The 60,702-nt window shown below is 42.3% G+C and overlaps 2 protein-coding genes across 2 annotated transcripts in view; both read left to right on the top strand.

Moving 5' to 3' along the window:
* Positions 1-2,986: 2,986 nt before the first annotated feature.
* Positions 2,987-44,748, top strand: LOC145850438 (NACHT, LRR and PYD domains-containing protein 1 homolog). Its single transcript, XM_082978277.1, is given in 19 exon segments — positions 2,987-3,301; positions 12,381-12,547; positions 12,653-14,486; positions 14,914-15,085; positions 20,768-20,780; positions 23,002-23,167; positions 26,667-26,713; positions 26,811-27,054; positions 27,056-27,355; positions 29,358-29,785; positions 37,924-37,982; positions 39,074-39,138; positions 39,271-39,485; positions 39,674-39,930; positions 40,545-40,679; positions 40,813-40,945; positions 41,047-41,076; positions 42,926-43,208; positions 43,682-44,748. Coding segments are annotated over 19 exon segments (4,806 nt in total). The 5' UTR covers positions 2,987-3,050; the 3' UTR covers positions 43,689-44,748.
* Positions 44,749-59,503: 14,755 nt separating this feature from the next.
* The window catches only part of LOC145881476 (NACHT, LRR and PYD domains-containing protein 3-like), a 3,388-nt gene continuing 2,189 nt past the window's right edge, over positions 59,504-60,702 (top strand). The window contains exon 1 of the mRNA XM_082978242.1: positions 59,504-60,702. This exon is cut by the window's right edge and continues 884 nt beyond it. Within this exon, the coding sequence (XP_082834368.1) occupies positions 59,722-60,702 (981 nt within the window). The 5' untranslated portion in view covers positions 59,504-59,721.

Raw genomic sequence — 60,702 nt, 5'->3', positions numbered from 1 at the left:
TACTTTCTGTGTGTGTCTGTGTCTATTTCTGTGTGTGTGTGTGTGTGTGTGTGTGTGTGTGTGTGTGTGTGTGTGTGTGTGTGTGTGTGTGTGTGTGTGTGTGTGTGTGTGTGTGTGTGTGTGTGTGTGTGTGTGTGTGTGTGTGTGTGTGTGTGTGTGTGTGTGAATTGGTGAGATAATTAATAAATCATGAGTTAATTTGTGTAACATTGTAGGTCAGTTTATTCCAAACCTCTCCTCTGGGACCCCAAAGGGCTGCATGTTTTAGTTTTTACCCGAGAACGAACACCTTAGATTAAACTAATTAACTAATTACCATCAAGCCTTTGATTAGTAGAATCAGTTGTGTTAGTGCAAAAACATGTATTTAGTTTTTATTAAAATGTTTATCTACCTGCCCAGGGACTACAGTTGAAAACTAGCTAGCTGGCTAAATCTGTCACATTTACAGAAATGTTGATTGATGTGCAGTATCCCTGTCAAATACATTTTCAATAAATACAATTAAAAGGCATGAATGTATTTATGTGTCTCTGTGAGTTGGTCTTTAATAAATGTGATTAGTTCAATGTAACATCATATACTATACATTATAATCAGTCTGTTTTGGGTTCTGCAGAATCATTGTCTATCATTGGTTCCCCATCCTATCATGTTACCATAATAACACAGATATGACCCGTCCAGCGTCCTTCTGCCGAACCTGGTTGTTGTCCCACTGCCCTCTGCTGGTAGCACTGCAAAACATCACTCAATCACATCACATTAATACAAATCCACTTTTACCAGATACAATATGAATTTATGGGCTGAACACCTGCATGAAGTGTATGAAGACTTTATATGACATCAATATCAACATATAATATAAAAAAAACCTATACGTGTTGAACGCGTCGACTGTGTTGAAATGGGAAGTAGCCAACATTTTATAAGGAAGTAGAGAAATAACGGTCGAAGAAACATGTTTGAGGTTTGTAGCCTTTTACAATTTAATATAGAAAAGTGTTTGAGAAGTTAGACTATTGTAGAGAGAGGTGATTTAGGGGGTTAAACATCCGCAGAATTGTAAAGTTATTACAATATTGATTTCAACTTTCAAGAATAATAATTGTAGATAAATGTTGATTTACATTGATTAGCCTAATTAATATGATGTGATGTTATAGGCTATGAGGTAGTGAGTTGTTGTTATAGGTGATTGATTGCACATTATCGTGATTTTCTATCCGATGATCCCCAACACAGTCGACACTTTGCGTTGTTTCAATTCCTGAAAGACGACGTGCGTCGGAATTTTGTAAATCTGTCGCTAAAGAAACTAGTCCGTCTCGTCAAGTCGGTCAAGTAAAAGTGACATGCAACAATTGTTACATAAACGATGTAAATGTTGACTAAATCAGGGTTTCCAAAAGTCGGTCTGGCTCTGAATTACCTGAATTTGAAACTCGTTGTCGTTCCAAAACGTTTTGCAACGGTTTGGTACGGTGTGCACTAGGTAGTACACCCCAGCTCATGCACAATCAAACGGACTTGCCAGACAAACCAATTGTGTCAATTTTTGGACATTTTCTTGCATAACAAAGCAATGCGTGTCACCTTGTAGGCTACTACTAAACCAGAACAAGAAATGATGGTGTGTAGGCTGTATTCTCTTAAAGGGTTAGGAATAAATATCTGTCAGCTATTTTAACTTAAGCTCCCGAGTAGCGCAGCGGTCTAAGACACTGCATCAATACATACCCGGGTTCGATCGCGGGCTGTAACCGTCCGTGATCAGGAGACCCATAGGGCAGCGCACAATTTGGCCCAGCGTCGTCCGGGTTTGGGGACTTAATGTTACATAAATATGAACATATAATATAAACCTATACGTGTTGAACCCGACCACTGTGTTGAAATGGGAAGTAGCCAACATTTTATAAGGAAGTAGAGAAATAACGGTCGAAGAAACATGTTTGAGGTTTGTAGCCTTTTACAATTTATTATAGAAAAGTGTTTGAGAACTTAGACTATTGTAGAGAGAGGTGATTTAGGAGGTTAAACATCCGCAGAATTGTAAAGTTATTACAATACTGATTTCAACTTTCAAGAATAATAATTGTAGGCTTAAATGTTGATTTATATTGATTATCCTAATTAATATGATGTGATGTTATAGGCTATGAGGTAGTGAGTTGTTGTTATAGGTGATTGATTGCACATTATCGTGATTTGCTATCCGATGATCCCCAACACAGTCGACACTTTGCGTTGTTTCAATTCCTGAAAGAAAACGTGCGTCGGAATTTTGTAAATCTGTCGCTAAAGAAACTAGTCCGTCTCGTCAAGTCGCTCAAGTAAAAGTGACATGCAACAATTGGCACATAAACGATGTAAATGGTGACTAAATCAGGGTTTCCAAAAGTCGGTCCAGCTCTGATTTATTATTATTATTGCACAATCAAACGGACTTGCCAGACAAACCAATGTGTCCATTTTTGGACATTTTCTTGCATAACAAAACAATGCGTGTCACCTTGTAGGCTACTACTAAACCAGAACTTAGACTATTGTAGAGAGAGGTGATTTAGGGGGTTAAACTTCCGCAGAATTGTAAAGTTATTACAATACTGATTTCAACTTTCAAGAATAATAATTGTAGGCTTTTATGTTGATTTATATTGATTAGCCTAATTAATATTTGATGTTATAGGCTATGAGGTATAGAGTTGTTGTTATAGGCGATTGATTGCACATTATAATGTCTACTACCATCTTTCAATGTAAAGTAGATGTCTATAATGTATTTTAGTTGTGTGTGGAGCCCTTGTAGACAGCTGTTGTTATGGAGTCAGGGGATCCAACAAGGGAGACTAGCTAATGGAGATCCAGGTCAAAGTAATAACAGATTGGACTGTAAATGTTTAAATGCAACATGAAGTCTCTGTTTAAACTCTGACCACAGACCGTAAAAGTGTTGTCATTGTTATTGGTTCTTCAATGTTCAGAAATATTGACTGTTCTGTTATTTCTTATTGTAGCTGAGTGAGCTGTGACTTACATCTAAAATGAGTCTCTCTGGGGAGAGAGAGGAGGAGACCACTGCCTCTAAAATGAGTCTCTCTGGGGAGAGAGAGGAGGGGACCACTGCCTCTAAAATGACTCTCTCTGGGGAGAGAGAGGAGGAGGCCACTGCCTCTAAAACGAGTCTCTCTGGGGAGAGAGAGGAGGAGACCACTGCCTCTAAAATGAGTCTCTCTGGGGAGAGAGAGGAGGGGACCACTGCCTCTAAAATGACTCAAGACACCAGTTCTAAGAGGTAAGCGATTAATTGTAAATATATACAGTTCTCTTAAAGCTAGATTCCTTAACGGTGAAACCATCCGTTTGGGATGTTACAACAACAAAGATGTTACTACAAACAACAAACACAGTTTTCTTTCCCTCTCGGACATCGTTGCACACGCTGCCGGATGCTCTTCTCCCTCCGGTGTCAACAAATCACTGTTCATCAGATATGAGGAGTCAGAGAGTCAAATGTGGTCAACTCTGAATCAGTAGCGGTGCGTGGGTAAAATCACTGGGGGAGGCAGCCATATTAAAACCCATGTGTTGTGATCATTTCATTGTGTGCTCTATAACCTGTTAATTCATATGCCTTGACACAGTGATATATAGGACTAAAGGTCTAGACAATAAGACACTGTGATATATAGGACTAAAGGCTGAGACAATAAGACACTGTCACGTCCTGGCCAGTATATAAGGTTAATTGTTTTGTAGTTTGGTCAGGGCGTGGCAGGGGGTATTTGTTTTCTGTGGTTCGGGGTGGTGTGTTTTGTGTAAAGGGTGTTTGATTTAGTAATTCCGGGTTTTGGTTTATGTTTAGTATTCTATGGTTAGTCTAGGTTGTGTGTTTCTATGTTTGGTTGATTGGGGTTGGGACTCTCAGTTGAAGGCAGGTGTTGTCTATCTGCCTTTGATTGAGAGTTCCATATATTAGGGTGTGTTTGTATGTGTGATTTGTGGGTGAGTATTCTGTGTATAGCCTTGTGCCTTACCAGACTGTTTATTTGTCGAGTGTTCGTTTTTTGTGTTTTGTATGTTCGGTTTTGAAGATAATTAAAAATCAAGATGAGCATTCACGTACCTGCTGCGTATTGGTCCTCATTCACCGACAACAATTGTGACAGACACAGTGATATATAGGACTAAAGGCCTAGACAATAAGACACTGTGATATATAGGACTAAAAGCTGAGACAATAAGACACTGTGATATATAGGACTAAAGGCCTAGACAATAAGACACTGTGATATATAGGACTAAAGGCTGAGACAATAAGACACAGTGATATACAGGACTAAAGGCCTAGACAATAAGACACCGTGATATATAGGACTAAAGGCTGAGACAATAAGACACTGTGATATATAGGACTAAACGCCTACACATTAAGACACAGTGATATATAGGACTAAAGGTCTAGACAATAAGACACAGTGATATATAGGACTAAAGCCTGAGACAATAAGACACAGTGATATATAGGACTAAAGGCTGAGACAATAAGACACTGTGATATATAGGACTAAAGCCTGAGACAATAAGAAACAGTGATATATAGGACTAAAGGCCTAGACAATAAGACACTGTGATATATAGGACTAAAGGCCTAGACAATAAGACACAGTGATATATAGGACTAAAGGCCTAGACAATAAGACACAGTGATATATAGGACTAAAGGCTGAGACAATAAGACACTGTGGCAGAATAAATTCAACCACACCTTTGTTTTATCACAAAACCGGATAGAAACCTCTGTCCAGTGAAGTCCACAAAGCATATTGCATGTAACAAACAGGTACATGACCTACAGCATGGTCAAGGTAATGTTTCTGACATTTTCTGACCACTGAACAACTATTGATTTAGAACCACAGAGAGTTACAGCAAGTCACAAAGAAAACAGGAGCTGCTTCCACTGTTCCAACACCAGTTCAACCAAAAATAATTTAGTCCAATCAACATAAGCTAAATATGATGTGGCTGTGTGTGTGCAAGTAGAAAGATAATGTTGACTCACCCTACTTGTAAAGAAACACAAATGCCATCCTCCTGTCTTTCATGTTGACAAAACAGTCTATCACTCTGTCACACAGTACCCACTTTTATGAATGAATGGTTGGATCAGAATCGCCGTTATAATCATTAGCCATTACGGAGAATTAAGTAAAACCACAAGTCCAAATCCCTATCTCCATCCATGGCTAATTTAGGAAAGGGCAAGATTTACCTAGCTGCCAAGCAAGCCACAACGAGATGCAACAATTCAAGTTCTTCTGTCAATGAAATATGCTCTCAATGGGATTTGATAGGAGTGACGGCAAATCCAAACTGGCTTCCCTTGACACAGTTTTTTTGTGAGCCAGGACCATTCACAGTTAAACTCACTCAGTTTAGCTCAACGCTGATTGGCTAATGGATTAGGACCTGCGCCGCTTCCTGTGTGAGGCAGGGTCGTACTCTGCGAATGTTGTAGAGCATGAACCTACAGGATCGGGTCACCGCCAGAAGGGGGAAAGTAGAAATACAACCCATATTCATGTTTATTTATTTTCCCTTTTGTACATTAACCATTTGTACATCATTATAACACTGTACATAGCCATAATATGACATTTACAATGTCTATTCCTTTGAAACGTGTGAGTGTAATGTTTACTGTTCATTTTTTATTGATTATTTCACTTTTGTTTATTATCTATTTCACTTGCTTTGGCAAAGTAAACATATGTTTTCCATGCCAATAAAGCCCCTTGAATTGAATTGAATTGAATAGATGTCCTACATGTATAGAGACAGAGGGGGTGCTCTTTCACTCACTCAGATGCTTTCTCCTCTGAGATACATTCAGCCTCTTGTGAATTGAAGGAACATTATGAAACGCAGAGAGACGAAAGATGAATGGTTTTATGTTTTGTATTTTTTTTTGGCATCCATGAATACCTGCCACTGCTCTGAGTTCAACTCGGGATACCCAGTACCACGAGTGGCTCGTCTTTTAGCCAGGTACATCTCTATGGCAACGAATCCTTCAGAACTAACCTAAGTGTTATACTATGAAGCAAGCTACAGCTACATCTACTCAGGCATTTATAAAGCTAGCCAGCTTCAGTTAGCCAGCTTCAGTTAGCCAGCTTCCATTAGCCAGCTTCCCTTAGCCCGCTTCAGTTAGACCGCTTCAGTTAGCCAGCTTCAGTTAGCCAGCTTCAGTTAGCGTCACATTCCAGGTCAAGCATCATCCATACTACGATGGTGGAAATTGCTCACCCGCCTGCCGCTATTAAAGCCAATTTCTGCTTGATCTGGCAATGTGGTATATGGTTCGGAGGATCAGCCAGAAGAGGACTGGCCACCCCTCATAGCCTGGTTCCTCTCTAGGTTTCTTCCTAGGTTCTGGCCTTTCTAGGGAGTTTTTCCTAGCCACCGTGCTTCTACACCTGCATTTCTTGCTGTTTGGGGTTTTAGGCTGGGGTTTTGTACAGCACTTTGAGATATCAGCTGATGTAAGAAGGGCTTTATAAATGAATTTGATATGATCAGTTAAGCAATTGTGGAGCCTCCATAGGCTTGGAGGCCAAATTGAGCTTTGTACGGCGATGCCATGCGCCTCCCAAATTTTGCAACAATGCGGAGGGCTCCGTATAGCTCTGCATTGACATGATTGGTTGATGGTAGGTGGGGGCAGGAGGTTTAAACTTCCTGATCATCAGCTCTGCTCTACTCAGCAAAGTGAAGAAGTATGAATACCCTGACTTCTTGTCAATGCAGACGGCGGATTGACCACGCAGAGCCTCTAGCAGGCTTTTAACTGCTCGTGAATGAGGCACATTGCTAGTCAAACACCGAACACTTCATTGAGATAATGCTGAAATATCAAATCCATGAGGCAGTAACACATTTTCATTTGTGCCGAAATCACAATCAAAGAAAAGTTATCTTGCAAATTCAGCAGGCTATGTTGTGAAATAGGTTTTTAGAAGTTCCGCCTTTATTTTATTACTTAGCGTTAATACCGACTTAAGATGCTTTGCTTTCATACTCATACATATACTTTCATAAGCACACCAATCTGTTTAAAACCTCTTGGGGCTAGGTGGGACGCTAGCGTGCCACCCGTGGTGCACTCCATCAACAGCAGGTGCATTTCAAGAGCGGCAAATTTGAATCCAAATAAATGTCAAAATTCAAATTTTTCAAAAATACAACTATGTTACACCATTTGAAAGATAAACATCTCCTTAATCTAACCACGTTTTACGATTTCAAAAAGGTTTTACGGCGAAAGCATAAATTTAGAGTATGTTAGGACAGTACATTTACAAGAGTTGTGTGTAATGTTTTGTCAAGTCAAAGACAGGGTCACCAAAACCATAAAACCAGCTAAAATGATACACTAACCTTTTACAATCTCCATCAGATGACACTCCTAGGACATTATGTTAGACAATGCATGCATTTTTAGTTCTATCAAGTTGATATTTATATCCAAAAACAGCGTTTTACTATGGCATTGATGTTGAGGAAATCGTTTCCCTCCAATAACCGGCAGTCAAGTCAGCGTCACAAATTAAATAATTAAAATTAGAAAACATTGGTAAAATATTATATTGTCATTTAAAGAATTATAGATTTACATCTTTTGAACGCAATCAACTTGCCAGATTTAAAAATAACCTTACTGGGAAATCACACTTTGCAATAATCTGAGCACTGTGCCCAGAAAAATACGCGTTGCGATACAGACTAGACGTCATGTTGGGGAGATCTAAAATCGAAAATACTATGTAAATAATCCATTACCTTTGATTCTCTTCATCAGATGTCACTTCCAGGTATCACAGGTCCATAACGAATGTAGTTTTGTTCAAAAAAGCTCATCATTTATGTCCAAAAATCTCCGTCTCGTTAGCACATGATGTAAGCCAGCCGGACTTCTCGTCATGAACGAGGGGAAAAAATATATTTCCGTTCGTTCAAACATGTCAAACGTTGTATAGCATAAATCATTAGGGCCTTTTTTAACCAGAACATGAATAATATTCAAGGTGGACGAATGCATAGTCTTTTATAACGTATTGGAACGAGGGTACCCAACATGAAGTAGCGCGCCAGGTGTCTAATGGGACATCACCGTTCCATGGCTCTTGTTCGGTCAGATCTCCCTCCAGAAGACTCAAAACACTTTGTAAAGGCTGGTGACATCTAGTGGAAGCAATAGGAAGTGCCAAAATATTCCTAAACCCCTGTGTTTTTCAATGGGATAGGTTTAAAGTCAATACAACACATCAGGTATCCACTTCCTGTCAGAAAATGTCTCAGGGTTTTGCCTGCCAAATGAGTTCTGTTATACTCACAGACACCATTCAAACAGTTTTGGAAACTTTAGAGTGTTTTCTATCCATATATAATAAGTATATGCATATTCTAGTTACTGGGTAGGATTAGTAACCAGATTAAATCGGGTACATTTTTTTTATCCAGACGTGCAAATGCTGCCCCCTAGACCCAACAGGTTAACAGCTTGTTGCGTTGTGGCTGTAGACATATCATCCATAGAAGGTTTTGGTAGGCTGTCATTGTAAATAAGAATTTGTTATTTTTTATTTTATTTATTTATTTCACCTTTATTTAACCAGGTAGGCTAGTTGAGAATAAGTTCTCATTTACAACTGCGACCTGGCCAAGATAAAGCAAAGGAGATCGACACATACAACACAGTTACACATGGAATAAACAAACATACAGTAGAAAAAGGCTATATAGTGTGTGCAAATGAGATAGGATAACGGAGTTAAGGCAATAAATAGGCCATGGTGACGAAGTAATTAAAATATAGCAATTAAACACTGGAATGGTAGATTTGCAGAAGATGAATGTGCAAGTAGAGATACTGGGGTGCAAAGGAGCAAGATAAATAAATAAATACAGTATGGGGATGAGGTAGTTGGATGGGCTGTTTACAGATGGGCTATGTACAGGTGCAGTGATCTGTGAGCTGCTCTGACAGCTGGTGCTTAAAGCTAGTGAGGGAGATATGTGTCTCCAGCTTCAGTGATTTTTGCAGTTCGTTCCAGTCATTGGCAGCAGAGAACTGGAAGGAAAGGCGGCCAAAGGAGGAATTGGCTTTGAGGGTAACCAGTGAGATATACTTGCTGGAGCGCGTGCTACGGGTGGGTGCTGCTATGGTGACCAATGTGCTGAGATAAGGCGGGGCTTTACCTAGCAAAGACTTGTAGATGACCTGGAGCCAGTGGGTTTGGCGACGAGTATGAAGCGAGGGCCAGCAAACGAGAGCGTACAGGTCGCAGTGGTCAAATCAAATCAAATCAAATTTATTTGTCACATACACAAGGTTAGCAGGTGTTAATGCAAGTGTAGCGAAATGCTTGTGCTTCCAGTTCCGACCATGGTGGGTAGTATATGGGGCTTTGGTGACAAAACGAATGGCACTGTGATAGACTGCATCCAATTTGTTGAGTAGAGTGTTGGAGGCTATTTTTATAAATGACATCGCCGAAGTCGAGGATCGGTAGGATGGTCAGTTTTACGAGGGTATGTTTGGCAGCATGAGTGAAGGATGCTTTGTTGCGAAATAGGAAGCCGATTCCAGATTTAATTTTGGATTGGAGATGCTTAACCTGTTACATCTAGACGTTCCGCTAGCGGAACCCCGACAGCCAATGGGAAGACATGGCACGAAATACAAAAAGTACTAAAATACCACAATTCAATTTTCTCAAACAATCAACTATTTTACACAATTTTAAAGATAAGACTCTCGTTAATCTATCCACATTGTCCGATTTCAAAAAGGCTTTACAGCGAAAGCAAAACATTAGATTATGTTAGGAGAGTACATAGACACAAATAATCACACAGCCATTTTCCAAGCAGGGAATTATGTCACAGAAACCCAAAACACAGCTAAATTATGCACTAACCTTTGACGATCTTCATCAGATGACACTCCTAGGACATTATGTTATCCAATACATGTATGTTTTGTTAAATCAAGTTCATATTTATATCCAAAAACAGCTTTTTACATTGGCGCGTGATGTTCAGAAAATGTATTTTCCACCATAAACTTCCGGTGAATTTACAAAAATACTCTTCATAAACATTGACAAAATACATAACAATTATTTTAAGAATTATAGATACACAACTCCTTTATGCAATCGCTATGTCAGATTTTAAAATAGCTTTTCGGCAAAAGCACATTTTGCAATATTCTGAGTACATAGCTCAGCCATCACGGCTAGCCATTTTGACACCCGCCAAATTCGTGGCACACTAAACTCAGATTTAGTATTAGAAAAATGGTATTACCTTTGCTGATCTTCGTCAGAATGCACTCCCAGCACTGCTACTTCCACAACAAATGTTGTTTTTGTTCCAAATAATCCATAGTTATGTCCAAATACCGCCGTTTTGTTCGTGCGTTCAGGTCACTAGCCAAAGGGTAACGCGCGAGCGCATATAGAGTGAACAAAGGGCTATATCTGTTCCTAGTTCCACATTTTTTGAATGGGGCATGCTTATTTAAGATGGTGAGGAAGGCACTTTTGAAGAATAACCAGGCATCCTCTACTGACGGGATGAGGTCAATATCATTCCAGGATACCCGGGCCAGGTCGATTAGAAAGGCCTGCTCGCTGAAGTGTTTTAGGGAGCGTTTGACAGTGATGAGGGGTGGTCGTTTGACCACAGACCCATTACGGATGCAGGCAATGAGGCAGTGATCGCTGAGATCTTGGTTGAAAACAGCAGAGGTGTATTTAGAGGGCAAGTTGGTTAGGATGATATCTATGAGGGTGCCCGTGTTTACGTTTTTGATGTTTTACCTGGTAGGTTCATTGATCATTTGTGTGAGATTGAAGGCATCAAGCTTAGATTGTAGGATGGCCGGGGTGTTAAAAGCATGTCCCAGTTTAGGTCACCTAGCAGCACGAGCTCTGAAGATAGATGGGGGGCAATCAGTTCACATATGGTGTCCAGAGCACAGCTGGGGGCAGAGGGTGGTCTATAGCAAGCGGCAACAGTGAGAGACTTGTTTCTGGAAAGTTGTATTTTTAAAAGTAGGAACTTGAATTGTTTGGGTACAGACCTGAATAGTAAGACAGAACTCTGCAGGTCATCTTTGCATTAGATTGCAACACCGCTGACTTGCCTAGCTAAATAAAGGTTAAATACAAAAATAAAGGCTCTGCATGGTCAATCTGACGTCTGCATTTGCCATGCAGCATTTTACGGTGATACGGCCTTTGCAGAAGTCAGGGCGTTCATACTTCTTGTTCTCCGAGGAGCAGTGCAAAGCTGTTGTCAAGGAAGTGAGTTTGTGTTTATACAGGACCTCCCGCCCCCACCTACCATCAACCAATCATGTCAATGCAGAGCTATATGATTTATCCAATCTTTAAATCGGTCATCTTCCTCAAATGAAGGGGCGGATGACACAGTCTGTGTGAGAGGAAGGGTATCTGATTTCATTGGTCCTCAACTAGTGGCTCAGACACTTCATTCAGGATAAGTGGAGTTAGCTCTGAGTTTACCTGCCTAAATGAAGAGTTTGGGGTTCGACTAGCCATGTGCGACACACAGTTATAAGCTAACTAGACTTAGCAGCGGACGTATACACCATCATAGTATGGATGAAGCCGGACCTGGAATGTGAAGCTAACTGAAGCTGGCTAGCTAACTGAAGATGGCTAGCTACCTGAAGATGGCTAGCTACCTGAAGATGGCTAGCTAACTGAAGATGGCTAGCTAACTGAAGATGGCTAGCTAACTGAAGAGGGATAGCTAACTGAAGCTGGCTAGCTAACTGAAGATGGCTAGCTAACTGAAGATGGCTAGCTAACTGAAGCTGGCTAGCTAACTGAAGCTGGCTAGCTAACTGAAGATGGCTAGCTAACTGAAGATGGCTAGCTAACTGAAGAGGGATAGCTAACTGAAGCTGGCTAGCTAACTGAAGATGGCTAGCTAACTGAAGATGGCTAGCTAACTGAAGATGGCTAGCTAACTGAAGCTGGCTAGCTAACTGAAGATGGCTAGCTAACTGAAGATGGCTAGCTAACTGAAGAGGGATAGCTAACTGAAGCTGGCTAGCTAACTGAAGATGGCTAGCTAACTGAAGCTGGCTAGCTAACTGAAGATGGCTAGCTTTATAAAAGACAGAGTAGAAACCACTCAGTGCTGCTGTTTTCCCAAATGTGGATTCATTTAAAAAGAAACATCAGGACTTATACAGTAGAAGGTCCATTATACAGTTGTTAAAATGAAGTTCATGAGATATTGATGAGGTGATCTCTCCCTGTTTTGTTCAGTGTCCAGAAGCCCAGAGCAGAGTCCCCTACAACCAGCCCGCTATCAATGAAGAGTGATCAGCCACCTGCTTTCAGCCAGGAACCATTACCAGATGACAATAAGGAAGTGGAGAGGTTGGACAGTGAGGATGCATTAAAGATCACACACAACCTTCTAGACAGAAGAAGTAAGACTGTGTTTCATACAATATTACAAAGAACGGTACAAAAGCCCTTATAAAACACACACACACACATAATTATGAGTCCCAACTCTCATTGTTTTCCTACAGGTCAAACTCTGCTGACAGTCCAACAAGACATTAAGGCTAAACTGAAACACAAGTATCAACACATATCTGAAGGAATTGGACACCATGGAAACCAAACTCTGTTAAAGGACATCTACACAGAGCTCTACATCACAGAGGGTGGATGTGGAGGACTCAATAATGAACATGAGGTTAGACAGATAGAGATGGCATCCAAGAAACGAACCACACAAGAGACACCAATCAAATGCAACGACATCTTCAAGCCTTTACCTGGACAAGACAAACCTATCAGAACTGTGCTGACAAAAGGAATCGCTGGCATTGGAAAAACAGTCTCTGTGCAGAAGGTCATCCTTGACTGGGCAGAGGGAAAAGCAAATCAGGACGTTCATTTCATGTTTCCTCTTCCTTTCCGTGATCTGAACCTGAAAAAGGACCAATACACTCTGATGCAACTTCTTTCCCACTACTTCTCAGAGCTGAAAGAGATTGACAGCATTGAAGATGGTGAAAATAAAACTGTTTTCATTTTTGATGGTCTGGATGAGTGTCGACTTCCTCTAGACTTCAAAAACAAAGGGAAGTGCTGTGATGTCACGAAGCCAACCTCAGTGGACGTGCTGCTGACAAACCTCATCGAGGGGAATCTGCTTCCCTCTGCTCTCCTCTGGATAACCACACGGCCTGCAGCAGCCAATCAGATCCCTCCTGATTATATTGACCAGGTGACAGAGGTACGAGGGTTCAATGATCCACAAAAGGAGGAGTATTTCAGGAAGAAAATCCCAAATCAGAATCTGGCCAATGAAATCATCAAACACATGAAGACATCAAGGTGCCTCCACATCATGTGCCACATGCCAGTCTTCTGTTGGATATCAGCCACTGTCCTTGAGATGATACTGAAAGAGGCAGAGAAGGATGAAGTCCCCAAAACCCTAACCCAGATGTACTCACACTTCGTGCTCATCCAGATTATTGTGAAGAACAAGAAGTACAACAAAGCCACAGAGACAAACCCAAAGGAACTGTCTCAGTCAGACAAAGAGATGATCCTGAAACTGGCAAAGCTGTCTTTCCAACAACTGCAGAACGGCAACCTGATCTTCTATGAGGAGGACCTGAGAGAGTGTGGCCTTGATGTCACAGAGGCATCAGAGTACTCAGCATTGTGTACAGAGATCTTTAAAGAAGAATCTGGGCTGGACCAAGAGAAGGTCTACAGCTTTGTGCATCTGAGCATTCAGGAGTTTCTAGCAGCAGTGCATGCTTTAGAATCATGTCTTGGCAAATGGGAATATGTTTTCCCCCACCCAACAGTCACTAAGGGTCAAGATTATCATGAAAAGACCCGATTCAAAGTCAAGTCAGACAAGTTTAGGTCAGACAGGATGTTTAACTTACACAGGAGAGCAGTGGACCAGGCCTTGAAGAGTGAGAATGGACACCTGGACCTGTTCCTCCGCTTCCTTCTGGGTCTCTCACTGGAGTCCAATCAGAATCTGTTACAAGGCCTTCTGACACAGAGAGGAAGTACAACACAGAGCAATGAGGAAACAGTTAAGTACCTCTCATTCAATATCAAGTACAAATCCTCACCAGAAAGGATCATCAACTTGTTCCACTGTCTGAATGAACTTGGTGCCAACTCTCTAGTTGAAGACATGCAGACCTCCCTGCGATCAGGAACTCTTTCTAAAACAGAGCTAAAACCTGACCAATGTTCAGCCCTGGCCTACCTGTTACTGATGTCAGAGGAGGTACTGGAGGAGTTTGACCTGAAGACATACAATACAACAGAGGAAGGTTATCAGAGGTTGCTGCCGGTAGTGAAAACCTGCAAGAGAGCACTGTAAGTTCTGTTATTGTGTTGATGTATACAGTATCATTATAATGAAGGATTTGTATATCTAACAGATTATCTCCTCTCTCCAGACTGGATCACTGTAAACTCACATATAAATCCTGTGAGACTCTGGCCTCAGCTCTGCAGACACCAAACTCCCCCCTGAGAGAACTGGACCTCAGCTACAGTGATCTGGGAGACAGAGGAGGGGAGCTGCTCTGTGTTGGATTAACCAGTCCACTCCACAACATACAGACACTTGTGTGAGTTAACTTCCTTCAGTATCCACTGTGGGTGTTTATATATTTTGTATTTAGTTAGTGTGTGTGTGTTTTTAACATTGTCTAATCATGTGCCCTTCTGTTTTTGTCTTAATGCATATCATTAAAGCTTTGCGTATTTAACAGTGTATCGACATATCTCCTCTCTCCAGACTAGCTGGCTGTAAAATCACATATGAATCCTGTGAGACTCTGGCCTCAGCTCTGCAGACACCAAACTCCCCCCTGAGAGAACTGGACTTAAGCGACAATGACCTGGGAGACAGAGGAGTGAAGCTGCTCTGTGTTGGACTAACCAGTCCACTCTGCAACATACAGACACTTGTGTAAGTGCATTTTCTTCAGTATCCACTGTGAGTATTTATACAGAACATTTTGTATGTAGTTAGTATGTTTGTGTTTTTAACATTGTTAAATCATGTGCCCTTCTGTTATTGTCTTAATGCATCTCATTATTCTTAAAGCTTTGCATATTTAACAGTGTATCGACATATCTCATCTCTCCAGACTGGATCGCTGTGACCTCACATATAGATCCTGTGAGACTCTGACCTCAGCTCTGCAGACACCAAACTCCCCCCTGAGAAAACTGGACCTCAGCCACAACAATGACCTGGAAGACAGAGGAGTGGAGCTGCTCTGTGTTGGACTAACCAGTCCACTCTGCAACATACTGACACTAGTGTGAGTTAAACATCTTCAGTATGAGTTATTATGTGGATGTTTTAAACATGTGTTAATCATGTGCTCTTCTGCCCTCTAGTCTAGGTCACTGTGGTCTGACAGAGGGTTGCTGTTCACATCTGGCCTCAGTCCTGAGTTCACCCAACTCACAACTGAAACAACTGGAGCTGAGAGACAATGACCTGCAGGACTCAGGAGTTACACTGCTGTCTGCTGGACTGGAGGATCCAGACTGTAAACTACACACACTGGGGTAAGTGTGTGTGTGTGTGTGTGTGTGTGTGTGTGTGTGTGTGTGTGTGTGTGTGTGTGTGTGTGTGTGTGTGTGTGTGTGTGTGTGTGTGTGTGTGTGTGTGTGTGTGTGTGTGTGTGTGTGTGTGTGTGTGTTGTTTGTTTGTTTGTTTGTTTGTTATCAGAATCCAGATGTGTCATCTCATAATCCAGAATCACTGTTGTGGCTGAGGTCTAGTTAATTTTACTCTGTTTTTTAAATCTGAACTCAAGTAGCAGATACCACCCCTCTCAAAGCCCGTTAAATTCACCTTTTTGAAGGGTTTTAAATTCACCCTTTTGATGGGTTTTACTACCTCATCTGCCTTCCCTATATCAAGGTGTTTGGTACTTTCTGAAATCACCTATGGGGAAAAATGAAAGGTGGAAAAACGATTGGAACCATTTTCCTCTTTGACTGCTAGGTTTTATGGGTATTATGACTCATACTGTGGTACTCTATGGTGTGTAGATGGGTGACAAAAATAAACAATTTTGAAATCAGGCTGTAACACAACAAAATATGGAATAAGTCAAGGAGGATGAATACTTTCTGAAGGCACTGTATAGTCAACCAGTCTAACTGTCTATCCTGTCCTCTATCCACCATAAATAATAGTCCCTGTATAGTCTACCAGTCTAACTGTCTATCCTGTCCTCTCTCCACCATAAATAATAGTCCCTGTATAGTCTACCTATCACACCCTGATCAGTTTCACCTGTCCTTGTTATTGTCTCCACCCCCTCCTTGTTTTCCCCAGTGAATTTATCCCTGTGGTTCCTGTCTCTCTGTGCCAGTTCGTCTAGTATGTTCCAAATCAACCAGCGTTTTTCCCGTTCTCCTGCCTTTGCTATTCTTTTTTTTCTAGTCCTCCCGGGTTTTGACCCTTGCCTGTTCTGGACTCTGTCACCGCCTGCCTGACCATTCTGCCTGCCTGACCATGAGCCTTTCTGCCACTCTGTACCTCCTGAACTCTGATCTGGTTTTGACCTTTTGCCTGTTCACGACCATTCTCTTGCCTACTCCTTTTGGATTATTAAACATTATTAGACTCCAACCATGCGCATCTGGGTCTCGCCTTCTGTCATGATACTACCAGTCTACCTGTTTATCCGGTCCTCTATCCACCATAAATGGTGTCAATAGTGGATTGGTTGTCCAGATCTGCAATAGGATAACTAGCTAATATCATACCACACATACAATCATTCAAATATTTAATATACGAACATGGTGCGTCACTGAAAGAACAGTGAAGACATGAGACACGCAGCAAAAAAAACTCCCATATTGATCTTGTTTAATGACAATACAATTATCATTATTATTATCTAGCCTACAACACCACATTGCAATGAATAATTGTCTTACAAAATTCCACTCTTGGATGTAAACTGCAGTGAAAATTTCATCCAAATAATGGCGCAAAAGCCCTTTGATTTAGAATATTTAACTCCATTGATTACATTTGGATCAGTTGTGGGTCACAACTTTCAACAGCTTATAGGAAAGGCCAGTCTGGCCTTGATTAGGTCTCGCTTTACCGCAGCCGCCGGGTCACTCAAGCAGACAGCACACAGACACTCCACGCTGTTTGAACTCAGATTCTTCCAAAAAAACAACGATGGTGCTTTTCACATTGCTTGTTAATGTTAATCCTTGTTTTCTCTATTGTACTATTAGTTTGTGTATCTTTCTCTCTCTGCAAAACGTGACTTCAATAAAAGTGTCAGCAGGCTTCGGTTCGGCTGGCAGCTGAACGAGTGTGGTCACGAGTGTGCTCGCATACTCCCCTAAAAGACCTTTGCTTGAAAAACAAAGAAAAATAGCTGTTTGTTCATTCTGAGACGCCGTAGCCAGTATACACTTCCTCAAAATAGTCAGAATTAATCTGACTAATCATTTTTATGTTTTTGCGGAGGAGATCTTAATTGTGCAATTTTACTAACTAAGATGTTTGGTACTGTATTTACATCTAACTAAGATGTTTGCTGTAATATATCTTAAGTGGAAAAAATGTGCAGATAAACAAGTCATCTCTCATTGAATGACAACTTAATTGAAGAATCTCTATTGTTGACCAATCACAGACGAAGGGGCGTAGACTTTGGCTATCGACTTCAGCTTGCCTCGAGAAAAAATGTTATGTGCACGAACAGCCAAAAAAACCTGAAGACCAAAATGAACAAAAACGTCACAAAATGTCTTCATAATAAATGCAAGAACTGTCCCAAACTGTTTATTGGATGGGAAGCATGCAGATGCCTTAAGCTGGCACGTGGCTAAAATAATGGTAATTGCTAACTAGCTAGCTGGCTAGCTAAATGCAGTTAGCTAAATGCACACGTTAGCTCTAATACAGATTGTTACCAGTGGTGGTGTAGATCAGCATGTTTGTGCAACAGCATGTTTTGAATTAGATAGATGTGACATTTAGACAAAGATTTTAGCTATCTATTCAAATGTGATTAGTGTCCCCTGGGAAACACTCACCAACACTTTGGTTCCTACCCTGTCATAACTCCAACCTGGCTTTTTAATTTGTTGTCATGCTAAACAACACCAACCATAGAATTAGAATAATCATTCTATTTATGTTTCCAACAGTTCAAGTGTTTTGATCTATATAAAATAAAAAATCTATCGAAAAAACTGCAAGATTTGGTTGAAAAGTTAGATTTTCTGCCCATATTGTGCAGCCTTGTATCAACCTGGAAATTTTACCAGTATATGCAAACATTTTGTGGCACAGAAAGAAAGGTGAAAAGTAATATCTTTTTCAGATGTTTTAAAAGTTAGTAGGATTAATTTACACTATAGGCCCAACGTAGGCTATATCTCAATCAATTTAAAAATAGATTATTCTGGTGCTCCTAAATTTGATGTGGTGCTCCTAACTTTTTAAAGTTAGGAGCACCAGTGCTACCAATGAAAGACAATGTTTCCCCATCTCAGACTCAACACAGAGGCAGACAGAAGTTACCATTCTGTCACCAGAGATGTGTGTGCTAAGTTTCCCTCTACTCCCCTCAGTCTAGGTCAGTGTGGTCTGACAGAGGCTTGCTGTTCACATCTGGCCTCAGTCCTGAGTTCACCCAACTCACAACTGAAACAACTGGAGCTGAGAGACAATGACCTGCAGGACTCAGGAGTTACACTGCTGTCTGCTGGACTGGAGGATCCAGACTGTAAACTACACACACTGGGGTAAGAGAGAGAGAGAGTGTTTGTGTGTGTGAGAGTGATCCAGGCTTACCCAAAACATTTACCAAGAATTTAGTTTTTTACAAAATAAAATAATGAATCTTTCATCTCTCTGTGTTTCCTAATTTTCCTTAAATTCGCAAGTATGTCACGAATGTATCTTGCAGGAGAAAGCATCCGAGTGGCGATTCTAATCCAACCATTAACTCATACATTGTTCTGCTCCTGGCCTGAGAGGATAGACCTTCAATATGTAGCTAGATGTAGAATGCTAATGTTATCTAGCTAACGTTGCCCATGAATGGAAGTTAGGCTAGCGAGCATTTTAGCCATGTAGCCTAGGACAACAAACAAGAGAAGTGTGTACTGTATGACAGAGTGATAGACTGTGTACTGTATAACAGAGTGATAGACTGTGTACTGTATAACAGAGTGATAGACAGTGTACTGTATAACAGTGATAGACAGTGTACTGTATAACAGTGATAGACTGTGTACTGTATAACAGAGTGATAGACCGTGTACTGTATAACAGTGATAGACCGTGGACTGTATAACAGAGTGATAGACTGTGTACTGTATAACAGAGTGATAGACAGTGTACTGTATAACAGAGATAGACCGTGTACTGTATAACAGAGTAATAGACTGTGTACTGTATAACAGAGTGATAGACAGTGTACTGTATAACAGAGATAGACTGTGTACTGTATAACAGAGTGATAGACAGTGTACTGTATAACAGAGTAATAGACTGTGTACTGTATAACAGAGTGATAGACTGTGTACTGTATGACAGAGTGATAGACTGTGTACTGTATAACAGAGTGATAGACTGTGTACTGTATAACAGAGTGATAGACTGTGTACTGTATGACAGAGTGATAGACAGTGTACTGTATGACAGAGTGATAGACTGTGTACTGTATAACAGAGTGATAGACTGTGTACTGTATAACAGTGATAGACTGTGTACTGTATAACAGAGTGATAGACTGTGTACTGTATAACAGAGTGATAGACTGTGTACTGTATAACAGAGTGATAGACTGTGTACTGTATGACAGAGTGATAGACTGTGTACTGTATGACAGAGTGATAGACTGTGTACTGTATAACAGAGTGATAGACTGTGTACTGTATGACAGAGTGATAGACAGTGTACTGTATAACAGAGTGATAGACTGTGTACTGTATAACAGAGCGATAAACTGTGTACTGTATAACAGAGTGATAGACTGTGTACTGTATGACAGAGTGATAGACTGTGTACTGTATGACAGAGTGATAGACTGTGTACTGTATAACAGAGTGATAGACTGTGTACTGTATGACAGAGTGATAGACTGTGTACTGTATAACAGAGCGATAAACTGTGTACTGTATAACAGAGTGATAGACTGTGTACTGTATGACAGAGTGATAGACTGTGTACTGTATGACAGAGTGATAGACTGTGTACTGTATAACAGAGTGATAGACTGTGTACTGTATAACAGAGTGATAGACTGTGTACTGTATAACAGAGTGATAGACAGTGTACTGTATAACAGTGATAGACAGTGTACTGTATAACAGAGTGATAGACTGTGTACTGTATAACAGAGTGATAGACTGTGTACTGTATAACATGACAGAGGAACATGTTTTTTCTACTTGTACTAACACGCACACACAGACATCAGTACCATGAACCATTCTTTACAACGTGCAGTAACTCTCTGTGGTTCTAAATTAATAGTTGTTTAGTGGTCCAGAAATGTCGGAAACATTAACTTGCTTGACCATGCTGTAGGTCATGTAACTGTTTGTTAAATACAATATGCTTTGTGGACTTCACTGGACAGAGGTTTCTATCCGGTTTTGTAATGAAACAAAGTTGTGGTTGAATTTATTCTGCCACTGTGTCTTATTGTCTAGGTCTTTAGTCCTATATATCACTGTGTCTTATTGTCTAGGCCTTTAGTCCTATATATCACTGTGTCTTATTGTCTCAGCCTTTAGTCCTATATATCACTGTGTCTTATTGTCTCAGCCTTTAGTCCTATATATCACTGTGTCTTATTGTCTAGGCCTTTAGTCCTATATATCACTGTGTCTTATTGTCTCAGCCTTTAGTCCTATATATCACTGTGTCTTATTGTCTAGGCCTTTAGTCCTATATATCACTGTGTCTTATTGTCTCAGCCTTTAGTCCTATATATCACGGTGTCTTATTGTCTAGGCCTTTAGTCCTATATATCACTGTGTCTTATTGTCTAGGCCTTTAGTCCTATATATCACGGTGTCTTATTGTCTAGGCCTTTAGTCCTATATATCAGTGTGTCTTATTGTCTCAGCCTTTAGTCCTATATATCACAGTGTCTTATTGTCTCAGCTTTTAGTCTTATATATCACTGTGTCTTATTGTCTCAGCTTTTAGTCCTATATATCACTGTGTCTTATTGTCTCAGCCTTTAGTCCTATATATCACAGTGTCTTATTGTCTCAGCTTTTAGTCCTATATATCACTGTGTCTTATTGTCTCAGCCTTTAGTCCTATATATCACTGTGTCTTATTGTCTAGGCCTTTAGTCCTATATATCACTGTGTCTTATTGTCTCAGCCTTTAGTCCTATATATCACTGTGTCTTATTGTCTCAGCCTTTAGTCCTATATATCACTGTGTCTTATTGTCTCAGCCTTTAGTCCTATATATCACTGTGTCTTTTTGTCTAGGCCTTTAGTCCTATATATCACTGTGTCTTATTGTCTAGGCCTTTAGTCCTATATATCACTGTGTCTTATTGTCTAGGCCTTTAGTCCTATATATCACTGTGTCTTATTGTCTAGGCCTTTAGTCCTATATATCACTGTCTTATTGTCTAGGCCTTTAGTCCTATATATCACTGTGTCAAGGCATCTGAACCAACAGGTTATAGAGCAAACAACGCAATTATCACAACACATATGTTGTAATATGGCTTTCAAAGCCTGATCCCCTTTCCGTCTCCTTCCAAAAAAGTCCACCTGTTTACAATGAAGACTGTAGGCACTGAATGACAACGTGGAGGTGATGTTTTAGATCATAATTAGATTATTTCTCAGCAGTGTAACGATACTGTTATACCAGATTATGTTTCCCCATCAGAGAAGCTGTAGAGCGCAGAGGCCTGTAGAGAGGCCGACAAACATTACTATTTGTATTTTCCACATGTTTTTACCATATCTATCTGATAAGGTGTGTGTGACTGATGATGAAGTTTGTCCTCTACTCCCCACAGTCTAGGTCAGTGTGGTCTGACAGAGGGTTGCTGTTCAGATCTGGCCTCAGTCCTGAGTTCACCCAACTCACAACTGAAACAACTGGAGCTGAGAGACAATGACCTGCAGGACTCAGGAGTTACACTGCTGTCTGCTGGACTGGAGGATCCAGACTGTAAACTACACACACTGGGGTAAGTACAGCTGTTTCAGTCAGGTCTGTACTGAGCTGAGTTACACTGCTGTCTGCTGGACTGGAGGATCCAGACTGTAGACTACACACACTGGGGTAAGTACAGCTGTTTCAGTCAGGTCTGTACTGAGCTGAGTTACACTACTGTCTGCTGGACTGGAGGATCCAGACTGTAAACTACACACACTGGGGTAAGTACAGCTGTTTCAGTCAGGTCTGTACTGAGCTGAGTTACACTGCTGTCTGCTGGACTGGAGGATCCAGACTGTAAACTACACAATCTTGGTGTAAGTACAGCTGTTTCAATCAGGTCTGTACTGAGCTGAGTTACACTGCTGTCTGCTGGACTGGAGGATCCAGACTGTAAACTACACACACTGGGGTAAGTACAGCTGTTTCAGTCAGGTCTGTACTGAGCTGAGTTACACTGCTGTCTGCTGGACTGGAGGATCCAGACTGTAAACTACACACACTGGGGTAAGTACAGCTGTTTCAATCAGGTCGGTACTGAGCTTCGTAAAACAAATCCTCTGAAAATCTGATGTTTCATCACAATGTTTGTTTCATGGACAAATGTCTGGGTGTCCTAAAAGATGATTGACACCAGTACACCAACCTAGACAGCTGTTGTGTGTCTCTCTGTAGGCTGTCTGGTCACAGAGGAGGGCTGTGCTGCTCTGTCTTCAGCTCTGAGGTTAAACCCCTCCCACCTGAAAGAGCTGGACCTGAGCTACAATCACCCAGGAGACTCTGCAGGAGGACTGCTTTCAGCTGCTCTGGTGGATCCCACATATAAACTGATGAAGCTGAAGTAAGTCAGAATAGATGTCCTAATAGTGTGAGCAGCGGTTGTGTCATATGTAGTGTAGTAGGTTCAGTAACTTTATTTTATTTATTTCCCCTTTATTTAACCAGGCAGGCAAGTTGAGAACAAGTTCTCATTTACAATTGCGACCTGGCCAAGATAAAGCAAAGCAGTTCGACAACATACAACAACACAGAGTTACACATGGAGTAAAACAAACATATAGTCAATAATACAGTAGAAAAATATGTCTATATACAATGTGAGCAAATGAGGTGAGATAAGGGAGGTAAAGGCAAAATGGCCATGGTGGCAAAGTAAATACATTATAGCAAGTAACACACTGGAATGGTAGATTTGTAGTGGAAGAAAGTGCAAAGTAGAAATATAAATAATGGGGTGCAAAGGAGCAAAAATAATATATAAATACAGTAGGGTAAGAGGTAGTTGTTTGGGCTAAATTATAAATGGGCTATGTACAGGTGCAGTGATCTGTGAGCTGCTCTGGCAGCTGGTGCTTAAAGCTAGTGAGGGAGATATGTGTCTCCAGCTTCAGTGATCTTTGCAGTTCGTTCCAGTCATTGGCAGCAGAGAACTGGAAGGAAAGGCGGCCAAAGGAGGAATTGGCTTTGAGGGTGACCAGTGAGATATACTTGCTGGAGCGCGTGCTACGGGTGGGTGCTGCTATGGTGACCAGTGAGCTGAGATAAGGCGGGGCTTTACCTAGCAAAGACTTGTAGATGACCTGGAGCCAGTGGGTTTGGCGACGAGTATGAAGCGAGGGCCAGCCAACGAGAGCGTACAGGTCGCAGTGGTGGGTAGTATATGGGGCTTTGGTGACAAAACGGATGGCACTGTGATAGACTGCATCCAGTTTATTGAGTAGGGTGTTGGAGGCTATTTTGTAAATGACATCGCCGAAGTCGAGGATCGGTAGGATGGTCAGTTTTACGAGGGTATGTTTGGCAGCATGAGTGAAAGATGATTTGTTGCAAAATAGGAAGCCAATTCTAGATTTAACTTTGGATTGGAGATGTTTGATGTGAGTCTGGAAGGAGAGTTTACAGTCTAACCAGACACCTAGGTATTTGTAGTTGTCCACATATTCTAAGTCAGAACCATCCAGAGTAGTGATGCTGGACGGGCCGGCAAGTGCAAGCAGCGATCGGTTGAAGAGCATGCTTTTAGTTTTGCTTGTTTTTAAGAGCAGTTGGAGGCCACGGAAGGGGAGTTGTATGGCATTGAAGCTCGTCTGGATGGTTATTAACACAGTGTTCAAAGAAGGGCCAGAAGTATACAGAATGGTGTCATCTGCATAGAGGTGGATCAGAGACTCTCCAGCAGCAAGAGCGACATCATTGATGTATACAGAGAAAAGAGTTGGCCCAAGATTTGAACACTGTGGCACCCCCATAGAGACTACCAGAGGCCCGGACAACAGGCCATCCGATTTGACACATTGAACTCTATCAGAGAAGTAGTTGGTGAACCAGGCGAGGCAATCATTTGAGAAACCAAGGCTGTCGAGTCTGCCAATAAGAATGTGGTGATTGACAGAGTCGAAAGCTTTGGCCAGGTCAATGAATACGGCAGCACAGTATTTTTTCTTATCGATGGCGGTTACGATATCGTTTAGGACATTGAGCGTGGCTGAGGTGCACCCATGACCAGCTCTGAAACCAGATTGCATAGCGGAGAAGGTGCGGTGGGATTCGAAATGGTCTGTAATCTGTTTGTTGACTTGGCTTTCGAAGGCCTTAGAAAGGCAGGGTAGGATAGATATAGGTCTGTAGCAGTTTGGCTCAAGAGTGTCCCCTCCTTTGAAGAGGGGGATGACAGCAGCTGCTTTCCAATCTTTGGGAATCTCAGACGATACGAAGGAGAGGTTGAACAGGCTAGCAATAGGGGTTGCAACAATTTCGGCAGATCATTTTAGAAAGAAAGGGTCCAGATTGTCTAGCCCGGCTGATTTGTAGGGGTCCAGATTTTGCAGCTCTTTCAGAACATCAGCTGAATGGATTTGGGAGAAGGAGAAATGGGGAAGGCTTGGGCGAGTAGCTGTGGGGGGTGCAGTGCTGTTGCATGCAGTAGGGGTAGTTAGGTGGAAAGCATGGCCAGCCGTAGAAAAATGCTTATTGAAATTCTCAATTATAGTGGGCTTATCGGTGGTGACAGAGTTTCCTATCCTCAGTGCAGTGGACAGTTGGGAGGAGGTGTTCTTATTCTCCATGGACTTTACAATGTCCCAGAACTTTTTAGAGTTGGAGTTGCACGAAGCAAATTTCTGTTTGAAAAAGCTAGCCTTGGCGTTTCTAACTGCCTGTGTGTATTGGTTTCTAACTTCCCTAAAAAGTTGCATATCGCGGGGGCAGTTCGATGCTAATGCAGAACGCCACAGGATATTTTTGTGTTGGTTAAGGGCAGTCAGGTCTGGGGAGAACCAAGGGCTATATCTGTTCCTGGTTCTAAATTTCTTGAAAGGGGCATGCTTATTTAAGATGGAGAGGAAGGCATTTAAAAAAAATAACCAGGCATCCTCTACTGACGGGATGAGGTCAATATCCTTCCAGGATACCAGGGCCAGGTCGATTAGAAAGGCTTGCTCGTTGAAATGTTTCAGGGAGTGTTTGACAGTGATGAGTGGAGGTCGTTTGACCGCTGACCCATTACGGGTGCAGGCAATGAGGCAGTGATCGCTGAGATCTTGGTTGAAAACAGCAGAGGTGTATTTAGAGGGCACGTTGGTTAGGATGATATCTATGAGGGTGCCAGTGTTTGCGGCTTTGGGGTTGTACCTGGTGGGTTCATTAATAATTTGTGTGAGATTGAGGGCATCAAGCTTGGATTGTAGGATGGCTGGGGTGTTAAGCATGTCCCAGTTTAGGTCACCTAGTAGCACGAGCTCTGAAGATAGATGGGGGGCAATCAGTTCACATATGGTGTCCAGAGCACAGCTAGGGGCCGAGGGGGGTCTATAGCAGGCGGCAACGGTGAGAGACTTGTTTTTGGAGAGGTGGATTTTTAAAAGTAGAAGTTCAAATTGTTTGGGTACAGACCTGGATAGCAGGACAGAACTCTGCAGGCTATCTCTGCAGTAGATTGCAACACCGCCCCCTTTGGCTGTTCTATCTTGTCTGAAAATGTTGTAATTAGGGATGAAGATTTCAGAGTTTTTGGTTGAGGACATGATGGTAGAATTAAGGGGAAGTTTACCCAACAGGCTGAGCACTCCAACACAGCATACATCATCACCACATGAATACTCTTCTTCTGCATCTCTGATATCCTGTTGGATTTGTACTCCGTTCTGTATGCAGTAGGTAGGATAGAATACCTGTATGTCTCTAGTAATGAATTGTACTCTGTTCTGTATGCAGTAGGTAGGATAGAATACCTGTATGTCTCTAGTAATGAACTTGGATAGTGCACCAGAACACAACAACATGGTTTAAATGTTGACTGCTTTATTAGGGCTTTGTCAGCCAATAACCTGTTTCTCCTCCAGTGTGGATCATGGTGGAGAGTGCAGGCTGAAATCAAGGCTGAGGAAATGTAAGTCTCTTCAATCCTAATTAACTGCATATTCAGAACTATAGTAACATAGCTAAGTGTTATGACAATGGGGTTTGATTAATTACTATGTCTACAGATGCCTGTCATCTCACCCTGGACCCAAATACAGCAAACCCAGACCTGTTACTGTCTGAGGGGAACAGGAAGGTGACACCGGTGGTGGAGAAGCAGCGTTATGAAGACCATCCAGACAGATTTGACCGTTATCGCCAAGTTCTCTGCAGCGAAGGCTTATCTGGATCTCGTTATTATTGGGAGATTGACTGGGATGGTGGTTGGCCTGCCATTGGTGTGGTGTACAAAGGAATGATGGGAAGGGCATCGTATTGGACTCACCAGCAATTCCTGGTGTATGTATGGCTCTGACAGCGTTTATGACTTTTACAATGCTGGAGTCCGTAGTAGATCCATCCTTGGCCCTGTTTCTAACAGAGTTGGAGTGTATCTGGACTGGCCAGCTGGTACTTTGTCCTTCTATAGTGTGTCCTCCTCTGGTACACTGACACACCTTTACACATTCTACACCACATTCACTGAACCCCTCCATCCTGGATTTGGGTTTCTTTTGTTGAAAACCTCCTCAGTGACCCTGTATCAGATCAATGACCAATACATTCAAAGGTGAGTCATAGTTGACTAAGGGTAAATCCTTGAAGTCGGAAGTTAACCTTAGCCAAATACATTTCAACTCAGTTTTTCACAATTCCTGACATTTAATCCTAGTAAAAATTCCCTGTCATATGTCAGCTAGGATCACCACTTTTTTTCAGAATGTGAAATGCCAGAATAATAGTAGAGAGAATGATTTATTTCAGCTTTTATTTCTTTCATCACATTCCCAGTGGGTCTGAAGTTTACATACACTCAATTAGTATTTGGTAGCATTGCCTTTAAATTGTTTAACTTGGGTCAAATGTTTCGGGTAGCCTTCCACAAGCTTCCCACAATAAGTTGGGTGAATTTTGGTCCATTCCTTCTGACAGAACTGGTGTAACTGAGTCAGGTTTCTAGGCCTCTTTGCTCGCACACGCTTTTTCAGTTCTGCACACAAATTTTCTATGGGATTGAGGTCAGGGCTTTGTGATGGCAACTCCAATACCATGACTTTATTGTCCTTAAGCCATTTTGCCACAACTTTGGAAGTATGCTTGGGGTCATTGTCCATTTAGAAGACTCATTTGCGACCAAGCTTTAACTTCCTGACTGATGTCTTGAGATGTTGTTTCAATATATCCACATAGTTTTCTTCCTCATGATGCCATCTAGTTTGTGAATTGCACCAGTCCCTCCTGTAGCAAAGATCCCCCACAACATGATGCTGCCACCCCTGTGCTTCACGGTTGGAATGGTGTTCTTCGGCTTGCAAGCTTCCCCTTTTTCCTCCAAACATAACGATGGTCATTATGGCCAAACAGTTCTATTTTTATTTCATCAGACCAGAGGACATTTCTCCAAAAAGTACGATCTTTGTCCCCATGTGCAGTTGCAAACCATAGTCTGGCTTTTTATGGCAGTTTTGGAGCAGTGGCTTCTTCCTTGCTGAGCGGCCTTTCAGGTTATGTCGATATAGGACTGTGGATATAGATGCTTTTGTACCTGTTTCCTCCAACATCTTCACAAGGTCCTTTGCTGTTGTTCTGGGATTGATTTGCATTTTTCGCACCAAAGTACGTTCATCTCTAGGAGACAGAATGTGTCTCCTTCCTGAGCGGTATGACGGCTGCGTGGACCCATGGTGTTTATACTTGCGTACTATTGTTTGTACAGCTGAACGTGGTACCTTCAGGCGTTTGGAAATTGCTCCCAAGGATGAACTAGACTTGTGGAGGTCTACAATTTTTCTGAAGTCTTGGCTGATTTCTTTTGATTTTCCCATGATGTCAAGCAAAGAGGCACTGAGTTTGAAGGTAGGCCTTGAAATACATCCACAGGTACACCTCCAATTGACTCAAATGATGTCAATTAGCCTATCAGAAGCTTCTAAAGCCATGACATCATTTCCTGGAATTTTCCAAGCTGTTTAAAGGCAGTCAACTTAGTGTATATAAACTTCTGACCCACTGGAACTGTGATACAGTGAATTATAAGTGAAATAATCTGTCTGTTAACAGTTGTTGGAAAAATTACTTGTGTCATGCACAAAGTAGATGTCCTAACTGACTTGCCAAAACTATAGTTTGTTAACAAGAAACTTGTGGAGTGGTTGAAAAATGAGTTTTAATGACTCCAACCTAACTGTATGTAAACTTCCGACTTCAACTGTGTGTGTGTGTGTGTGTGTGTGTGTGTGTGTGTGTGTGTGTGTGTGTGTGTGTGTGTGTGTGTGTGTGTGTGTGTGTGTGTGTGTGTGTGTGTGTGTGTGTGTGTGTGTGTGTGTGTATATATATACCAAAAATATATGGGGCATTGGAAATGATGCAGATAATTGCATTGATGGAAGCAACAATCTATCTTCAATATTAAAGCTGAACCCCCCCTGATTATTATCAACAGCTGTAACAAGTTGTCCACTGCAGGAAACCCTCACTGGTACCCTAATTTATAGAAAGATCCATGTATGCTATACAGTATAAAGTTGTAGTTTGTTTAATCACGGTCAGTCTGTCTGCTATCCCAATACCAGAGACCTTGATGGAGACTGTTGTCTCAAACCTGGACCTGAGAACACCAGAGACCATGGTGGAGAGTGTTGGATCAAGCCTGGACCTGAGAACACCAGAGACCATGGTGGAGAGTGTTGGATCAAGCCTGGACCTGAGAACACCAGAGACCATGGTGGAGAGTGTTGTATCAAGCCTGGACCTGAGGACACCAGAGACCATGGTGGAGAGTGTTGGATCAAGCCTGGACCTGAGAACACCAGAGACCATGGTGGAGAGAGTTGTATCAAGCCTGGACCTGAGAACACCAGAGACCATGGTGGAGAGTGTTGTATCAAGCCTGGACCTGAGAACACCAGAGACCATGGTGGAGAGTGTTGTATCAAGCCTGGACCTGAGGACACCAGAGACCATGGTGGAGAGAGTTGTATCAAGCCTGGACCTGAGAAAAGTGAGTGTTAACTGATTTCCTTGTTTTACTTGTTTTCCAATCAAAATATGATTATAACATTCATTGTACTAGAGTCCCAGGCAAGGAACACAATAATTCTGTATTTGTGACCCGTTTCAGGAAACTAGGCGTATGTCGCAAGTCACTACTTCACAGGAGAGCTTTTTATCAAAATGCGTTTTTGGGGCAGAAATGCCTTTGCGAACATGTGAACTTTCATGTGCCTTAATAACAAACTTGTATGCCATCTATAAATATGAATTAGACTTTTAAATTACGAGCCTTGTTGGTTAAGCTACAGAAAAAGTTAGCAACCTTCCCACTATCCATGATTGGCTGAGATAATGAGTGGGCTAGACATGCAAAGAGAGGAGTTCGGATTGGTTTGCCATAGAAGGCTTCTGTCTATTTGAGATGGTCAGTCTGTTGGTAATCCTGTTGAATGCTGCTTTAAAAAAAATGTATTGTGTAGTAGAGTTGCTCTCCACTTTCTGGAGGATCGAGTTTTGAAATCCGTGGAATTAGAGTATGATAGCTAAAGAGATGGAGGAAACACCTGTCTCCGGATTAAATCTTCAAACTAAGGGCAACCGTGGTATGGCATCCATGACAGGGAGACACGTGCAGCAAGAGTGACATCATTGATGTATACAGAGAAGAGAGTTGGCCCGAGAATTGAACCCTGTGGCACCCCCATAGAGACTGCCAGAGGTCTGGACAACAGGCTCTCCGATTTGACACATTGAACTCTATCAGAAAAGTAGTTGGTGATAAGAATGTGGTGATTGACAGAGTCGAAAGCCTTGGCCAGGTTGATGAATACGGCTGCACAGTAATGTCTCTTATCGATGGCGGTTATGATATCGTTTAGGACCTTGAGCATGGCTGAGGTGCACCCATGACCAGCTCTGAAACCAGATTGCATAGCGGAGAAGGTATAGTGGGATTCGAAATGGTCGGTAATCTGTTTGTTAACTTGGCTTTCAAAGACCTTAGAAAGGCAGGGTAGGATAGATATAGGTCTGTAGCAGTTTGTGTCTAAAGTGTCACCCCCTTTGAAGAGGGGGATGACCGCGGCAGCTTTCCAATCTTTAGGGATCTCGGACGATACGAAAGAGAGGTTGAACAGACTGGTAACAGGGGTTGCAACAATGGCGGCGGATAATTTTAGAAAGAGATGGTCCAGATTGTGTAGCCCAGCTGATTTGTAGGGGTCCAGATTTTGCAGCTCTTTCATAACATCTGCTATCTGGATTTGGGTTAAGGAGAAACTGGGGAGGCTTGGGCATGTAGCTGTGGGGGGTGCGGAGCTGTTGGCCGGGGTTGGGGTAGCCAGGAGGAAAGCATGGCCAGCCGTAGAGAAATGCTTATTGAAATTCTCGATTATCGTGGATTTATCATTGGTGACAGTGTTACCTAGCCTCAGTGCAGTGGGCAGCTGGGAGGAGGTGCTCTTATTCTCCATGGACATTACAGTGTCCCAGAACTTTTTGGAGTTAGAGCTACAGGATGCAAATTTCTGTTTGAAAAAGCTAGTCTTTGCTTTCCTGACTGACTGCGTGTATTGGTTCCTGACTTCCCTGAAAAGTTGCATATCGCAGGGACTATTCGATGCTAGTGCAGTCCGCCACAGGATGTTTTTGTGCTGGTCGAGGGCAGTCAGGTCTGGAGTGAACCAAGGGCTATATCTGTTCTTAGTTCTACATTTTTTGAAAGGGGCATGCTTATTTAAGATGGTGAGGAAATTACTTTTAAAGAACGACTAGGCATCCTCGACTGACGGGATGAGGTCAATATCCTTCCAGGATACCCGGGCCAGGTCAATTAGAAAGGCCTGCTCGCAGAAGTGTTTTAGGGAGCGTTTAACAGTGATGAGGGGTGGTCGTTTGACCGCGGACCCATGGCAGATGCAGGCAATGAGGCAGTGATCGCTGAAATCTTGATAGAAAACAGCAGAGGTGTATTTGGAGGGCAAGTTGGTCAGGATAATATCTATGAGGGTGCCCATGTTTACGGATTTGGGGTTGTACCTGGTGGGTAACTAGCTAACATTAACTGGCTGGCTCGTTAACTAACGTTATGTGACGTGTGTGATCTTACACGTTGTTTACCTAGCTAGGTTCATTGTTTACCGAGCTAGCTAGCTACATGTCTTAAGCTAAAGTGTACAACACCTGTTGAATATGGCCAGTGTCAGTAAATGTCAACAAAAAAAGCCAGCAAAGCTGGTAAGGCTGTTTTCATGAGATAAACAACAGAGGTAAACAAATCGGCCAGAGCATCAGGTGTGCTCTGAACACTCCAAGAGCGAAAGAGATGGGTGGGGCTAAAGCTTAAGTGGGTGTGAACGATGCTATTCACTAAATACCAAAACATTTAAAGGCAATTTTCTCAAAAGTGAGTTTACAAGTTGATCAACTTTCAAAGCAGAATTTTGTTCCCATTGTTCCTCAAAATGCAGTGTATGATATACCATTTTGTAGCTCTGAGTCTCTACTTTTATCCAGTGTAAAAAACACAATTTCAAATGTTGCTACTTAATAACACCAAATCCAGGTGGTGAGTCACATTTGGTAAAAACAAGCTTAAGCATTCATTTTAGAAACTAGGGAACCAGAAATCAGGCCCCTAACGTCTACAAAACATGGACCAGAGCAATGTTGTTTCCTGCTTCCACAAACATGAATTAATATAACAATGTAATTGTATCCTTAATACTTTTCACGTCAGATTATGGTAATGAGTGTATAAATCATGTATGACTTCATTATCCACACAACATTCTAAGCCTGTTGCTCACTTATATTCCTTTTTATTACAAGTCTAAGTCAAACGATTAAAACAATTAATCGAGTTAATGGCATTAGTTCAATTTTAGAATTTGTTAAAATTTGTCCCTAAATTAAAAATGGACCATTTTTTAAAAGCAGTGCATTGAATTATAAGCATACAATGCTTTGATTGTAAGGGAAAAAACACAAAATAATCTGTATCAGAATGTTTTTTCACCATTAACAACACCAAGTCTCTGTAACATACAGTTCTTTAAGTAGCCCTGCTTATCAATGTTCTTGAAGTTTGACACTTGCGTGTGACACACACACACACAAACACAAGTACGTCAGGAGTTTTATATGAGTGTTCTCCCAATTTCTGATTGGAGGGTTGAAAATGGAACGGAGTCAAACATGGTTTCCATATGCTTGATGTGTTTAATATCGTTCCATTTATTTCATTCCAGCCATTACAATGAGCCCGTCCTCCTATATCTCCTCCCACCAGCCTCCACTGGTATAAAAAAACATGACATTATATTTCACAACACATTAAGTGTGTGCCATCAGGCTACTACTCCACTACCACATATCTACAACACAAAATCCATGTGTATGTGAGTGTATGGTGTGTATGTTATCATGTTTGTGTGTACAGTGCATTCGGAAAGTATTCAGACCTCTTTACTTCTTCCACATTTTGTTACGTTACAGCCTTATTCTAAAATGGATTACATTTATTTATTTTCAATCTACACACAATACTCTATAACGACAAACCGAAAACAGGTTTTTAGAAATGTTAGCAAAATTAGAAAAATGAATACCTTATTTACGTAAGTATTCAGACCTTTTGCTATAAGACTCGTAATTGAGCTCAGGTACATCCTGTTTTCATTGATCATCTTTGAGATGTTTCTACAACTTAATTGGAGTCAACCTGTGATAAACTCAATTGATTGGACATGATTTTGAAAAGGCACACACCTGTCTATATAAGGTCCCACAGTTGACAGTACATGTCAGAGCAAAAACCAAGCTATGAGGTTCGAAGGAATTGTCCATAGAGCTCCGAAACAGGATTGTGACTCTTCCTAGAGCTGGCCGCCCGGCCAAACTGAGCAATCGGGGGAGAAGTGCCTCGGTCAGGAAGTTGACCAAGAACCCAATGGTCACTATGACAGAGCTTGAGAGGTCCTCTGTGGACATGGAATAACATTCCAGAAGGACAACCTTCTCTGCAGCACTCCACTAATCAGCCACTCCTCAGTAAAAGGCACCTGACAGCCCGCTTGGAGTTTGCCAAAAGGCACCTAAAGGACTCTCAGAACATGAGAAACAAGATTCTCTGGTCTGATGAAACCAAGCTTGAACTCTTTGGTCTGGAGGAAACCAGGCACAGCTCATTACCTGGTCAATACCATCCCTACGGTGAAGCATGGTGGTGGCATGCTGCGGGGATGTTTTTCAGCAGCAGAGACTGGAAGACTAGTCAGGATCGAGGGGAAGGATGAACGGAGCAAAGTACAGAGATCCTTGATGAAAACCTGCTCCAGAGCGCTCAGGACCTCAGACTGGGGTGAAGGATCACCTTCCAATAAGACAACGACCCTAAACTATGAATCAACACATATGGAATGACAGCTTTGCACACTCTTGGCATTGGTTGGGCTGGTTGAGAGAATGCCAAGAGTGTGCAAAGCTGTAATCATGGCAAAGGGTTGCTATTTGAAGAATCTCAAACATAAAATACATTTTGAGTAACACTTTTTTGGTTACTACATGATTCCATGTGTTATTTCATGGTTTTGATGTCTTCACTATTATTCTACAATGTAGAAAATAGTAAAAAATAAAGAGAAAAGCCTTGAATGAGTAGGTGTTCAAACACTTTTGACCGGTAGTGTGTGTGTGTATATACACTGCTCAAAAAAATAAAGGGAACACTTAAACAACACAATGTAACTCCAAGTCAATCACACTTCTGTGAAATCAAACTGTCCATTTAGAAAGCAACACTGATTGACAATACATTTCACATGCTGTTGTGCAAATGGAATAGACAACAGCTGGAAATTATAGGCAATTAGCAAGACACCCCCAATAAAGGAGTGGTTCTGCAGGTGGGGACCACAGACCACTTCTCAGTTCCTATGCTTCCTGGCTGATGTTTTGGTCACTTTTGAATGCTGGTGGTGCTTTCACTCTAGTGGTAGCATGAGACGGAGTCTACAACCCACACAAGTGGCTCAGGTAGTGCAGCTCATCCAGGATGGCACATCAATGCGAGCTGTGGCAAGAAGGTTTGCTGTGTCTGTCAGCGTAGTGTCCAGAGCATGGAGGCGCTACCAGGAGACAGGCCAGTACATCAGGAGATGTGGAGGAGGCCGTAGGAGGGCAACAACCCAGCAGCAGGACCACTACCTCCGCCTTTGTGCAAGGAGGAGCAGGAGAATCACTGCCAGAGCCCTGCAAAATGACCTCCAGCAGGCCACAAATGTGCATGTGTCTGCTCAAACGGTCATAAACAGACTCCATGAGAGTGGTATGAGGGCCCGACGTCCACAGGTGGGGGTTGTGCTTACAGCCCAACACCGTGCAGGACGTTTGGCATTTGCCAGACAACACCAAGATTGGCAAATTCGCCACTGGCGCCCTGTGCTCTTCACAGATGAAAGCAGGTTCACACTGAGCACATGTGACAGACGTGACAGAGTCTGGAGACGCCGTGGAGAACGTTCTGCTGCCTGCAACATCCTCCAGCATGACCGGTTTGGCGGTGGGTCAGTCATGGTGTGGGGTGGCATTTCTTTGGGGGGCGGCACAGCCCTCCATGTGCTCGCCAGAGGTAGCCTGACTGCCATTAGGTACCGAGATGAGATCCTCAGACCCCTTGTGAGACCATATGCTGGTGCGGTTGGCCCTGGGTTCCTCCTAATGCAAGACAATGCTAGACCTCATGTGGCTGGAGTGTGTCAGCAGTTCCTGCAAGAGGGAGGCATTGATGCTATGGACTGGCCCGCCGTTCCCCAGACCTGAATCCAATTGAGCACATCTGGGACATCATGTCTCGCTCCATCCACCAACGCCACGTTGCACCACAGACTGTCCAGGAGTTGGCGGATGCTTTAGTCCAGGTCTGGGAGGAGATCCCTCAGGAGACCATCCGCCACCTCATCAGGAGCATGCCCAGGCGTTGTAGGGAGGTCATACAGGCACGTGGAGGCCACACACACTACTGAGCCTCATTTTGACTTGTTTTAAAGACATTACATCAAAGTTGGATCAGCCTGTAGTGTGGTTTTCCACTTTAATTTTGAGTGTGACTCCAAATCCAGACCTCCATGGGTTGATAAATTGGATTTGCATTGATTACTTTTGTGTGATTTTGTTGTCAGCACATTCAACTATGTAAAGAAAAAAGTATTTAATAAGATTATTTCATTCCTTCAGATCTAGGATGTGTTATTTTAGTGTTCCTTTATTTTTTTGAGCCGTGTATATACAGTGGGGGAAAAAAGTATTTGATCCCCTGCTGATTTTGTAAGTTTGCCCACTGACAAAGAAATGATCAGTCTATAATTTTAATGGTAGATTTATTTGAACAGTGAGACAGAATAACAACAAAAATATCCAGAAAAGCGCACGTCAAAAATGTTATAAATTGATTTGCATTTTAATGAGGGAAATAAGTATTTGACCCCCTCTCAATCAGAAAGATTTCTGTCTCCCAGGTGTCTTTTATACAGGTAACGAGCTGAGATTAGGAGCACACTCTTAAAGGGAGTGCTCCTAACCGGAGCTTGTTACCTGTAAAAAAGACACCTGTCCACAGAAGCAATCAATCAATCAGATTCCAAACTCTCCACCATGGCCAAGACCAAAGAGCTCTCCAAGGATGTCAGGGACAAGATTGTAGACCTACACAAGGCTGGAATGGGCTACAAGACCATCGCCAAGCAGCTTGGTGAGAAGGTGACAACATTTGGTGCGATTATTCGCAAATGGAAGAAACACAAAAGAACTGTCAATATCTCTCAGCCTGGGGCTCCATGCAAGATCTCACTTCGTGGGGTTGCAATGATCATGAGAACGGTGAGGAATCAGCACAGAACTACACGGGAGAATCTTGTCAATGATCTCAAGGCAGCTGGGACCATAGTCGCCAAGAAAACAATTGGTAACACACTACGCCATGAAGGACTGAAATCCTGCAGCGCCCGCAAGGTCCCCCTGCTAAAGAATACATATACATGCCCGTCTGAAGTTTGCCAATGAACATCTGAATGATTCAGAATACAACTGGTGAAAGTGTTGTGGTCAGATGAGACCAAAATGGAGCTTTTTGGCATCAACTCAACTCGCCGTGTTTGGAGGAGGAGGAATGCTGCCTATGACCCCAAGAACACCATCTCCACTGTCAAACATGGAGGTGGAAACATTATGCTTTGGGTTTGTTTTTCTGGTAAGGGGACAGGACAACTTCACCGCATCAAGGGACGATGGACAGGGCCATGTACCGTCAAATCTTGGGTGAGAACCTCCTTCCCTCAGCCAGGGCATTGAAAATGGGTCATGGATGGGTATTCCAGCATGATAATGACCCAAAACACACAGCCAAGGCAACAAAGGAGTGGCTCAACAAGAAGCACATTAAGGTCCTGGAGTGGCCTAGCCAGTCTCCAGACCTTAATCCCATAGAAAATCTGTGGAGGGAGCTGAAGGTTCGAGTTGCCAAACGTCAGCCTCGAAACCTTAATGACTTGGAGAAGATCTGCAAATGGGAGTGGGACAAAATCCCTCCTGAGATGTGTGCAAACCTGGTGAGCAACTACAAGAAATGTCTGACCTCTGATTGCCAACAAGGGTTTTGCCACCAAGTACTAAGTCATGTTTTGCAGAGGGATCAAATACTTATTTCCTTCATTAAAATGCAAATCATTTTATAACATTTTTGACATGCGTTTTTCTGGATTTTTTGGGGGATTTTTGTTGTTATTCTGTCTCTCACTGTTCAAATGAACCTACCATTAAAATTATAGACTGATCATTTCTTTGTCAGTGGGCAAACGTACAAAATCAGCAGGGGATCAAATACTTTTTTCCCCCACTGTATGTATATATATATTTATTTCATTCTGATTTTTCAGGGGGTAGCGCAGCCCCTACTGCCCTCAGTAGTCTGTCATTCCTTTTCCCTCTCAACCATATCATTTTTAATTCCTCATCAATCCATGGTAATTTAACAGCGTTTACAGTCAGTTATTAATGGGTGCATGGTTATTAGTAACTGAAATAAGCAATTTCATAAATGCGTCTGGTTGCTTGACAGTCTAATTACTTGTATTTAAATATGTTTTATAGAACAGCTACTTTTGACTTCAGGGATTCCTCAGAGCTGTAAGACTTGTGACCATGTTCAGGTAAGTCATAATGTCAATTCTTACTTTTACATACCTGCAGGAGTCAGGCACAGTCTCAAAGCCAGGTGTGTACTGACCAACCATTCATACTGGGATATAGACATTCCTGTGTTCTGCTTTAGTAATATAAACACAGTCTCAAAGCCAGGTGTGTACTGACCAACCATTCATACTGGGATATAGACAGTCCTGTGTTCTGCTTTAGTAATATAAACACAGTCTCAAAGCCAGGTGTGTACTGACCAACCATTCATACTGGGATATAGACAGTCCTGTGTTCTGCTTTAGTAATATAAACACAGTCTCAAAGCCAGGTGTGTACTGACCAACCATTCATACTGGGATATAGACAGTCCTGTGTTCTGCTTTAGTAATATAAACACAGTCTCAAAGCCAGGTGTGTACTGACCAACCATTCATACTGGGATATAGACAGTCCTGTGTTCTGCTTGTAGTCATGCAGGATTTTAGCTATTGTCATATTTTTTAATTTGACAGTTGAATTGATAAATCACCAGCATTCCATGTAACTGTCACGCCTCACCTGAGAGAGAGGGTTTGTTTCTCTATGTGGTTAGGTCAGGGTGTGGGGTGGGCTTTCTATGATGTCTATTTCTTTGTTTTGAGCCGAGTATGGTTCCTAATCAGAGGCAGCTGTCTATCGTTGTCTCTGATTAGGAATCATACTTAGGCAGCCTTTTCCCAACCTGTTTGTGGATTATTATTCTTTCTATGAGTGTTTTGTGTGTACTGCAGTTGTGTCACGTTCATTTCTGTTTATCCTGTTAATTGTTTTTGTTCGGTTTCACTTCTATTAAAGTATGTGGAATTACCGGCACGCTGCGCCTTGGCTCCTATATGACAGGAAATTTGAAGACAGTACTCGTGACAGTAACATTGAATAAATACATTAGATTAGTTACTTTGGTTAATGGGCCAGTTTCCCAGACACAGATTAAGTCTAGTCCTGGACCGATAAGATCTTTCTATTGAAACTTCCATTGAGTATGCTTTTTAGTCCAGCACTAGACTCAATCTGTGTCCAGGAAACAGGCCCCATATGTATTACTGGCATGCTTGTCCTTGTTCAGGACTCCACACACTGGCTTCAGATTGAACCCTTGACTTCCACTGTCCAGGGAGTGACAATGTTCAGGTAAAATAACTACTTTTAACATTTCATTCCACTTGCTAGTGTATTTCCCCATTACCTTTGGCAGTAGTCTTCTAATCCAACCTCTCCATTTGACGATTGACCCTCTCTACCATATCTTGTTGTTGCCCTCAGGCACAGGACACCCAAAGGGAGTTATGAGTGCACAGTGTCTGGGCTCCGCTGGCTGTGTGAGAGAGATGTCATTCTGAAGTATCACTTCAGGAACTGGGAACCCTACAGTCAACTTCTGAAAGACATGCTGTACACACAAGGTGGTCCATTGCTGGATATCACTATGGAGTTAGGTGAACTGGAGGAAGTTCATCTGCCACACTGTGTCTGTTTAGGTAAAACCATATAGAAATAGTATTCAGAAAGACATTTTCATGTAACTGAGTTTCACTTCCTGAATGAATGAATGAACTATTCTGGGAGTTTGAGCTTACTGTGATCTGATACTGCATATTCTTTGTGTTTTAGTTGGATTAATAATACAATATTTGTCTTTCTGTCTCCTTTTTATTGTGTTGTTCAGGGACCAACCCGTCCCTGAGGAATGAGATGAAGATTCTTCATGTAGAGGAACATGGAGTGTCTTTAGAGGAAGTGCATGAGGTTACCAGATTCCATGCTAAAATTCTCCATCCCAAGTTCTCACTTATCTCTGTTATACTGAGATTACTGTCTTTGAACATAGATGTCCACTGTGACGTGGTCCTCTATATGGCAGTAAAAAGGTCAACAGTCATTTCAAGGCTGTACCTGCTCCTCAGAAACTCCAGTCAGAAAGAGGTGAGGCACTTTCACTGAAGTGACAACAGTATGTTGAAACTTACTGAAGGAAAGCTGATAGTTTGTTGAAAATCTCTAGATTACAAAGACAACATGCAGCTCTGTGAGAAATCTATTTTTGTCTCATTCATTTGAAGAGCCAGTAGACAGCACTCCTCCCTCTGGTCGAAGGAGAACCCAATGCCCCTGGGCAGTGATGGGGACATTGCCCTGTGTAGGGTGCTGTCTTTCAGATGGGATGTTAAATGGGTGTCCTCTCCATGGTCACTAAAGATCCCATGGCACTTATCATAAGAGTAGGGGTGTTAACCCGGTGTCCTGGCTCAACTCCCAATTTGGCCCTCATCCTATCATGGCTACCTAATCATCCCCAGCTTCCAATTGGCTCATTTATCCCCTCTCCTCTTCCCTGTAACTTTTCCCCAGGTTGTTGCTGTAAAAGAGAATCTCTTCTCAGTCAACTTACCTGGTACACCTTTAAAATATTATCCTGGTAAAATTGGGATAGTAGAACAATAGTCTACACATTTTTTTGTTGACAAAAATGGATTGCATGTTGTGTGAATTACGAGACTACATTGTTCTGACTGACTACTACATTGCTCATTTTGTAGGCTGTTCAGGAACGGGAGAAAGATCAGGTGTCCAAAGGATTTTCAGAATTCGTCCTATCAAGTCCAAACGGGCCCTTAAAGCTGAACAGTTTGTTTGCATTCAAGAATCCCCACTCCACTTCCATCAATCCAGAGGTGCAGTTTTAGCAGGCTGAGGACATGAATCTGTCATATTGTATATGAATAACTGGAATGTCATTCTATTTCACTATTTCTTTCTATCTCTTGTCTGTTGTCTCAATCGTTGCACCATATGGGCCTTCTACAGAAGATTCAGCTGTTACCTGCAGACACCACACCAAGCTGTTGTCAGATGATTATGAGAAACACAGGGGTTGACATTGAGATGGAATTAATCGGGGAAGATGAGAGGACAGTATGGAAATCAGTGGTATCAAAAGGTAAGAAATACTAGACATAAACAGTATGTCAATCATCAATGTCCTTTTCTAACAGATGCTTTTAAAATGTTTTATGATATTTTCTATTGTTTGTCTTTCAGATGTATACAGCAAAGACTCTCATCCAACATGTAAGCTTGTTTTTGTGGATGTGGTTTATAAAATGGGTTACAGAGCTAACATCTCTTCAAGTTGTGATGAAGGACACTGAAGGTCTTCATGAGTCATGTTCAGTGGGGTGATGAAGGTCTTCATGAGTCATGTTCAGTGGGGTGATGAAGGTCTTCATGAGTCATGTTCAGTGGGGTGATGAAGGTCTTCATGAGTCATGTTCAGTGGGGTGTAATGATATAAAACATTCAGACAGAAATACAGAGCCTTATCTGCGTCACATTTTGTTTAACAGTGGGATTAAAAGGGATTTCATTGTCATTTCTTGACGACAATCTACACAAAATACTCTAATGTCAAAGAATATATATATTTAGATTGATAGAAATGAAATGCCTAAAATAGTCGTTCCATAAGTATTCAGCCCCCCGAGTCAATACTTAGAAACACCTTTGGCAGCGATTACAGCTGGGAGTCTTCTTGGGTACGTCTCTAAGAGCTTTCCACACCTGGATTGTACAATATTAGCCCATTATTATTTTCATAATTTTTCAAGCTCTGTCAAGATGTTGGAGATCATGGCTAGACAGCCATTTAAGTCTTTCCATAGATTTACAAGCAGATTTAAGTCAGAACTGTAACTTGGCCACTCAGGAACATTCAATGTCTTCTTGGTAAGCAGCTCAAGTGTAGATTTGGCCTTGTTATGTAGGTTATTGTTCTGTTGAAAGGTGAATTCCTCTCCCAGTGTCTTGGTTTTCCTCTAGGATTTTGCCTATTCTTAGCTCCATTCCATTTATTTTTTATCCTGAAAAACTCCCCAGTATTTGCTGATGACAAACATACCCATACTATGATGCAGCCACCACCATGCTTGAAAATAAGGAGGCAGTTACTCAGTGATGTGTTGGATTTGCCCCAAACATGAGGCTTTGCATTTAGGCCAAAAAGTGTCTTCCTTTGTAGATGTTTTTAACAGTATTACTTTAGTACCTTGTTGCATATAAGATGCATGTTTTGGAATATTTTTATTCTGTATATTTGTATTCTTCTTTTCACTCTGTCATTTAAGTCGTTATTATGGAGTCACTACAATGTTGTTGATCCATCCTCAGTTTTCTCCCATCACAGACGTTGAACTCTGGAACTGTTTTAAATTCACCAGTGTCCTGATGGTGACGTCCCTGAGCAGTTTCCTTCCTGTCCTGCAACTCAGTTCAGAAGGACAACTATCTTTGATGTGTCTGGGTGGTTTAATATGTAATCCACAGCATAATTATTAAATGTCTGATTTTGTTATTGTTACCCATCTACCAATCACTGCCCTTCTTCACGAGGCTTTCAAAAACATCCCTGGTCTTTGTATATAGTTGAATCTGTGCTTGAAATGTAATACTTCCAGATATTGTATGTATGGGGAACATGTCCACTTTGACATTACAGACTATTTTCAGTAGATTGATGACAAAACATTACAACTAAATCCATTTTAATCCCACTATGTAACACAATAGAGAAATCCAAGGGGTATGAACACTTTTGCAAGGCTCTGTATGTTATGTAGAATAGGCAATCGTGTCAGCCAGGGTAGGCGTCAATACCAAATAAGTCAGTCAATTCAGGAAGTGAACTGAAATTCCAATTCAATAACTGGAAAAGGGCATCTACTTTCAATGACTTCTCAATAAACAGAATAGTAATTTTATTTATTTTTTATTGACTGACTTCAATTGGAATTGATCACAACACTGGAGTCAGCTCTATTCAATAAATGACTATCAGGGGAATGATAACTGGAGAGACTGCATGATGTAGAAACAGCTGCTGTTCACCCTAAAGACATATTCATTTAATTGATCCCCCCTTCAGCATTAATACTCATTGGGATTCCTGCTGAGGAGTTTCTTCAGAATCACAGGGCTATACTCATTCAGGGAGTCAAAAACCCAATGCCAATAGCAGATGTTCTGCGGTCAAAGGGCATGATTGGTGATGAAGAGTACTCCAGAATAAAAGCTGAAACAACTGAACAGGACCGAATGAGAGAACTACTGAGATCAGTCCTCCCTAAAGGACCAGAAGTGACGGGAGCTTGTCTCAAAGCTCTCATTGAACATGAACACCATCTTGTTAAGCACTTGAGTGAATCTAGGTAAGACCGTTTTCTTTTCTCCCTCCCTTGAATATGTGGAATGATTAAATATAGGTCAAATAAAAACATAGCTACCCAGATCAAAGAGAAAGTATTTTTCAGAATGGAAGCATGTTTTTGTGTTGCTGCCTGTAATAAATGTATCTTATTATAGTTCTATCATAGGACCATCATCACATCATTATCTCAGGTGTATCATAGGAACATCATCACATCATTATCTCAGGTGTATCATAGGACCATCATCACATCATTATCTCAGGTGTATCATAGGATCATCATCACATCATTATCTCAGGTGTATCATAGGACCATCATCACATCATTATCTCAGGTGTATCATAGGACCATCATTATCTCAGGTGTATCATAGGACCATCATCACATCATTATCTCAGGTGTATCTCACTCCTCATTCTTCTCCATACTTTTTGATCTCTCTCTTCCCTTCTCCTCCATCCTCTGTCTTGTAGCACCTAATCTGAAGATGCTGAGGCCTGTCTCCTAGTCTGTGGACAAAGACACTTCTTCACCTAATCTGAAGATGCTGAGGCCTGTCTCCTAGTCTGTGGACAAAGACACTACTTCACCTAGTCTGAAGATGCTGAGCCCTGTCTCCTAGTCTGTGGACAAAGACACTTAAAGATTGTAAGGGAAATTGTAATGTTTGCTATTCTTTTAACAAATGTCTGTGTTTTATTCATGTGCTGTTCTATAAACTAATTTGTGTGTTCATCAAGTGGCTGACTGTACAATCCTCACTATCAGTAGCTGTAATTTGGCAGTAAGCCCAGACGTTGTTTTGAGAAGGAGATATCTCAGTTTCAAGGTCTCAGCTTAGAGAGAAGAAGACTGGTGAGATGTTGGTCTGTTAAATGTTATGAACCAGTGTTGGTCTGTTAAATGTTATGAACCAGTACTGGTCGGTTAAATGTTATGAACCAGTACTGGTCGGTTAAATGTTATGAACCAGTATTGGTCTGTTAAATGTTATGAACCAGTATTGGTCTGTTAAATGTTATGAACCAGTATTGGTCTGTTAAATGTTATGAACCAGTATTGGTCTGTTAAATGCTATGAACCAGTATTGGTCTGTTAAATGTTATGAACCAGTATTGGTCGGTCACATTGTCACGTCCTGGCCAGTATAAGGGTTAATTGTTATTGTAGTTTGGTCAGGACGTGGCAGAGGGTATTTGTTTTATGTGGTCCGGGGTGGTGTTTTGGTAAAAGGGTGTTTGATTTAGTATTTCCGGGTTTTTGGTTTATGGTCTATGTTTATGCATTTCTATGTGTAGTCTAGTAAGTGTGTTTCTATGTAGAGTTAATTGGGGTGGACTTCCAATTGAAGGCAGCTGTGTGGTGTTGCCTTTGATTGGAAGTCCTATATTAGTTGGGTGTGTTTGTCTGTGTGTTTGTGGGAAATTGTTCTGTGTTTAGCCTTGTGCCTTGCCAGACTGTCTGTATTTCGTTCGTTCTCTTGTTTGTTGTTTTTTTGTGTTCATTTTGATTTAATAAATGTTCAAAATGAACAAACACAGTCCTGCTGCATTTTGGTCCTCCTTCACCGACGATAACCGTGACAGAATCTCCCACCAAACCAGGACCAAGCAGCAGAGGAAGGAGCAGTGGGATTTTGAGTTGGACTATGGTGAGAGATGGACTTGGGAGGAGATCTTGAAGGGAGAAGGCTCCTACACTTGGGAGGAGATCCAAAGATCGCCTTCCATGGGGACAGGTGGTAAGAGAGAGAGAGAGGAAAGGCAAAAGGCTGGTATGGACCGGGAACGTTTCCGAGGAACACGACTGGTGTTGAAGCACGAGAGGCACCCCCAAGAATTGTTTGGGGGGGGGGGGCACACGGGTAGTTTGGCTAGGCATAGGAAGAGCCGGAAGCCAGCTACCCGTGGTTATATGGAGGAGCGTATGAGGTGGAGAGCGCCATAGTGCGCTCCTCAGCGAAACATCTCACCCATACACACGCACAGTCCGGTGCGCGTTATTCCAGCCCCTCGCAGGTGCCGTGCTAGAGCGGGCATCCAGCCTGGTAGGAGGATGCCTGCGCAGCGCATCTGGTCGCTGGTACGCCTCCGAGGACCAGGCTACCCAACTCCCGCTCTACGCACGGCTACCATCAGGCCCCTGCACAGCCCAGTCTGCCCTGTACAAGCACCCCGCTCGTACAGGGCTACTAGTTCCATCCAGCCAAGACGGGTTGTGCAGGAGGTAAGATCAAGACCGACTGTGCGCCTCCATAGCCCTGGGTTTCCAGCTCCTGTCTCTCGTGCGGACCCGGAAGTGCGTCAACCCAGTCCGACTCGTCCTGTTCCCGCTCCCCGCACGAGCCTGGAAGTGCGTGTTCACAACCACGCACCAGGCTTCAAGTGCGTAAACCCAGCCTCGCCAGTCAACACTCGCCGGAGCTGCCCGCCAGTCAACACTCGCCGGAGCTGCCCGCCAGTCAACAGTCGCCGGAGCTGCCCGCCAGTCAACAGTCGCCGGAGCTGCCCGCCAGTCAACAGTCGCCGGAGCTGCCCGCCAGTCAACAGTCGCCGGAGCTGCCCGCCAGTCAACAGTCGCCGGAGCTGCCCGCCAGTCAACAGTCGCCGGAGCTGCCCGCCAGTCAACAGTCGCCGGAGCTGCCCGCCAGTTAACAGTCGCCGGAGCTGCCCGCCAGTCAACAGTCGCCGGAGCTGCCCGCCAGTCAACAGTCGCCGGAGCTGCCCGCCAGTCAACAGTCGCCGGAGCTGCCCGCCAGTCAACAGTCGCCGCAGCGGCCCGACTTCCCCGAGCTGCCGGACTGGCCGGACTGCCCCGAGCTGCCGGACTGGCCGGACTGCCCCGAGCTGCCGGACTGGCCCGACTGCCCCGAGCTGCCGGACTGGCCCGACTGCCCCGAGCTGCCAGAGTGGCCCGACTGCCTGGAACGGCCAGAACCGGAGCCACCTCCAGATATAGGTGGGATGGGGAGGGGGGGTGTAGCACAGTGCCGTCGTTGACGGCAGCCACCCTCCCTTCCCTCCCTTTAGTAGAGGGGAATTGTAGTTTTGTTGTTTGGGGTTGTTGTTTTTTTGTTTTTTTAAGGTGCTTCCGGGGTTAGCACCTTTAAGGGGGGTACTGTCACGTCCTGGCCAGTATAAGGGTTAATTGTTATTGTAGTTTGGTCAGGACGTGGCAGAGGGTATTTGTTTTATGTGGTGTTTTGGTAAAAGGGTGTTTGATTTAGTATTTCCGGGTTTTTGGTTTATGGTCTATGTTTATGTATTTCTATGTGTAGTCTAGGAAGTGTGTTTCTATGTAGAGTTAATTGGGGTGGACTTCCAATTGAAGGCAGCTGTGTGGTGTTGCCTTTGATTGGAAGTCCTATATTAGTTGGGTGTGTTTGTTTGTGGGAGATTGTTCTGTGTTTAGCCTTGTGCCTTGCCAGACTGTCTGTATTTCGTTTGTTGTTTTTTGTGTTCATTTTGATTTAATAAATGAACAAACACAGTCCTGCTGCATTTTGGTCCTCCTTCACCGACGATAACCGTGACACACATTAATGGAACATAACAGTAATGATTCATTAATTATGCTAAATCATGCAAATATAACTTGTCTGTGTCTAGCCGTTTATAAGACAACTGCTGGGTCTGACCAGGGAGAGATCCTGATTGACATGTGTACTATGGTACATTGAGTTGGGTCTGACCAGGGAGAGATCCTGATTGGTTGGAACCTCTCCAGCTCGCTGACAATAAACAATGATTCATTTCAGATTGACTTTGAGTGTCTCTGTGTGAAAGAATTTCCACAACATGATTTTGAAAACACAATTAAGGGAATGAACTGGAATGATCTCTTGTCCTATACAGATGGGGAGGCTGATAGTCAGGCTAGTCAAAGATGCACATCACCACGTTGACATCTTGACCAAAGACCTTCCTTAGATACTTTATGGGATTACAACTCACTCTGTCTGAAGGAAGTGAGGAAATGGACTCACTAAAGGGGATAGCTGAGGGGGCAGAGAAGGCACTTGACATCATCGACATGGTGTTGAGAAAAGGAACTGAGTCAAGTTCCAGGATGATCAACCTTCTTGGGGAGCTGGACCCCTGTCTTTGTTCACTGCTTCAGATCAACAGTTGTCAACCCCTGGGTGTGGGGAGACCAGGCAGAATAGACAGGCAGGATGGTTCAACATGTTGTTGCTGTCTGTTGCTTTAATTCAGGGTCACAAAAATGTACAGAAAATGTCAATCAAACGACCACTATAATAGCAATAAACTTACTGAAGGACCAACCACACAGCATCTCTCCTTCTGCAGCCTCCTGGAAGTGTGGATCTTCTAGCAAGAGGGTCAGTTAGTCCTCCACTAGGTACCTAGCTGGACCCCTATCTAGCAGGAGGGTCAGTCAGTCCTCCACTAGGTACCTAGCTGGACCCCTATCTAGCAGGAGGGTCAGTCAGTCCTCCACTAGGTACCTAGCTGGACTACTATCTAGCAGGAGGGTCAGTCAGTCCTCCACTAGGTACCTAGCTGGACTACTATCTAGCAGGAGGGTCAGTCAGTCCTCCACTAGGTACCTAGCTGGACTACTATCTAGCAGGAGGGTCAGTCAGTCCTACACACATTCAACATAAATGTATTTGATGAATATATTGTACAGTGTTGGCCTGTTAGAGGTTCATGAGAGAGACTGAATATCAACACAACCACCTCAGTCTATCAGCAGCTTTCCTGTTAGAGGTTCATGAGAGAGACTGAATATCAACACAACCACCTCCGTCTATCAGCAGTTTTCCTGTTAGAGTTTCATGAGAGAGACTGAATATCAACACAACCACCTCAGTCTATCAGCAGCTTTCCTGTTAGAGGTTCATGAGAGAGACTGAATATCAACACAACCACCTCAGTCTATCAGCAGCTTTCCTGTTAGAGGTTCATGAGAGAGACTGAATATCAACACAACCACCTCAGTCTATCAGCAGTTTTCTCAGTGAGAGCCTCACGTCTGGAACACATTGACCATTGAAGGACATATAAGGAGCTGTGTAACCTGTCACTCCTTTACCAATGACTTGAGAGTGGCTGAAGGACATATAAGGAGCTGTGTAACCTGTCACTCCTTTACCAATGACTTGAGAGTGTCTGAAGGACACATAAGGGGCTGTGTAACCTGTCACTCCTTTACCAATGACTTGAGAGTGTCTGAAGGACATATAAGGAGCTGTGTAACCTGTCACTCCTTTACCAATGACTTGAGAGTGGCTGAAGGACATATAAGGAGCTGTGTAACCTGTCACTCCTTTACCAATGACTTGAGAGTGGCTGAAGGACACATAAGGGGCTGTGTAACCTGTCACTCCTTTACCAATGACTTGAGAGTGACTGAAGGACATATAAGGAGCTGTGTAACCTGTCACTCCTTTACCAATGACTTGAGAGTGGCTGAAGGACATATAAGGAGCTGTGTAACCTGTCACTCCTTTACCAATGACTTGAGAGTGGCTGAAGGACATATAAGGAGCTGTGTAACCTGTCACTCCTTTACCAATGACTTGAGAGTGGCTGAAGGACATATAAGGAGCTGTGTAACCTGTCACTCCTTTACCAATGACTTGAGAGTGTCTGAAGGACATATAAGGAGCTGTGTAACCTGTCACTCCTTTACCAATGACTTGAGAGTGGCTGAAGGACATATAAGGAGCTGTGTAACCTGTCACTCCTTTACCAATGACTTGAGAGTGTCTGAAGGACATATAAGGAGCTGTGTAACCTGTCACTCCTTTACCAATGACTTGAGAGTGTCTGAAGGACATATAAGGAGCTGTGTAACCTGTCACTCCTTTACCAATGACTTGAGAGTGGCTGAAGGACAATCAGACCCCATCTATACACAATGTTTTACTAAATGTTTTTTAATGTTGTATTTTTTTATGTTTATCTACCTGCTCAGGGACTACAGTTGAAAACTAGCTAGCTGGTTAAATCTGGCACATTTACAGAAATGTTGATTGATGTGCAGTATCTCTGTCAAATACATTTTCAATAAATGACAGGAAAAGGAATGGAATGTATTCATGTGTGCGTTGGTCTAATTGTGTTAATTCAAAGCATTTTAGACGTCACTGCAGTATGCCCACATACTTGAGTATAGTTGCAGGGCCTACACAAGTCCGAGTTTCTTAGAGCCTAATTTTCTAGACATCAATGTACAGCAACATGTTTAGACGACACTGCAGAACACCCGACATATGCATATGCACAAATATTAAACTAAGGGGCTTACAAGACCCCAATTTAATATAATTTTCCAGATATCAATGTAGCAGTAGAACAAAACATCACAACAAATATCACAAATAAAACTTTAAATAAAATAAATCAATGTAGGCTGTACAGCAGAACACAGGCCTCCTGCCTATGTGATAATTTGAAGCACATATTCAGATTACCTTCACAGTACAGTACAAATTCGTAAAGGAAAAAAAAACTTCCCACAATGCCTCTCCCCATGTCAAGTCCATTTAAACCCTGAGAGTAAATTTCTTGCTCAAAGCCATGAGTGGGACTGTGGCTGTGACGTTTATCCGTTTCGATTCACCTTGTTTCTCTGGATTTTTGGATTAAAAAATGTCATCAAACTGGATTATCTTTTCTTATCCGTTTTTTATTTGGCTTTCCCACGATTCAAATTCAGTGGGGAGACGACTAGCCTAGGCTACGTAACGTGATTAAGTAGATACCGCTTCACTAGCTGACCACCACTACCAAGAGCTGTGTCAAGATCAGTTATTTACCCCACCGGCCCTCCCCATAACCTCTATGTACAAATGAGAGAACAGGTCTGGAATCATTGTGGCAGGATAGGATGATTACACAGTAGGATCACTGCGCTTTTACACGATGGTCTTTCTGTGGGGCGGGAGAGATAACGAGGAGGCAACTTGATTTAACGCTGATCGCTTTTATTAGAATGTATTCAGTGCGAACAGTGAAACAATAAATACATCATGCCGCGAGAGGTACCGGATCCGGGCAAATAGGTGCCGGTGTTGTGCCGAAAATCTCCCCCCCTTTGCGTTCTTCATTGCTGCGACTTGCCTGCTAGTTGAGATTTCTGCTCTTCACTCCGTTGTCAGTTTAGCCTACATTTCACTGATCTTAGTAGCAGAAAGCATTTTTGTCTGCAGTTTTCCGTTTGGCTATTTGTTTCAAGTGTATGTGGCTGTTGTAGCTTGTATGGCGCCCTGAGCGAACCCCCCCTTCGGCTTCGGCACCTGCACCCGGTGCCCATGTCGCCCGTACTTAAATCCGCTACTGATTTTGTATTATTCTATAAATACATCTCTTTGCCAAAATTCGTCATCTCTCCCATATCTTATTCGACTAGTATTTTTGAAAGTGTAAGGATAATAATTCAGCCATAGTTGTTCTGAAATGTTTATTGCTTGCCCACATTTTACTCCCTCCTCTATGTTTAATATAACACACATACATTTATTATTAATTTCGGTTGCCTCTCCTGACGTGAAGTTTGGTCTATAGAAAGTATTTAACTCATGTGTGCCACAGAAAGTATTTGACTCTAGCCACAAATTTAAGGAAATTAGAAGAGGGGGAATTCTGGCAGGGGGGGAGATTTTCGGAACAACACATGAACAAACAAAGTCAAATGTGCTATAAACCTATACCTGTTGAACCCCCCCCCACTGTGTTGAAATGGGAAGTAGCCAACATTTTATAAGGAAGTAGAGAAATAACGGTCGAAGAAACATGTTTGAGGTTTGTAGCCTTTTACAATTTAATATAGAAAAGTGTTTGAGAAGTTAGACTATTGTAGAGAGAGGTGATTTAGGGGGTTAAACATCCGCAGAATTGTAAAGTTATTACAATACTGATTTCAACTTTCAAGAATAATAATTGTAGGCTTAAATGTTGATTTACATTGATTAGCCTAATTAATATGATGTGATGTTATAGGCTATGAGGTAGTGAGTTGTTGTTATAGGAGATTGATTGCACATTATCGTGATTTTCTATCCGATGATCCCCAACACAGTCGACACTTTGCGTTGTTTCAATTCCTGAAAGACGACGTGCGTCGGAATTTTGTAAATCTGTCGCTAAAGAAACTAGTCCGTCTCGTCAAGTCGGTCAAGTAAAAGTGACATGCAACAATTGTTACATAAACGATGTAAATGTTGACTAAATCAGGGTTTCCAAAAGTCGGTCTGGCTCTGAATTACCTGAATTTGAAACTCGTTGTCGTTCCAAAACGTTTTGCAACGGTTTGGTACGGTGTGCACTAGGTAGTACACCCCAGCTCATGCACAATCAAACGGACTTGCCAGACAAACCAATTGTTCAATTTTTGGACATGTTCTTGCATAACAAAGCAATGCGTGTCACCTTGTAGGCTACTACTAAACCAGAACAAGAAACGATGGTGTGTAGGCTGTATTCTCTTAAAGGGTTAGGAAGAAATATCTGTCAGCTGTTTTAACTTAAGCTCCCGAGTAGCGCAGCGGTCTAAGACACTGCATTACTACATACCCAGGTTCGATCGTGGGCTGTAACTGTCCGTGTTCCGGAGACCCATAGGGCGGCGCACTATTTGGCCCAGCGTCGTCCGGGTTTGGGGACTTAATGTTACATAAATATGAACATATAATATAAACCTATACGTGTTGAACGCGTCGACTGTGTTGAAATGGGAAGTAGCCAACATTTTATAAGGAAGTAGAGAAATAACTGTCGAAGAAAAAGTTTGAGGTTTGTAGCCTTTTACAATTTAATATAGAAAAGTGTTTGAGAAGTTAGACTATTTTAGAGAGAGGTGATTTAGGGGGTTAAACATCCGCAGAATTGTAAAGTTATTACAATACTGATTTCAACTTTCAAGAATAATAATTGTAGGCTTTTATGTTGATTTATATTGATTAGCCTAATTAATATTTGATGTTATAGGCTATGAGGTATAGAGTTGTTATAGGCGATTGATTGCACATTATAATGTCTACTACCGTCTTTCAATGTAAAGTAGATGTCTATAATGTATTTCAGTTGTGTGTGGAGCCCATGTAGACAGCTGTTGTTATGGAGTGAGGGGATCCAACCAGGTAGACTAGCTAATGGAGATCCAGGTCAAAGTAATAACATATTGGACTGTAAATGTTTAAATGCAACATGAAGTCTCTGTTTAAACTCTGACCACAGACTGTAAAAGTGTTGTCATTGTTATTGGTTCTTCAATGTTCAGAAATATTGACTGTTCTGTTATTTCTTATTGTAGCTGAGTGAGCTGTGACTTACATCTAAAATGTGTCTCTCTGGGGAGAGAGAGGAGGGGACCACTGCCTCTAAAATGAGTCTCTCTGGGGAGAGAGAGGAGGAGACCCCTGCCTCTAAAATGAGTCTGTCTGGGGAGAGAGAGGAGGGGACCACCACTGCCTCTAAAACTAGTCTCTCTGGGGAGAGAGAGGAGGGGACCACTGCCTCTAAAATGACTCAAGATACCAGTTCTAAGAGGTAAGCGATTAATTGTAAATATATACAGTTCTCTTAAAGCCAGATTCCTTAACGGTGAAACCATCCGTTTGGGATGTTACAACAACAAAGATGTTACTACAAACAACGAACACAGTTTTCTTTCCCTCTCGGACATCGTTGCACACGCTGCCGGATGCTCTTCTCCCTCCGGTGTAAACAAATCACTGTTCATCAGATATGAGGAGTTAGAGAGTCAAATGTGGTCAACTCTGAATCAGTAGCGGTGCGTGGGTAAAATCACTGGGGGAGGCAGCCATATTAAAACCCATGTGTTGTGATCATTTCATTGTGTGCTCTATAACCTGTTAATTCATATGCCTTGACACCGTGATATATAGGACTAAAGGTCTAGACAATAAGACACAGTGATATATAGGACTAAAGGCCTAGACAATAAGACACAGTGATATATAGGACTAAAGGCTGAGACAATAAGACACAGTGATATATATGACTAAAGGCCTAGACAATAAGACACCGTGATATACAGGACTAAAGGCCTAGACAATAAGACACCGTGATATATAGGACTAAAGGTCTAGACAATAAGACACTGTGATATATAGGACTAAAGGCTGAGACAATAAGACACAGTGATATATATGACTAAAGGCCTAGACAATAAGACAGAGTGATATATAGGACTAAAGGCCTAGACAATAAGACACAGTGACAGAATAAATTAAACCACACCTTTGTTTTATCACAAAACCGGATAGAAACCTCTGTCCAGTGAAGTCCACAAAACATATTGCATGTAACAAACAGTTACATGACCTACAGCATGGTCAAGGTAATGTTTCTGACATTTTCTGACCACTGAACAACTATTGATTTAGAACCACAGAAAGTTACCGCAAGTCACAAAGAAAACAGGAGCTGCCTCCACTGTTCCAACACCAGTTCAACCAAAAATAATTTAGTCCAATCAACATAAGCTAAATATGATGTGGCTGTGTGTGTGGAAGTAGAAAGATAATGTTGACTCACCCTACTTGTAAAGAAACACAAATGCCATCCTCCTGTCTTTCATGTTGACAAAACAGTCTATCACTCTGTCACACAGTACCCACTTTTATGAATGAATGGTTGGATCAGAATCGCCGTTATAATCATTAGCCATTACGGAGAATTAAGTAAAACCACAAGTCCAAATCCCTATCTCCATCCATGGCTAATTTAGGAAAGGGCAAGATTTACCTAGCTGGAAAGCAAGCCACAACGAGATGCAACAATTCAAGTTCTTCTGTCAATGAAATATGCTCTCAATGGGATTTGATAGGAGTGAAGCCAAATCCAAACTGGCTTCCCTTGACACAGTTTTTTTGTGAGCCAGGACCATTCACAGTTAAACTCACTCAGTTTAGCTCAACGCTGATTGGCTAATGGATTAGGACCTGCGCCGCTTCCTGTGTGAGGCAGGGTCGTACTCTGCGAATGTTGTAGAGCATGAACCTACAGGATCGGGTCACCGCCAGAAGGGGGAAAGTAGAAATACAACCCATATTCATGTTTATTTATTTTCCCTTTTGTACATTAACCATTTGTACATCATTATAACACTGTACATAGCCATAATATGACATTTACAATTTCTATTCCTTTGAAACGTGTGAGTGTAATGTTTACTGTTCATTTTTTATTGATTATTTCACTTTTGTTTATTATCTATTTCACTTGCTTTGGCAATGTAAACATATGTTTCCCATGCCAATAAAGCCCCTTGAATTGAATTGAATTGAATAGATGTCCTACATGTATAGAGACAGAGGGGGCGCTGTTTCGCTCACTCAGATGCTTTCTCCTCTGAGATACATTCAGCCTCTTGTGAATTGAAGGAACATTATGAAACGCAGAGAGACGAAAGATGAATGGTTTTATGTTTTGTATTTTTTTTTGGCATCCATGAATACCTGCCACTGCTCTGAGTTCAACTCGGGATACCCAGTACCACGAGTGGCTCGTCTTTTAGCCAGGTACATCTCTATGGCAACGAATCCTTCAGAACTAACCTAAGTGTTATACTATGAAGCAAGCTACAGCTACATCTACTCAGGCATTTATAAATCTAGCCAGCTTCAGTTAGCCAGCTTCAGTTAGCCAGCTTCCGTTAGCCAGCTTCCCTTAGCCCGCTTCAGTTAGACCGCTTCAGTTAGCCAGCTTCAGTTAGTCAGCTTCAGTTAGCGTCACATTCCAGGTCAAGCATCATCCATACTACGATGGTGGAAATTGCTCACCCGCCTGCCGCTATTAAAGCCAATTTCTGCTTGATCTGGCAATGTGGTATATGGTTCGGAGGATCAGCCAGAAGAGGACTGGCCACCCCTCATAGCCTGGTTCCTCTCTAGGTTTCTTCCTAGGTTCTGGCCTTTCTAGGGAGTTTTTCCTTGCCACCGTGCTTCTACACCTGCATTGCTTGCTGTTTGGGGTTTTAGGCTGGGGTTTTGTACAGCACTTTGAGATATCAGCTGATGTAAGAAGGGCTTTATAAATGAATTTGATATGATCAGTTAAGCAATTGTGGAGCCTCCATAGGCTTGGAGGCCAAATTGAGCTTTGTACGGCGATGCCATGCGCCTCCCAAATTTTGCAACAATGCGGAGGGCTCCGTATAGCTCTGCATTGACATGATTGGTTGATGGTAGGTGGGGGCGGGAGGTTTAAACTTCCTGATCATCAGCTCTGCTCTACTCAGCAAAGTGAAGAAGTATGAATACCCTGACTTCTTGTCAATGCAGACGGCGGATTGACCACGCAGAGCCTCTAGCAGGCTTTTAACTGCTCGTGAATGAGGCACATTGCTAGTCAAACACCGAACACTTCATTGAGATAATGCTGAAATATCAAATCCATGAGGCAGTAACACATTTTCATTTGTGCCGAAATCACAATCAAAGAAAAGTTATCTTGCAAATTCAGCAGGCTATGTTGTGAAATAGGTTTTTAGAAGTTCCGCCTTTATTTTATTACTTAGCGTTAATACCGACTTAAGATGCTTTGCTTTCATACTCATACATATACTTTCATAAGCACACCAATCTGTTTAACAGCTTGTTGCGTTGTGGCTGTAGACATATCATCCATAGAAGGTTTTGGTAGGCTGTCATTGTAAATAAGAATTTGTTATTTTTTATTTTATTTATTTATTTCACCTTTATTTAACCAGGTAGGCTAGTTGAGAATAAGTTCTCATTTACAACTGCGACCTGGCCAAGATAAAGCAAAGGAGATCGACACATACAACACAGTTACACATGGAATAAACAAACATACAGTAGAAAAAGGCTATATAGTGTGTGCAAATGAGATAGGATAACGGAGTTAAGGCAATAAATAGGCCATGGTGACGAAGTAATTAAAATATAGCAATTAAACACTGGAATGGTAGATTTGCAGAAGATGAATGTGCAAGTAGAGATACTGGGGTGCAAAGGAGCAAGATAAATAAATAAATACAGTATGGGGATGAGGTAGTTGGATGGGCTGTTTACAGATGGGCTATGTACAGGTGCAGTGATCTGTGAGCTGCTCTGACAGCTGGTGCTTAAAGCTAGTGAGGGAGATATGTGTCTCCAGCTTCAGTGATTTTTGCAGTTCGTTCCAGTCATTGGCAGCAGAGAACTGGAAGGAAAGGCGGCCAAAGGAGGAATTGGCTTTGAGGGTAACCAGTGAGATATACTTGCTGGAGCGCGTGCTACGGGTGGGTGCTGCTATGGTGACCAATGTGCTGAGATAAGGCGGGGCTTTACCTAGCAAAGACTTGTAGATGACCTGGAGCCAGTGGGTTTGGCGACGAGTATGAAGCGAGGGCCAGCAAACGAGAGCGTACAGGTCGCAGTGGTCAAATCAAATCAAATCAAATTTATTTGTCACATACACAAGGTTAGCAGGTGTTAATGCAAGTGTAGCGAAATGCTTGTGCTTCCAGTTCCGACCATGGTGGGTAGTATATGGGGCTTTGGTGACAAAACGAATGGCACTGTGATAGACTGCATCCAATTTGTTGAGTAGAGTGTTGGAGGCTATTTTTATAAATGACATCGCCGAAGTCGAGGATCGGTAGGATGGTCAGTTTTACGAGGGTATGTTTGGCAGCATGAGTGAAGGATGCTTTGTTGCGAAATAGGAAGCCGATTCCAGATTTAATTTTGGATTGGAGATGCTTAACCTGTTACATCTAGACGTTCCGCTAGCGGAACCCCGACAGCCAATGGGAAGACATGGCACGAAATACAAAAAGTACTAAAATACCACAATTCAATTTTCTCAAACAATCAACTATTTTACACAATTTTAAAGATAAGACTCTCGTTAATCTATCCACATTGTCCGATTTCAAAAAGGCTTTACAGCGAAAGCAAAACATTAGATTATGTTAGGAGAGTACATAGACACAAATAATCACACAGCCATTTTCCAAGCAGGGAATTATGTCACAGAAACCCAAAACACAGCTAAATTGTGCACTAACCTTTGACGATCTTCATCAGATGACACTCCTAGGACATTATGTTATCCAATACATGTATGTTTTGTTAAATCAAGTTCATATTTATATCCAAAAACAGCTTTTTACATTGGCGCGTGATGTTCAGAAAATGTATTTTCCACCATAAACTTCCGGTGAATTTACAAAAATACTCTTCATAAACATTGACAAAATACATAACAATTATTTTAAGAATTATAGATACACAACTCCTTTATGCAATCGCTATGTCAGATTTTAAAATAGCTTTTCGGCAAAAGCACATTTTGCAATATTCTGAGTACATAGCTCAGCCATCACGGCTAGCCATTTTGACACCCGCCAAATTCGTGGCACACTAAACTCAGATTTAGTATTAGAAAAATTGTATTACCTTTGCTGATCTTCGTCAGAATGCACTCCCAGCACTGCTACTTCCACAACAAATGTTGTTTTTGTTCCAAATAATCCATAGTTATGTCCAAATACCGCCGTTTTGTTCGTGCGTTCAGGTCACTAGCCAAAGGGTAACGCGCGAGCGCATATAGAGTGAACAAAGGGCTATATCTGTTCCTAGTTCCACATTTTTTGAATGGGGCATGCTTATTTAAGATGGTGAGGAAGGCACTTTTGAAGAATAACCAGGCATCCTCTACTGACGGGATGAGGTCAATATCATTCCAGGATACCCGGGCCAGGTCGATTAGAAAGGCCTGCTCGCTGAAGTGTTTTAGGGAGCGTTTGACAGTGATGAGGGGTGGTCGTTTGACCACAGACCCATTACGGATGCAGGCAATGAGGCAGTGATCGCTGAGATCTTGGTTGAAAACAGCAGAGGTGTATTTAGAGGGCAAGTTGGTTAGGATGATATCTATGAGGGTGCCCGTGTTTACGTTTTTGATGTTTTACCTGGTAGGTTCATTGATCATTTGTGTGAGATTGAAGGCATCAAGCTTAGATTGTAGGATGGCCGGGGTGTTAAAAGCATGTCCCAGTTTAGGTCACCTAGCAGCACGAGCTCTGAAGATAGATGGGGGGCAATCAGTTCACATATGGTGTCCAGAGCACAGCTGGGGGCAGAGGGTGGTCTATAGCAAGCGGCAACAGTGAGAGACTTGTTTCTGGAAAGTTGGGTTTTTAAAAGTAGGAACTTGAATTGTTTGGGTACAGACCTGAATAGTAAGACAGAACTCTGCAGGTCATCTTTGCATTAGATTGCAACACCGCTGACTTGCCTAGCTAAATAAAGGTTAAATACAAAAATAAAGGCTCTGCATGGTCAATCTGACGTCTGCATTTGCCATGCAGCATTTTACGGTGATACGGCCTTTGCAGAAGTCAGGGCGTTCATACTTCTTGTTCTCCGAGGAGCAGTGCAAAGCTGTTGTCAAGGAAGTGAGTTTGTGTTTATACAGGACCTCCCGCCCCCACCTACCATCAACCAATCATGTCAATGCAGAGCTATATGATTTATCCAATCTTTAAATCGGTCATCTTCCTCAAATGAAGGGGCGGATGACACAGTCTGTGTGAGAGGAAGGGTATCTGATTTCATTGGTCCTCAACTAGTGGCTCAGACACTTCATTCAGGATAAGTGGAGTTAGCTCTGAGTTTACCTGCCTAAATGAAGAGTTTGGGGTTCGACTAGCCATGTGCGACACACAGTTATAAGCTAACTAGACTTAGCAGCGGATGTATACACCATCATAGTATGGATGAAGCCGGACCTGGAATGTGAAGCTAACTGAAGCTGGCTAGCTAACTGAAGATGGCTAGCTACCTGAAGATGGCTAGCTACCTGAAGATGGCTAGCTAACTGAAGATGGCTAGCTAACTGAAGATGGCTAGCTAACTGAAGAGGGATAGCTAACTGAAGCTGGCTAGCTAACTGAAGATGGCTAGCTAACTGAAGATGGCTAGCTAACTGAAGATGGCTAGCTAACTGAAGCTGGCTAGCTAACTGAAGCTGGCTAGCTAACTGAAGATGGCTAGCTAACTGAAGAGGGATAGCTAACTGAAGCTGGCTAGCTAACTGAAGATGGCTAGCTAACTGAAGATGGCTAGCTAACTGAAGCTGGCTAGCTAACTGAAGATGGCTAGCTTTATAAAAGACAGAGTAGAAACCACTCAGTGCTGCTGTTTTCCCAAATGTGGATTCATTTAAAAAGAAACATCAGGACTTATACAGTAGAAGGTCCATTATACAGTTGTTAAAATGAAGTTCATGAGATATTGATGAGGTGATCTCTCCCTGTTTTGTTCAGTGTCCAGAAGCCCAGAGCAGAGTCCCCTACAACCAGCCCGCTATCAATGAAGAGTGATCAGCCACCTGCTTTCAGCCAGGAACCATTACCAGATGACAATAAGGAAGTGGAGAGGTTGGACAGTGAGGATGCATTAAAGATCACACACAACCTTCTAGACAGAAGAAGTAAGACTGTGTTTCATACAATATTACAAAGAACGGTACAAAAGCCCTTATAAAACACACACACACACATAATTATGAGTCCCAACTCTCATTGTTTTCCTACAGGTCAAACTCTGCTGACAGTCCAACAAGACATTAAGGCTAAACTGAAACACAAGTATCAACACATATCTGAAGGAATTGGACACCATGGAAACCAAACTCTGTTAAAGGACATCTACACAGAGCTCTACATCACAGAGGGTGGATGTGGAGGACTCAATAATGAACATGAGGTTAGACAGACAGAGATGGCATCCAAGAAACGAACCACACAAGAGACACCAATCAAATGCAACGACATCTTCAAGCCTTTACCTGGACAAAACAAACCTATCAGAACTGTGCTGACAAAAGGAATCGCTGGCATTGGAAAAACAGTCTCTGTGCAGAAGGTCATCCTTGACTGGGCAGAGGGAAAAGCAAATCAGGACGTTCATTTCATGTTTCCTCTTCCTTTCCGTGATCTGAACCTGAAAAAGGACCAATACACTCTGATGCAACTTCTTTCCCACTACTTCTCAGAGCTGAAAGAGATTGACAGCATTGAAGATGGTGAAAATAAAACTGTTTTCATTTTTGATGGTCTGGATGAGTGTCGACTTCCTCTAGACTTCAAAAACAATGAGAAGTGCTGTGATGTCACGAAGCCAACCTCAGTGGATGTGCTGCTGACAAACCTCATCGAGGGGAATCTGCTTCCCTCTGCTCTCCTCTGGATAACCACACGGCCTGCAGCAGCCAATCAGATCCCTCCTGATTATATTGACCAGGTGACAGAGGTACGAGGGTTCAATGATCCACAAAAGGAGGAGTATTTCAGGAAGAAAATCCCAAATCAGAATCTGGCCAATGAAATCATCAAACACATGAAGACATCAAGGAGCCTCCACATCATGTGCCACATGCCAGTCTTCTGTTGGATATCAGCCACTGTCCTTGAGATGATACTGAAAGAGGCAGAGAAGGATGAAGTCCCCAAAACCCTAACCCAGATGTACTCACACTTCGTGCTC

Source organism: Salmo salar, chromosome 08, assembly GCF_965601325.2.
Source record: "Salmo salar chromosome 08, fSalSal1, whole genome shotgun sequence".
NCBI classification, from domain to species: Eukaryota; Metazoa; Chordata; class Actinopteri; order Salmoniformes; family Salmonidae; genus Salmo; species Salmo salar.
This window is presented reverse-complemented; position numbering and strand designations above follow the sequence as displayed.